The 64792-nt window shown below is 34.2% G+C and overlaps 3 protein-coding genes and 1 long non-coding RNA gene across 4 annotated transcripts; 1 reads left to right on the plus strand and 3 right to left on the minus strand.

Moving 5' to 3' along the window:
• The first annotated feature begins 8032 nt into the window (after positions 1-8032).
• Positions 8033-11727, plus strand: LOC149615835 (monocarboxylate transporter 12-like). The gene is made up of 4 exons (XM_089856835.1): positions 8033-8144; positions 8217-8537; positions 8866-9747; positions 11208-11727. The coding sequence occupies exons 1-4, from the start codon at positions 8081-8083 to the stop codon at positions 11360-11362; spliced, it is 1422 nt and encodes a 473-aa protein (XP_089712961.1). The 5' UTR covers positions 8033-8080; the 3' UTR covers positions 11363-11727.
• Positions 11728-15966: 4239 nt separating this feature from the next.
• Positions 15967-29975, minus strand: LOC149615836 (uncharacterized). Its single transcript, XM_089856095.1, has 10 exons — positions 29943-29975; positions 28688-29150; positions 28121-28627; positions 26822-28057; positions 26406-26759; positions 26077-26334; positions 24682-24906; positions 18463-18846; positions 17638-18393; positions 15967-16596 (listed from the first exon to the last, which is right to left on the minus strand). Exons 1-10 carry the CDS (start codon positions 29973-29975, stop codon positions 16352-16354), a joined length of 4461 nt encoding a protein of 1486 aa, XP_089712221.1. The 3' UTR covers positions 15967-16351.
• On the minus strand, positions 29952-39659 carry LOC149615837 (uncharacterized). Its single transcript, XR_016376124.1, has 2 exons — positions 39636-39659; positions 29952-30491 (listed from the first exon to the last, which is right to left on the minus strand). It is a non-coding gene; the product is annotated as an uncharacterized LOC149615837 (long non-coding RNA).
• A 1351-nt stretch (positions 39660-41010) lies between these two features.
• On the minus strand, positions 41011-56250 carry LOC149615838 (uncharacterized). Its single transcript, XM_089856096.1, has 4 exons — positions 55692-56250; positions 44750-44947; positions 41642-41692; positions 41011-41022 (listed from the first exon to the last, which is right to left on the minus strand). The coding sequence occupies exons 1-4, from the start codon at positions 55884-55886 to the stop codon at positions 41011-41013; spliced, it is 456 nt and encodes a 151-aa protein (XP_089712222.1). The 5' UTR covers positions 55887-56250.
• Between the last annotated feature and the right edge of the window lie 8542 nt (positions 56251-64792).

The raw sequence follows: 64792 nt of genomic DNA on the forward strand, positions 1-64792 counted from the left end.
TAAAAAAATTTGGGTTTTTTTTCCAAGGTTGATAAGGCCTTATGTATTATTTTAAACAATTAACAAAAATAATAATTTTTAAATGGTTCCGGAACTATAGGATTTTATAGGAGGAAAAAAATCACCTGTTTTTTTTATAGGAAAATATAGGAATAAAAATGCATGCTTATATATAATACTATTTTGGTTTAAACTATATTATAGAAAAATCTCAAATAAATAAAATAAATTTGATTTTACTTTGAATTAAATTCAGAGGAACTTAATTAAATGATATAATATAATTAAAAAATAATCCTGAGCAAACTCCGAACGCAATTTCGGTCAAATCTAGTCAAATGTCATCTCGATTTTAAAAGAGCCATAACAAAATTTTAGGATAAATTTGATAATGCTAAACTATAAACGAAAACTAAGACCCCAAACTAAGCATGAAAAATATATAGGAGATTTTATAGGACAGACCTTTCATGAAGTTATAGCATAATAATATAGGTCAGGTTAAAAAATAATATAGGATTTTATAGGAATTATAGGACCGCTGGGGTAGAAACACCCTCTATATACATAAGTTTAAGATATAAAAAATACGGAGATCTACATTAAATATTGTATGGTCACACCGCATGGTACCGAGTAAATTAAAATCTTTAAGGTTAAGGTCTAGGCTTAACAGACCATAATGACAATGGATATATTAATTTTTTTTGAAAAAAAGGCGCAAATTTATAGTACAGGCACTTAATGACACGATGACATCAGATGCCAAAATCCCCAGCCATGTTTAAGCCACGCCCAATTGATTCTTTTTTTTTATTATTATTATTTTAAGGATAAATTAAAATGGTGAGAAATATTTCGTTAAACACACCCTTGTAAACTTAAGAACGTAAGTCATACTTGAGATCTTTGACAGATACCATCATACCCAAAGTAGGAAGGAATACATACATCTACTAGGAATTATTGTGTAGCCATCCATTTTCCCTCAATGTAAACTATAGGCGGATTTTCTGGGATTACCTAGACTAATCATTATCTATGACGAATTTTACCAAAGCGAATTTATAATCTATCTATCTCGCTCCATGTTGCACCTTGCGCATGAGCCTAGAAACTCGCGTTGCTACCCAACCAATGAAATTACAGTCAGAAAGACGCCATCAGAATTACGAGGCGTGACACGATAATAAGTTCTCAAGCCCGGTAAGCCCACAAAACCCGAATTCATACTAAACAACACGGGATATATGGCTACACAATAATTCCTAGTAGCTGTATGAATTCCAGGTAATATTAATTAATTTCATAAAATCCTACGTCTATGTGAATCATAGAATTTCATTTCAGGGATTTCAATAATAAATATTTAGTTTCTTGACCTGGACAGGTCACTTAAGCGGGTAATAAACCGCCCCGTTCTTTGTAAAAATTCCCTTAATATAATTTTTTTTTTTTATAAAGTTTAAAAAAATTGTACCTTTCTAAAAATACATATCCGCTCCGCCGTCCATAAACTCTATGGGTAAATTCCCAAAATAATAATTCAAATCGGGCTAGCTTGGTTCCATTTAATATTGTAACTAAAGGAGTCAGAAATCAAGAAAAACCAATTATCAATCATACATTTCCGTCAGAATCGTAACCTAGGGTTATTTTACCATTTTGTGTGACCAAGCGGCTAGACTATAGGGCCTAGAATGTTTCAAACTTTGGTTGGGGAATTTACCCTGTAATACAATTGGTATGGTGAAGAGTTTAAAATAATTACCATATACTGTTTTCCCCAAATGTATTATTATCTAGAGACGAGACATCTATGGGGTTATTTTCCTTGATAATTTGAGAGGTTTTTATATGTAACATTATTTATTGGTCATATCGAATAAGGAAATTTTGAATTTAATATTATTACTTATCGGGTGATTTTTAATTTAGTCGGGGATTTTTCTAAATTAATTAATACTTAAGGGTATTAATTTTATGTGACGTATGTTGGTCTTTAAACCAAGATCAAAAATAACTCAATTTACCAAGCAATTAGAAGTTCCCTAACTTATAAAATTACTAATTCAATATGGAATTCCCTGACTTATAAAATTAAATTAATCAATATAAAATTCCCAAACTTTTAATTAAGAATTTTAAAATTCCCTAATAGGCTGATACCACTCTGACACTAAACGAATTAACGAACAATTTTCAAAAATCCCTGATACTTTTCGAGGTAAAGGTTTTCTAGTAAAAGTTAAGGTAATTTAAATTAAACGTTATTATTATAATAATAAGCATTAATTACGGTAATCATACGTAGCGTTCTTGTACAAGGGGAAAAATATTTCCCTATGCAAATTGAATTACAGCATCATCATAAGAACTTAATTCGCTTACATAATGGTGAAATAATCTTTCTTAAGTAAAGTTAAGATCGTCTAAATCTATTTTAAATTGCATAGCAACACCAATGTTACGTTTTATTCGGTCTTTTGGACGGACATAACTTGCATATACTGCTTTTCATTAGATATGGTAATTTAGTAAAAATGAAGAACAGTAATTTGATTTATTTAATAAATAAATAATTACTTTGAAACTTGCCAGTAAATTGAAATAAATACGGTTTCAATCTGGATTTGTTTTTAGCAATGAGTGCAAATGGGAAACTAATTTCAAATTGAGCCTCGAGTCAAATTAATTATAATTAAATTTTTAATTGAATATTAAGTTAAAATCCTTGGAAATAACATTTTCTATTTCTAACACATTCCCCACAAGTTAAATTAATCTCCCTCTGATTTAACTTAAATTTTAATTAAAATTAAATCTAAAATTAGTTCAAACGAAAATAGCGCAATATTTGGTCAAAATCCTTGGAAATAATAGTATTTTTAAACACTTAGCGTTGACTAAATTTTAAACACTATTTTATCAAAGTTTCTTTAACCTTAATTAGAATTAAGGTTAAGGTTAAAATTAACTTTCTATAATTAAAAACCAAATAATTCAACCCAAATTAATGTCAAAATCCTTGGTGATAATGATAGGTAGTATTGTTTGACACTTAAAATTTGCTCCCTCTCTCTCAAATAAGTCAATTAACTAAAGTTAATCATAATCAAGAATAAGCCCAATTTAAAATGTCCTAAAATTAAAATCCTTGAAAGTTTAGTAATGAATGGCACATTTTTTGACACTTATGTAAATAAGACAAAAGCGGGTAAAAACCCAGAATCATTTTAGTTTAATTCTCAAATTTTTCTAACAATATATCGCTTGGTCAAGAAGCGATATCTAGTTTATTAGGGAGAAGGTATAAGATGCCTAAGTATTCGCACGGGCCATAGTCCCAGTCCCCCTTTCAAAATACAAGGGGGGACGTAAAAGGAGGTGCCGGACTATTTCGCCTCTCCTCAATCGGAAAATATGACTAATTTTCGTCATTCGCGTCGCGCTGACGTGCACGAGTTTTCAAGAACCAATGAGATGCTGGTTGTAATTTAGAGGCGGCGGGGATTAACTCCGGACCTACGTTTGGACTGGAGATAAAGCTAGAAATGTGGCGGGAATTTATATCTTCTCCCTAGTAAAGAAGTAAACTAGATATCGCTTCTTGGCCGGGTTTCATATCCTGGTATTCCCAACACCGAATTAAAAACAAAACGAAAATTTTAAGATTAAGGTATGCATAAATTAAATTAAATTAACGAATTCATAATTTCTTAATTAGAAGGTTTAAATAAAATAATTGGCCTCTGACTTATTAGCAACGGCTAAAAAGCACAACCCCGCTAATTAGGAAAGGCAATTAAAATAATTATAATTAAGTAAAATGTTTTGAAGCCAAACTCTTCATATTGAATCTTGTCGCCTGAGCATTTTTATCTCACTTTCTATTTACCATTGAAGTCAACTCGAGTGTCACGAAAACAACCAAAATCTTCGTCTAGAAAAAGGAATGCATACAGATACTAGGAATCATTGCGACCCATATATTCCATGTTAATTTCTATCGTATGAATTTGGGATTTGTGGGTATACCGGGATTGAGAACTTACTATCGCATGACGTGCCTCATAATTCTGATAGCGTCTTTCTGTGATTTTTTTCATTGGTTGGATAGCAACACGAGTTCCTAGGCGAATGCGTAAGTTGCAACAGGCAACGAGATAGATTACAAATTCGCTATTGTTAAAATTCGTCATACATTATGATTAGTCTAGCCAGAAGTAAAGAGCTCTAGCATTGGTAATAGATCCTGGCACTAGTGAACAAATTTAAGGTTTTTATGCCGCTTCTATCGCGACTACACTAGAGAGAAAAAAATTGATCGAGTTTCAAAAAATTTCCTACCCCTTTCCCCTCGACCTAAAGCCGCGGAACACGGGCGCTTGAATCTAGTTCGACCGTCTACCGCCGCGAGCGTCTCACGTCTCACGTTTTGGAGGGAAAATTCAGAAACCGCTACCAGAGGGCCTACCGTTGGTGTGTTATCAAGAATATTCACTTTCGCCAAGTGAAGAATTTGGTTAGCTCAGTACTTCTAGTCTCATCTTACTTCTGGTCTAGCTAACTCCTCCCACAAAATCCACGCCTAAATACGTTGAGTGAAAATGTATGTAACACAAGGAATCCCAGTAGCTTTCTGTATTCTTGGTAAAAATCATATTTCACGGTGTACTGGTGGTTTTATGAATAAATATCCCACCCTTATCGTGTAGCAGTCCTCGAGGCCTTCTGTCCATGTCAAAGACACTACGACTTTAGTGTTATTTTTATAGTAGATAATCCATTATCGATAGACTTCGATGAATTATGAATTATGTATGGCAGGTAACTGCATATTTTGTTTCTCTAACACCAGTGTTAACTGTCCATTGAAAGAGTTATATGACCTTGTTATTTAAACGAAAAGCTTTAGATAACACTTAAATATTAAGTATTGTCATTGTATATTGTGAGAAGGAGTTTCAAATTGAAAAAAACAGTATATGTATGGATATATATTAAATGCACTTATAGAAAAGTGTATTATTTCATTTGTTTTATCGAGCAATATTCATTTCGGAGTTGAATTGCAATTTCGTCATATTTTTTGGGAAAGAAAACTTATTGGAATATCGAATATATTTGGGGTGTTTTGCAACTTTCTAAGTGCATATTTCTAATTGAAACCGCGTGTCAATTGTTATTCATCAGCGATGACTCATGGATTAACTAATCCATGGATGACTTGATTAAATTGAATAACATATGTTGCTACCATAAGTTTGTAAATATCTGGTCATGACAAACTGAAAGGCTTGTAATTTTGAAGTGAGTGAGTGAGTGAGGTAGGTCATAGATTCGAGGAGGTAAAGCGAGGGAGGGGCCTGGTGAGTGAGTGGGGCGCTGCTGTCAAAGGGGGCTTAGTAATGCAGACTAAATAGGACCTAGATGGAATTAGGTCCTAGCTGCAAAATTAATTAACCCCCACCGAGTGTACTTAGGACTTCAATTGACTCCCTCCCCCTCGTTCTCCTTCTCGAACTAGTTATCTCGAACTGTAAGTCTCTCAGTAGCATTACGAATCGTATAGCTAGTGCAAATCAAACTTATGGAGCGAACATATCACTTATAAACTTATGATACAACTAAATAATTTAGATAACTAATTTTAACGTAAAAAACTCTTAAAAACATTTAATGGCACCTAATTTCCAGCCATAAATTTATAATCAAACAGCTTTATCTTGACAAATTTAAGTAGGTGTTTATTTTGAAATTAATCTTTCAGATTAATCTTCCTTTTTATGTATATTTAAATCTATCTTGACCCAGATTTATTAAAACTCTTTACTTAATTTATGCAAATGACCCACTTTATACCCTTGTCTTAAACTTATAACTATAATAAAACTTTGTCCAAAAAAAAAAAAGAAATAAATAAAAAGGTTTTTTCCAGAATTATGGAAAATTTTCATTCACTTACAAGAAAAGAAATATAATATTTGAAGAATTGGTTTTATGTCTTCGATATAAATTTGAATTTCATTAATCTAATCTTAGTTTAATATTCTTGAAGGTTTTTCGGTGTATTTTATTGTGAGCTTTCAATGTCATCCTAAACTGTTTTTATATTAATCCTGATGTGTTATTTGCATAAATAGATTATGAAATATGTTTTTCAATTTTCCTCTAAAAGCAAGAGGGAATACACCACTTCGACATTCTGTTGTGCGCATGCCCGATGCCCCGCGCTCGAAGCGCCTTAAGGGGAAAGACTGGAAACTGCTCTTTGTTACCCCTACTAGCAAAAGCGCAACCCCTACGCGGTTTTTTCCCTGCCCATCTTAATAAGTACTAGTTCGCAGTAGCCCGCTGTGGCGCCCTAGGTAATGTCAAAGTGGTGTATTATTTTAATTTTAAAAATTTTTATTTTGCTTTCAAATCATTATTTTTAAAAGCGATTTGAAATCAATAACACCAGGAATGCATGCTACCGGGAATCATCGTGTACCCCAATATATCCCATGTTAATTTATATGAATTCGGGTTTTATGGGTATACCGGGCTTTGAGAACTTACTATCAATACTTCATGCCCCAAAATTATGATGAGGTCTTTATAATTGTGATATATTCATTGGAACACTACCTATACGATTCGTAATGCTACTGAGAGACTTACAGCTCGAGATAACTAGTTCGAGAAGGAGAACGACGGAAGCGAGTCAATTGAAGTCCTAAGTACACTCGGTGGTGGTTAATTAATTTTGCAGCTAGGACCTATTCCATCTAGGTCCTATTTAGTCTGCATTACTAAGCCCCCTTTGACAGCAGCGCCCCACTCACCAGGCCTCCCTCGCTTTACCTCCTCGAATCTATGACCTACCTCACTCACTCACTTCAAAATTACAAGCTCCAGTTTGTCATGACCAGAGATTAACTAAACAAACTTATGGAAGGAACATATCTTATGAACTAATGTTTCTCGTGTTTAGTGTCTATATACAGGTGGTCTTCATTTCATTATAACAAACACCACGCTCAACACCGCAACACCACCGAGCAGCTTAACGCTAGTTACTTATAAATAATTTATAATGTCTCGTTAAATGCCTAATTTTTGAGGCAAAACTGTTGAAAAAATTCACGGTGGCATTGGCCGTCAGTGTTAAAAAAAAATTTAATAATTTTTTTTATCAAATTCTTGGATCTTATAAAGCCGGTGTGACAAGCATGGTAATAGATACGCACAGTGCGGCACCTGAGGCGACGTAGCTAACTTAACAGTTCCCTAATAGTTTTCTTAATAACCCAAATCAGATCCTGGCAAGGTTACTCTTATCAAAAACGACACAAATTAAGAGGGAAATTAGCGCATGCAAAAATGCTTTAATTTTACGACTTAAATTTCAAATTAAGTTCTAGTTGAATTACTTAAATTAAAGGGAATGTAAAGTCGGCATCGGATTCGATGGTTGTTGGGTAAAAATGATCTGAAATACGTCAGAGGTACCACGTGACGCCAAGGTACAAAGACTCAACATGGAAGTGGGACTGGACACCTAGTCCTTGTTTTTCGCGAGATTGCAGCGCCAATTACAAGAAGTGGTATAGTTTTTGATATAAAACGAACTAAGTTTCTTTGAACCACGCCTCTAATAGATCACGTGTCTCTGACGTATTTGAAATAATTTTTACCCACCAGAGACTTCAAGTGGAACACCTCGTCCTTGTTTTTGGCGAGATTACAGCGCCCATAGTAAGAAGTGGTAGTTTAAGAATTAAAACTAAGTTCCATGAACCACCCCCTCCTTGGTCACGTGCCTCTGACGTATTTGAAATAATTTTTACCAACTCGCCAATGCCTTCTTTACACATACTTTAAATTTGTTTCAAGTTCTTTGTGAACATGAATATATAGAATTTAATGTGTGTTTCATGCATAAGCACATGTCAAAGTTTGCGCCTTAACAGCACACGAAATTATCTAAAAAACCACATTTTTCTAATTAATAGGTCCATTATCGGGTGCATTATGTCAAAAATATGGTTCAAGAATATGCATCGTCGTTGGAAGCATTCTTGCCACACTGGGAATGGCTTTGGCCTTCTTCGCCGAAACCATACCAGAATTGATAGGATATATTGGCATCATACATGGTACGTAAAAAAGATTCCCCACAACCAATCACAACCCTCCAATTATACTAACATACAATTCAATCCCACTAGGATTCGGATTGGGTCTTTGCATGACACCAGTTCCAATCACAATCAACCAGTACTTCGTCAAACATCGTGCCTCAGCCCAAGGAGTTGCGTTTTCGGGTTCAACCCTGATGTCATTCGCATTACCTGCCATTTTAACATGGTTTACAGACGAATATGGACTCAGAGGAGCGTTCCTATTGGGTGGAGGGTTTGTCCTAAACGGTGCCATTGGTGGGGTAATCATTCAAACGCCACCATGGTTAAGAAAGAAACCAGACAGGACCCAAACCAACATCGTCGCCGCGGCAGTTTTGGCTTCCGAACGCGCTTCAAATGTTGTTGGTAAGAAATTTAACCCCTGCATTTCTTTTAAATCAATTTTCATAGGTTTATAAGATATGTCCTACACTCCGTGGCTAATTTTGCAGCTAGGACCTATTTCTATCTAGGTCCTATTTAGTCCGCATTACTAAGCCCCCTTTGACAGCAGCGCCCCACTCACCAGGCCTCCCTCGCTTTACCTCCTCGAATCTATGACCTACCTCACTCACTCACTTCAAACTTACAAGCTCCAGTTTGTAACCAGAGATTAACAAAGTTATGGAAGGAACATATCTTATGATGAAATTATGCCATTATTCTTTAACCTAACGATGTCCTTTTGTTGTAGGTCCATCATCCCCAAGCCCCAGTAAGAAACTAAGCAGCATTGCATGGGAATCCAGCAGGCCAAGTGACCCCGTACCCATAGAAGTTCAAGAAGCCGAATCAGTCAACAGCCTCGTCAACCAAGAGCTGGAAGCCGAGGAAGCGAAATATGGCGCCCATTACAAATCAGTCGAATGCATCGATGACGTATTTGACGCCAAAGACCATCGTCAAAGTATGCGTCGAGGACAAAACCGGGCTAACCCCACAATCGGAATGGATAGCCAATCAATTCGTCGCATATCATCGTCAAGTGCCCCTGTACAACCCAGTTCGGAATTATTCCGTGCTAACGCGGCATCTAATAAGAAGCTAGAGAGCAGAGTGAAGAAGGTCACCATGGCCATCGTGGGAAAATTCGGTGGTGCTTGTGGCACCATCTTCGGTATCGTTAAACACCCCATGTTCGTCATTATCTGTTTATCATGGGCCAGTTTCATGCTGGTGTTTTTAACGTACAATTTGGTCATAACTGACTACGCGGTCGATCAAGGCATAAGTGTATCTGACTCTGTGATGTTGTACACCGCGTTCTCGGGTGGTGATCTATTTGGACGTTTAGGACTCGGTTGGGTTACCGATAAGGGTTTCCTGAAGCGAAGGACTTATATCGCGTTGGCCCTTAGTTCCATGGGCGTTTTGATCTTGGTGCAACCGCTTTTGAATGACAATTTCGCTTTGTTTTTAACAACCGCGGCCATGTTGGGTACCATCGTCGGGTCGACGTTGGTGTTGTTTTTCGTGTTATACTCAGAATACATGAAACCCGAACAGTTGCCATTGGCTATTGGGTTAAATACGGCGTTCAATGGAGCTATCATGTTTGCCAGACCAGTGTTACTTGGTAAGTCATTAATTGTTCTTATGCCAATATTATTTTGTGGGTTCGACCAGGGATAGATTTAATTTTAGAAGTAGGAATGGAGAACATGGTAAAGTGGCCGCGCGCCAAAGTCCCGGACCCCCTTCCACGGGACGGGGGGAGGGTATGAAAGAAGAGTTGGGTTTGTCATAACGACAGAGGTAAAACGGAATTACGTATTTTTCGCCGTCCCCGTCATTAACGTCATCAAAACGTAGTTTAAGTGAGCCAATAAGATCATTTAAACTTTTCGTTACGTGTTGGAGGGAGGGGTGGTCTATGAGTCGGACTGAAGTAAATACTAACCGTTCCGTTCTCCATTCCTACTTCTAAAATTAAATCTATCCCTGGTTCGACTTAAATACATGTTTTTTTTTATGGGATTTCGCGTGGTACGTTTAAGTTTTGTTTAAGATAGAAAGTTCGGCCTTTGCAAGTTCGGTTTGAAATTCGACATTGTAGATTAACTATTGCTAACTAAACGCGAAGATAAAGGTGCACCCACGAAAATACACTGAAACATCTAAGACCCTCCTAGATATGAAAAACAAATAACAACTGTTTGAAACTAACAAGACCCACCATAAGTTTATAAGATATACTCCATAAGTATGACACTAGCTATACTTCGTAATGCTACTGAGAGACTTACAGCAGCTCGAGATAACTAGTTCGAAAAGGAGAACGACGGAAGCGAGTCAATTGAAGTCCTAAGTACACTCGGTGGTTAATTAATTTTGCATGAGATTAACAAACTTATGGTGAACATATCTTATGAACTTAAGCAAGTACCCATATATGGTTTGAGCATGAACAAAGATACTGTAGTGCATACCATGATCTCATTCCCCCCCCCCCTAACAATTCTGGTATATTGTCAAGCATATCTCGTGATAATCTAACATTTTCTCGGGTCTCTTACGAGTTTTAGCTGTCTATTTCAAGATGATTATAGCAGAGACCAAAAACGGATTTAGGGGATAAGAACGTTGAAGTTAGCGAATTCACTCCCCATCCTCGCATACTTTACTGAGAAACTTCGTCTGCTTATATTTTGACTCCACCCACAAATTCTGTATATAGCTACTTCTAGAGATCGAATTTGTGGGTGGAGTCAAAATATAAGCAGACGAAGTTTCTCAATAAAGTATGCGAGGATGGTACTAGAGGCTAAAGCTATGATCCGACGTTCTTATCCCATAAATCCGTTTTTGCAGAGACTAATCCTAAGTAGTTACTTATAAAAACATTTTGATGCAGACATCACGAAAATCTAATATAAAAAAAACCCGCTCTAAGTCGTAAATGGATAAATGTATAATCTATGAAAAATGTTAAATATTCAGTTCAGGGTTATTTGTAAAACTAAATTGAGATAAAACGAGACGCGTTATCAATACGTGCCTAAGAAGTAATGCCTAACCTCAACTCTCTTCCTCCAGGTTTTTTCAGGGACTCCTTGGGATCCTACAGTTACTTATTCTACACGTGCGGTGGAGCGCAAATTGGAATTGCGTCATTATGGCTGTTGGAACCACTTATTATGAGACGAATGGCAGCCAAAAAGCCCACAGTTGAAATTGCAACCATAAGTTGAGTAGTTCAACTTGTTCAAAAATGAATTCTACACTTTGCGGCCATCATATATAGGGACTGTAACGGGTATTATAGTTCAAAAGGGTCTGGTTACCCGTAATATAATTATTGTTGAACTTATTTAGTTAGTTCATTATATAATTATAGCTTACAGTTCAATAGTTAACGGATATGAAGTAGTTTAGGTTAATTGTACAGGTTCAAGTACTAGTTAACTCTAGTTCATATTTGAAACTTAATAGTTCTAGTTCAACATACTTCGAGTATTGAAAAAGTACTCGAAGTTCAACCATTTATAGTTTAAGTTCAATTTATGAACTAAATTTTAAAAATGCGTGGATTTATTTAGTGTTGAACTAGGAGGTTTAGTAGCAATATGTCTTTGAAAAAAACTGAACTTGATTCGTTTAAGTTCACAGTCAATTAGTTTGAAAGATTTTCAAAACCAAAATCCCAATATAATTTTGAAAATAATTTTAAACTAAGATGGAGTTCGAACTTTAAAAAATCGAAACAATTTGAACTGTAAGCATTTTATGATATATAAAAGGCCATGTTTTCTAGAAACAGTGCCATTTATACTGTTGGGACCACTTAAACCAATCAGAAATGAGATAAAACGTGATTGGTTAGAGTTAGAAGCTCAGGGTCGTGTGCCATTGGTTAAAATTTTAAAAGGTCCAATCTCAAGGTTAAAGGGACGTGAATACTAGGCTGTGATTGGATAAAAACCCTGTGAAGGTTAAAAACTAAGGTTTGTGATTGGAGGAATATATTTTAGATATAAAACCGTACTAACTATGGTAGTACTATTGAGATTTTAGTTAGGGTTGTATTTTAAGCCAAAAAATCTATTTTTCTTGTCATTTCATTTTAAAATTCGGGCTTTTTTTCAACACAGCCCTATTTTTAGCAGCTCTTAGCGCAAAATGTGTAGTTTAAAATACTCGTATTGTAATACCTCAATATTTTAAAACATTTTTCATTTGTTTTTTTTTTCATGTACCAATTTGTAACTTATTTTTAAAAACAACGAATTTTAATTTCTTAAATCTATTTTTTAGAACTCTAAATTATCATTTAAACCCCTAAATTAATGGCTCTCTAATAGTAATTAGAGTTAATTAAGCCAAATTAAAAGAAAACATTTCTTAGTCATTGTGTAACGCGGTAATATAAATTCGTGCATGATTCGAATTCACAATATTTTCTGATATCATCTTGAGCTAAACATATTTATTTTTTCATTAATTAAACTTAGTAGGTTTTAGATTATACGTATGGTGATTATATAATTTTTAGATCAGGAACTGCGGATAATTAACTTAATTAGGTGTATGTTAAAATTAGGCTTTCTTCGTAGAAATGTAAAAAAATAAAAATGTGATAACGAAAAATAAAAACTGTAATTTAAAATTTTGTCTTTTTCATATTTTTGACCAAGGCTTAGCAACAAGATGAAATAAAAAAATTTCAAGGTTTATATTTTAATCTATGGTCAATTAGCACCTAAAAACACCTTCACTATCAGATGGTGTGGCAATTTTCCTACATTCTTTACTAAAAAACCCAATAAATCAAGCTATTATCAAATTAAAATCACATATTTTTAGAAATTCACGGTATCCCCTAAGGTATTGCAGAATAATAAAAATTCATAGCGTTGGTGGGGGCCTAATGAAGGCTATTTGCCTGCTAAGTAAGTCTTAATAGCTCCAAATCGAATATTATTTCGCCAGAGGCAATATGTAAACGATATAAAAATGCGCCTTATAAATTTAATTATCAGTTACGAGACTTCATGCATGTTTTTATATATCAGAGCCAAGGCTTAACGCCGGCTACTGAAACCGCGTATCTCAATAGAAAATCGACAGGGCCATGATTTTTAAACTACAATTTTGGGTTATTTCCAATAAAAATTAAGGTGTGGTTTTGATTAACTCACCGTTAAAGTAGTTTTAATGTTGAATCACCAATTCCATACGTTCCTTCAATATTTTTAAAACATCAATCCCTCGAAGATTTTTTCGAACTTTGGCAAGTTTCCGCTATCCGTTTGTAGTAGACGACAGTTGATAACCTTCGACCTCTACAGAAAGAAAATTGACTGAACATAAGCTGCTACTGAACTATGATTCATTGAAAATGTATAAAATTTAATTTCTTTTTACTTATTTTTATTATTAAATATGAAAGATTAAGTGCCGAAATTTTTATGATCAATCATAATTAGAGCAACTTCAAGGCTATTAATAATTTCCTTAGCTAAGCCTAATTATAATTATTTTGAAGCATGGCGGAAAACGAGATCATCATGATTAATTGAGAATTAAATTGTTTCATTAGTTAAGTGACGTACAAGTACAATGGCCTGGGATTAAGAAACGTTAAGCCTAATTATATAGGAGATTTATGGAGCTCGATCTTTTCAAAATGGCGCGAATGCTAACGACCTCAAGTCTGTTATAAAACCGTCCTTGAAATGGCCCTATAATTGTAACCCTCGAGTAAAAAATTCATTAAAGTTTTAGTTTACCTCATAAATATCATTCATTGTAGTGATTAAAACTACTTCGCCAATGATAGAGGAAGACTTTTAACCTTGTAGTTTAAATATAATAGGGCCTTAAGGGTTAACAAGCCCATTTTGACGTTGGGTGGTAAGGGCTCGTCTATGGCATCATTAGCATTAGGAATACATACCGCCAATAGGAATAATCTCCCATGTTAATTTTGATGTCGTCTTTCTAACCAAGAAGTGATATCTAGTTTATTAGGGAGAAGGTATAAATTCGCCACATTTCTAGCTTTATCTCCAGTCCAAGCCTCTAAATTACAACCAGCATCTCATTGGTTTTTGAAAACTCCCGTCAGCGCGACGCGAATGATGAAAATTACAGTCAAATTTTCCGACTGAGGAGAGGCGAAATAGCCCGGCGGCCTCCTTTTACGTCCCCCCTTGTATTTTGAAAGGGGGGACTGGGACTATGGCTCGCGAATACTTAGGCATCTTATAACTTCTCCCTACTAAACTAGATTTCGCTTCTTGTTCTAACTGTAACTGTGATTTGACTAGTTGATAGCAACGCGAGTTCTTAGGACTGCGCAAGAAGCAACAGACATCGAGACAGACTACAAACTCTTGAGACAAAGTTCGTCATAATGATTAGTCTAGCTCCTCCCACAAAACCGCCTAAAAACGTTACGTGAAAATGGATTTCAACACAATGATTCCAATTAGTTGTATTTATTCCTGCTAGAAACCATTTTACGATGAACTGGCCGTCTCATGTTAATTTTTTTTTATAATTTTGGGGATGTTTTACGTAACAAGCCTTGAAAAAGATCCTCCTAATCAAACCAAGGTCAATTATATAAAGCGATGAAAATTTCGAATACCACATGTTAAGCCTCTTTTGGTTGAAAATTTACATTAGAAAACCATAAATTGTCAACTCGCTAATGTGAAGAAATTCTAAAATTAATTGTATTACCATCCTTTTCGGGTTGTGAACCGGGAATTCCCTAAAAGTTCCTTAAATGGGTGTGGTTCAACTTCCAATTTGACCGATAGACCAAATTCGTGACGTAAATATTAAATTTAACGTGGGTTAGGCTTAGCACTTGGATAGTTTTACTACAACTATTCGTTAGCAGAAGGGGATAATAGAAGAAGCGTGACACTCTGTATCCTCTTAATATGCTTTAATTATGTAACATGATTCTTCCCAGGCGAGGGAATTACCCTTTTTGTTAATTTGCTCTCCCGCTCATCAAACCGTGCTAGGGTGAATTCTATAACTGTTTGGTGGTATTTACTAAATCCCCATTCAGCAATCAACTAACCAGGCACAAACCTTGATTGTCTTGACGTGGCGGGACAAAAACGCACAAGCGCATGCATGCCCCTTGGCAAATAGTTAAGCAGTGCTAATAGATATAGTAATGATGAGGGAACTATTTAAAATGGCGTATGTGCATGCATGATTCGGTTTAGTAACCTTGCTATAATAAATGTTAAGGGATGCTGGGTTAGGGGTACACTTCTCTCGAAGAGATGTATTATATACTTCTGTCGTTACGTAAAAAGGCGTTGATATTATTAGGGAAGTTTTTGTTGGTTTTTGGTTAAATCTAACCGGGAAAACGATTTGTTCTATAGACAACTGCTGACTCAGGTCTCTTGGAATTCAAGTTTTTAGGCCTATATTTTTCAGTGTTGATTGATTAATATCTAAAAGATAATTTATCAAGGTCGTTGCTACCTGTTCATTGTGCGCAGCTAATTTGCATCAATGTATACACTGTAATAAGGAAAAATAAGAGACACGTTTTTAAGGCAACTGCTAGCAGTCGACATGATTAATGTTACGCCTACTCTGATTGGACATAGATTGGATAGGCTTAGCACGTTTTGAAATTCAGGGTTTTCGGCATACATTAACGAATTTCAAGAATTAAATTTAAAAATTAAAATCTCATGCAAATTTTGGTTAATCTAGTAAAATTCCAGTTTGAAGTGTGAATTTTTAGATACGATATCACCAAATAAGTGACAAACAAAACAATAGTAAACAAAATACTTATAAATTGATTTTTATTAAAGGTGTATACATTTCTAAATAGGTATAAGCCTTGCACTGAAGTTATACCAAAAACTGGGGGAAATATATATAGTTATAGGTTAGCACAACGTTATAAAAATTAGTATATATTAAAAAAATTATTTGTTGTGTTATGATTAATATAAAATATTTGTTGTTTTTTACCTTGACTAGCGAAAAATATTTTCAAAAAAATTTTACATATATATCACTATTTTTCAAATAAAACCCGAGCTAGGAAGGAATACAAGTACCAAGGCTTAAGGAAAATTTCAAAAACTACAAACAAACACACACAATATACACGAATTCAATTTCCCTAGATTACAGCCTGGTCAACCGACCGAGGCTTAAAGTGTTCCTAAACCCAAAGTAAAAACACATCACCGTATTCTCTTTGTAGTAACGCGAACAATTGCAGGTTCTCTTTGAACCGTCACTGAAGAATGTGGCATTGAATGAGTACCATTACGCATGTCACTACGGTCCCTGCTGCCGTTTACCATAGTGGTTGTCAAGAATTTTTGACCATCTTTCGTTTGGTGCACTGTACGAGTAATTGTAGCACGTTTACTGTCACTACCACCATTGTCACTGAGCATTCGGTCGCTCTTGTCTCCTGGTAAACCTGCAAAATTAGCAGGGGTTCATATCCGGTACAACGCGGACACTTTTCAAATCATTAATATATGACTTTAACCATGATATTCGAGTTCCTGAGATCTTTAGCTTTCATTCAAGTACAAACAACCTATATCTAGAACAATATTTTGAAATTTGTGACATGTCACAATTTGTGACCAAAATCGAACCATATGTTGTTGGTACTCAAATTAAAGCTAAGAAAGTGCTGAATACTATGGTTATCTTAATAAACGTCTATATCCAACATGATGCAATCAAAATTCTTCTATTAACCAAGGACGTAGTAAATAAATTACCATGAGCGAGACTAAACTGCTAATAGACACCGAGATGCTCACGAGATTACGAGGAAACAAACTGTACACCCAAATACAGAAGTTCAAATACAAGGACATTGTTTAGTTGCCAAATAGATTCGGGACAAGGTTAGAATTGTGACTTGACAACAAGTCACAAATAACAGTAAATATTGTCTTATGAAAAATATTAGAAGCCCTCAGAAAAACACTTAGGACTTGAAAAAAAACAGCTTCCAGACACTATCATTTGCATAAATTAAATTCAATGAAAGATAATTTCATTGTTTTTTATGTTAGGCAAATCACACCTGTTAATGGTCTTTTAATTTTCTTATTGTAATTAATTTTTTTGGACCGTTTAGCGGCGAATACAGTTAACCTTGAAGGCGTGTCTCGATTTTCAAATTGTATTATTTAAAGTTAATTGAAATATTTAAGTTCAAAACAAGAAAAAACTTGGCAATTAAACAAGAACCACATTCCTTTATGAACAACACCTTAATTAAAACTAGACCAATCAATAACTACCCAATAGATTCAAATAATTGAAAGGGTTCATTCATAAAGATTATTCACAAAAGAAATTTAAAATTCCCAGATAAAAGTAGGGGCTAACTAACACCATGTAAAGTGGGTAGTATGGGACCGGTACAAAAGTTACCACAAGCCATAGACCATGCAAGTAGGTTCATCCAAGGCTTAGGGGTTGGTTATCTCGAACATACCGAAGACCTCTTCCGTGATTTCCTCCACAATCTCCTCCTCCTCATCAGTGACGTCACTTCCACGCAGAATCCTACGTATGGTCTTGCGAATGGTCTTAACTTGCGGACCCCTCTTAGAGGACTTATCCTCAATGGTACCCAAGATATCCATCAACTTCTTTCGACTCTCGAGCAAAGAGTTACGTCGATTCGCGGTGGACCTCTTACCTTTATCCTCCATGTATTCCCGGTCGACCCTCATGGAGACGCAACGTTTAGGCTTAGCTGATTTGCGTTCGTCATCGGTGACGTAATGCACATTATCGCGATGGTACTCGGTATCGGAACCACCGGAGAGTCTTAGGCTTAACGGCGGAGGTGGAGGTAAAGTTGGTTCGGTCGCATCCAATTCGTTCCAATGATAGTCTTTCGTACCACCTTGACCACCAAAATGGTGGACTACAAATTCCCCTTCGTCGTCGTCAACTATATCTCTGTGTTCTTCGCGTTTCTTCAGGCTGGACTTCAACTCTCCAGAGCCATTTTGTTTCTTTATTGTGTTGATGACCACTGGTGTTGATAAGCTTTCACTTCCGTTTTCGCTGTGTTGGGAACAGTTTGAGCAGTGACAGATTGAGTTGGTTTGAGCCTTGCAACAGGAGAAGCTTTCCATCGAGCTATAACCTTCGCTGTCCATAAGTGAGGGGAGATGAGACTTGTCGCTTTTTAATGAGTGGTACTTGTTGCTGTTGTTTTGGGTAGTTGACCTTTTGGTTCCTGTGTTCACAATAAGGCATTGTTTAGCGTCGTCTTCTTTAGAAGTACAACGTCCATGCTTCAACTTACCATTACTTTGAGTATTGTTGATCTTGGATTCCCCTCCAGTATGTCCATTCGTGACACTGGCGTAATAACCGGCATCACCGTTATACAATAGCTTCTTCTCAGCTACCAAGGACATCTCTTCATTATCCTTTTCAACTAAAGCGTCCAGTGACATGCAGTGACCGTTAGGAACGTCCATAACACCATCGTTTTGCTCGTAATTGTCACCGTAATGACATTGACCATTAGACTCGGGATTGTCCACACGCTCTCCTCCTTGCTCCGCGTCACTCTGGTCCTCAACATCGGATTGGTATGACAAGAACTGCGTTGAGTACGGAGTACGTTTCAACTTAAACTCTGCCCATACTGGCCTATTTGAAGATGCATCGTTTGAACCACGGTCTGCATTAAGTAATATGAAAAATACGAAAAATTTATTTATTTTAATTTGAAAAACAAGTTTATGTTTACGTTTTAATTCATATACTCACGTAATGTTTAAATAATCATACTTTAGGCATTAATATAGCAATACTTACTAACGTTTTAGTTAATCATAATATTAAACCATTTTAGCCCATAACCAAATTATTAAATTTATAAGATGTTAACTTAAACCATTCATTTATTTTATAATTAATATTAGTTTAGTTTTAGTTTTATTTAGTATGTTTAGTTTATAAATTATTTCCCATTATAACTATGACATTAGCCTAGGGTTAAGTGAAGCGTTAAAAAAGTATTTTTTGACAGGAATTCTCGAAGATTTATCCTTAGAAGATCGCAAAGAATCTTTTCTAGATTTCGAATGTTTTTCTGATTTTTCTGTAAAACAAAGGAGGAAGTTCACTTTTGTAGTGTTATGATTGACACGGTGTTGTTTAACTGGGATATTAACTAACGTAACCAAGCGTTTCTGTTATCTTTTGATGTACCCGACGTTTTTAAAACCAGTGTGGAAAAGGTAAAAATGAACAATTATTTTTAGGTATCGCGGGAGTGCCGATGAATGAAATATGTATGGTAAATTTCAGACTATATGAAACGAAGTGTTGTATAAATTGAAATTAACAAAACGTGTGTCTTCAATTTCATCAAGAATTATCAACTATTACCTATTGAGTAATTAGGGTTAATACTAAAATAACAATATCTAACTTTACACTTAGTTTCATAAGTCTGCAATTTGCAATATTTATTTTTATCGTCGTCAGTACTGCGATTTGCGAAAAAATTTAAAAAACCATGGTATTATCTCTTCCACACTATACTAAATTATATAACAAAATTACCTGGCGTTAAAAAATAAAGGTTTTTAAGCGTCGCGAACAAAATCTTCGAATTATGCAAAAATGAAACAAAAAAATATAACTCTAAAAATTTAAAATTTAAAATTTAAAATAAAAAAGGCAGGCGTACTCAAATTTTAACAAACTTACATAACATAACAACCTTCCCTGTCTAAGATAATTAAGTTTAATCATGATTAATCTATTCAAAAACCGTTAGATTTTCAATGTCACCATTGTCACATGAGCGCGAACTGATTCATTTTATAAACAATGAAAATTTTCTTTTCCTTTTTTTTTAAATCATTCAACTAAATTATGAACAATTCCATTCGCATAAAGAATAATTTAACTAAATTTTTAAAAAAAACTCTTTTTGTTTTTTAATGTTTTATAATTATAATGTTGTTAATGAATTAAAACTATTAGGTCCTTGAAATATAAAAATAAAAAAACATCTTTTTAAAAAATAAACTTTAATAAAGATTAAAAATTCTAATCCGACCTCGAAATTTTGTTTAAAATCTTCATAAAAACGGTAATAACTATCATTGTTTGAAGCTTTTGTAGTAGCCTAATCTCATTATATCCTTATTATCAGAAGTATATAAGCGTGAAGTATTCCTAAAGCTCATGCTACCCATTCTTCTTTTCCATTTGTTCCTGGCGACACCAGGAATACATACATAGTTACTAGGAATAACTGTGTACACGTTTTCACTCAACGTATTTATGCGAATTTTGTATCAAGAGCTAGACTAATCATTATATATGTCGAGTTTTACCAAGCGAATTTATAATCTATCTCACTGCGCATTGCACCTTGCCTAGGAACTCCCGTTGCTACCCAACCAATGAAATAACAGTTAGAAAGATGCCATCAGAATTATGAGGCGTTAACGCGATAGTAAGTTCTCAAGCACCACCCACAAAACCCGCCTCAGAATTAAACATGGCCTCAGATAAGGGAACGCAATCATTCCTAGTAGCTGTATGTATTCCTGGTAACACATAAAATGAGGTGAATTGGGGTAAATGAAAACAAAATGAAGTACAGAGCAGCGTTACAAACAGACAGACCACGTTTTTCCACTGACTGTTTATAAATATTTAACTTCTATAACATACTTCTATAACTATATAATTATATTGTATGATTTTAAATATATCTTTTTAAGTATATATTTATGTATATGGTCGTTAAATGTTGTTTATAATAACCAATTTCAGTAGCTCCCCCTAGGGAAGATTTTCAAAAAGAGAGATATATACCCTTGAAAATTATTATTCTTTTTGATATAATAACAAAGTGTTTTCAAAAAGTGACCCTGCTTAAACCTCCTTTATATCTTGAAGTTGCCTAATTCGTTAAATTAAAGTCGTTGTTTTTTTTCAAGACCTTACTATTAAGTTTTTGTTCTTAATGAGGGGGATTGAAGTTCATAGAATGTTGTTAAAGTTTTACGATGACATAACAAGCCGATCTACCGAACGTAAACAACATTTTTATAGCAACTTCGCTTCTGCAATCTTAAGACATATTTCAGGGTTGCCAGAGATTAGAAATAAAATTTCCCTGACTCTTTCAGGGCTTCCCTGACAACCTAAAGTAATTTTATTTTAGTTTCACTTATTTCTTTTATAGATAAGTCCTGTTAATTATTATTGTGAATTTTAATAAAATTAGTGGTGGGAACAAACTGATGTGATATCGGTATCGGTGAGTGATATGGTGTTTTAACTGATACATTTGTTCGAGATTAATTTATCAACCGATTTTTAACTATTATCGACCGATTTTTAACGATTATCGACCGATTTTTAACGATTATCAACCGATTTTTAACGATTATCAACCGATTTTTAACGATTATCAACCGATTTTCAAGGATTATCAACCGATTTTTAACGATATAAATAGATTTTTAACGATTTTCCACCGATTTTCAAGGATTATCAACCGATTTTTAACGATATCAATAGATTTTCAAGGATTATCAACCGATTTTTAACGATATCAACCGATTTTTAACGATATCAATAGATTTTTAACGATATCAATAGATTTTTAACGATTTTCGACCGATTTTCAAGGATTATCAACCGATTTTCAAGGATTATCAACCGATTTTTAACGATTATCAACCAATTTTTAACGATTATCAACCAATTTTTAACGATTATCAACCAATTTTTAACGATTATCAGATTTTTAACGATTATTAACCGATGTTTATCGATTATCAACCGATGTTTATCGATTATCAACCGATGTTTATCGATTATCAACCGATGTTTATCGATTATCAACCGATGTTTATCGATTATCAACCGATGTTTATCGATTATCAACCGACGTTTATCGATTATCAACCGATGTTTATCGATTATCAACCGATGTTTATCGATTATCAACCGATTTTTATCGATTAATCGTTTAGCGTTAAATTTATCGGTAAATTATCGGTAAACATCGGATAATAATCGGTAAATATCGGTCGATAAGCGGTAAAAATTGGTTGATAAGCGGTAAAAACTCTGTCGATATCAATTTCATTGGGTTATATAATCAGTTATCTCGCCGAGTTTAAATAATCGGTTATTAAAGTAAAACTTCGATATCGGTATACTAAGGTTAATTTACGATACCACTAAAATATAAAACACAAAAAAATATATATATTTTCTTCATAACCTTGTATATAGTCGTTTCGAACCCAACGCCACCCAAACAGAGTCCATAATCAGTTTAAACCACTTTCATTATAAATAATTTCCCATTATTAAAGAAAAATGTACGTTTTCCTTGTTGAGAATTATCGATCCGAATAAACCCTCTCATTTTGTAGCGATAAATTGCCCGCTAGAGTTGACTTTTAAATTCTAAAGCAATTATTCATCTCAACTAGACAGAACTTATAGGAGACCCTCAAGAATGTTGCCTCCAAGAGATGGTAGTAGTAAGACACCATAACGACACCGAGACAGAAGGGAGAGAGAGAGAGTTAACTGTTCATTAAAGTCATAAACCTGTTTTCATAGTCACAAAAATCGTAATGTACGTTTCCTGGTACAAGTGACTGCAACTTGTAACTCAAACTTAACGGAGCGAATATGAAATATCATAGACAATCTTATATATATCATAATTTTATAAGTGATATGTTACATCCAAAAGTATGACATGCTCTACCTATACGATTCGTAATGCTACTGAGAGACTTGCAGCTCGAGAATACTAGTTCGAGAAGGAGAACGAGGGGAGCGAATTCAATTGAAGTCCTAAGTACACTCGGTGGTGGTTAATTAATTTTGCAGCTAGGACCTAATTCCATCTAGGTCCTATTTAGTCCGCATTACTAAGCCCCCTTTGACAGCAGCGCCCCACTCACTCACCAGGCCTCCCTCGCTTTACTTCCACGAATCTATGACCTACCTCACTCACTTACTTCAAAATTACAAGCTCCAGTTTGTGATGACCAGAGATTAATTAAACAAACTTATGGAAGGAACATATCTTATGAACTAATCGTTGTATGTATTCTAGATCCCTAACCAAGAAGTGATATCTAGTTTATTAGGGAGAAGGTATAAATTCGCGCCACATTTCCATGCAGCTTTATCTCCAGTCCAAACGTAGTAGGTCCGGAGTTAATCCCCGCCGCCTCTAAATTACAACCAGCATCTCATTGGTTCTTGAAAACTCGTGCACGTCAGCGCGACGCGAATAGAAAAAATTACAGTCATATTTTCCGACTGAGGAGAGGCGAAATAGCCCGGGGCCTCCTTTTACGGGCCTTGTATTTTGAAAGGGGGACTATGGCGCGCGGGCACACTTTGGCAACTTATACTTTCTCCCTAATAAACTAGATATCACTCCTTGGTATTACCCTAACCAAATGGTTGAAAGAATCATGAGATTAAAATGTTCCCATATGAAAACCGAGCTTCACATAAACTTCTGTTTAAGTAAGGTTATAATAGGCCTATACTTTTTCATTTATAAAATAAACATCAATATTTATTCTTAAAGTTTAAGTAATAAATTATATTTAAGAAAAGGAAGGTTTGTTTTGGACATATGCCGGTATTCAAATTCCCCCTCTTTTTCAAAAAAACTTGTTACTTATTTAATGACGTTATTGTTTACGCGACTAATAATTTAAATATTAAAAATTATGTTTGTGTATTTTGCGTCGTCCTTTCGCTAAAATATGGAAATCTTTTTAGGTCGCTTATTTACTTGTCCCAATATTGTATTTAAAATATTTTATATAACCAACCTTGAAATATTAGTTGTAACCCAAGGGCTGTTTATGGCAAAAATTGAATAGGATACTTGATAATAATATTTCAAGGAAAAGTTCTGGTAACGTAACATTATACCTTAATTAAAATAACGGTTTCCTTTTCCTAAATATAAAAATAATTAAATATATTAAAATTAATTTATAAAATTAATTATCTCTTATTACAATATGTTAATTAGTACGTTTAATTACTCATGATTAAAAACTATCAAGGACTACTGTGTCGCCATTCCCCCGTCATTGGTTTAGTGCATGGCGTCTGCTAGCCAGAACCTCTTACTCCTACGGGATTGGTTGAATTCTCACAGGCTGAGAGAGGTAAGGGGTAAGGTAGGTTCAGGTTAGCAGACGCCACTAAACCAATGGCGGAGTAGTCCTTGATCGTTTTGAAGACTAATTAAATGTACTAATTATCATATTGCAATAAGAGATAATTAATTTTAATTTTAATTTTAATATTTAATTATTTTTATATTTAAGGTATGATGTTATGTTATTCAAACTTTTCCTTTAATGTAAATAACTTTATGATTTCCGTGTTACCTAGTCTTGCTCTAAAAACTTGCTTAAAACAAGTTGGCGACCTCGATATAAACCCTAATTTCACGTCACCATAAAAAATACGTAATTTATCATACCTAATGAATCCCAATCAACGCTCGTTTTCTTGCTAGACGAAGATTTTTTCGTCCAATCAGGAGACTTCGTACGACTTCGGGTAGAATCGGAACGTTTCGTTTCTTTTCGTTTATTTTCGGGTGGACTCGGGGATTCGGTTCTTCGCGAGTTACTATTAGACTTGGAGCCGCTGTGTTTGCGACTACTTCTGGGTAGGGAGTCTTTTGACGATCGGGTCAGCGTGCCTTTTAATTTTAGGATAATTTAAATTGGTTTAGTTTTTAGTTTAGTTTAGTTTAATTTAATTTTATTGTTAGTTTAGATATATGTTTTGAGCGTAAAAAGTTAGTAAAGATTGTAATTTAAATTTTCCCTCTATGTGCTTTAGTTTAAGAGTTATTGGCGTTTTAAGTTTATGTCGACGCAGGCGGCCATTTTGATGACGTCAAAGTTGCGAACGATTTACGTTTGGACACGCGTAACTATTAAACTAATTAAGCTAGAAGCGCGGTTTCAATTTTAAACGATAGAGGACGTTCTAATTTAGTGCCTTTCAAGGTTGAAATAATCATAAACTATGTGTAATGATTTTTAAAATTAATAAATATGGTTTTCCTATAAATAATTCCACCCAATTAAATATAAAAAATTTAAAAATAAATTTCTAATAAAATTTGCGACGTTTCATAAATATCCTTCCACGATACGATAAATTGAAAACCCTTCCATTTCATTTGATAATTAATGAACCGTAACAAATTAAGTTGACTAAGGCTAACCTTGTAAAAATTTTTAACAATGATTTCTCGTCCATAACCTAAACTAATAATTAATGAAAATAAAAATCACTTAAGACAAAAGCCTCGAACCATTTTTCTTTTCTTAAAAAAAAAACACATTCGTTAGAAACAATTAAAATCAAATTTCACTTAAAATTTCAAAAACGGAAATTGAATTAAACATTTATAAACCATAATTTCTCTCTTTAATGAATGTAAGATCAAGGTTGTATTTCAAGTTTCCTCGAGTATTTTAATATGTATAATCTAATTATTATTTAAAAAAATCCCATTGAGAAAACGTAGGTAGTTATAAACTTGAATAAATCCGGTTTTAAAATTTAAAAAAAAAATTAAATAATTTTATTTTGTGTGGCGCCATCTATCGTAAAATACCGCAACTAAGACGTCTTTAACGCGATTTAATTAAATAACGAACCGTTTAGTTTAATTAAAATAATTTAGTTTAATTTTTAAAAGCCTTACAATCATTGTTAGTGATTAAAAAGTGTTAATGTTAACATAAGTCTATAATACATGCTAAGTTAGTGTTTCTGTTAGTAGCATAAGTTCATCACCAAAAGTAAACAGCACCAAGGTTAAAGAGAGTCCCAGAATAATATTTGAAAATGGTACCTGAATCTGGACTCGCATTGCGATTTTTCCTATGCTGTTTCGATGACGTCGAAATTCTGGGCGGGGTATTTTCCTCCAATGAGCTTCTTTGTTGGGAGGAGCTACGTTGCGTATTAGTATTTCTCTCGGGAGATGGCTCTCGCGACTTGCTCATACTTTTAATGCGATTTATAATCTTATAGGCTTGCAATTGGTAATCATCTTCGTCCATTGCGACAGTTGATTCTGTGGTTTTTGGTTTTTCATTTTCGTCTACGTCTGTCAAAGAAATACTCACCCATTAGACAATTATTAACTGGCTTGAATTGGGATGGGTGTTTTCACCCTACCTTTAGGAGGTTCCATACCAAACATAGTGTACGTTTTAGTAGGTTCTTGTTTGATCAGGAATCGAACCTTCTTCTTGCCAGTCTGAGTGTCCGAGGTCGAATCCGTCCTTTCTTCGTCTTGATCGCTACCGGAAGTTGAGGTCATGACGTGCAAGTTGCGATCGTAACTGGCAGAACGTCGATATTCGCGGTTTTTGCTATGACGATTGCGGTGAGACTCAACCGGCTGGTTTCTAGAAGACCTAGATTCACCGTAGCCACCGGAAGTTGGGGGTCTAGTTGAACCGTGCGATTTAGGGAACGGTTCTTGACGTATGTTGTTCAGTTCCATCATAGACAAAGGTCTATCAACATCTGTGAAAACGGTACAAGGGTTAGGAATATTTACAAACGCAACCCTTAAGCCTTGTCCTTACCTTTCCTTCTATGAGTACTACGCAGCAACACGGGGCTACTTGGTCTTTTCTTAGTTGACTCCCTCGGCAAGTCTTCAATTATAATTTCCTTCTCATTGTGTTCAGTCCAGGATGGCCTGCTATGGCCCGTGGATTGCGAACGTCGTTTGTTGTAATTGAGCAGTTCGGACTTACTCGAACTACGACCACGCTCAACTTTGACCTCAGGCAACAGATCAGACTCAGGAGACTCTTCCCGTCTTGACGCCCGTACCTTGGACAATATATTTTGTATGACGTGTGCCTCGTCGGTCGATTTCGAAGTACTTGTCGACGTTGAAGTAGTCTGCTCTTTGGATACCACTGTGGTTCGTGGAATCCTAGATGCAGGTTCGACGTGGTGATTCTTTAACGTGTCCTCAGGTGGTTTTGTTTTAGATTCGTGGTCAGGTTTGGGTTTACGGAGTTTCACTTGTACTCCAATGTTGTTGGACGTTTCCTCGTGAATTGTCGGTTCCTTTTCCTTCGCTTTCTCAGTTGGCGTCCTGAGGGCAGATATTTCATTCCAATTGATGGAGCTGTTACGTTTCTTCTCTGCTATACGTATCCATTCTGGTTCTTCTTTAATGGTACCTGAGGTTTTAGGTCTAGACTGCGCTGGTTGTTGATTGTAACGAGGTATCGGTGTGTCCTTACGCACTGGTATGACACGTTCCTCGACTTCCGTCTTCAACGAAGTACATTCCGGAACTGCTTGATATTGAAATGAAGCTGGAGTTTCCTTAGTGCGGTCAGTTGGCCAGTTTTGAAGTGAAACCGGTTCGAAATTATCCTGACTCTGTCGTTTAATCCCGATATTGTCCCAATCTATGACTTTACGACGGTCCAAGTCAATTTTCTTTAACCATTCCGGTTTATTCTCGCCTCTTTTGTTCAAATTGGGTGAAGGACTGTAACGATGTCCAGAAGGCGAGCTACGTCGACTCGAAACTGATATTTCGTCAGCGTGGTCTTGATTGGAACGATTTCTGTTGCCAATTCTGTCGGTTTCGCAGTCGGACGCCGGACGTCCTTGAGGACTTGGTTTGCGCGGAGGAGACATGACCAGTTCACGAATTTTGGAACGAGAAGGGGAAGGTGAGGCGGAATGTTGGCTACGACGGTCCCAAGTTTGAATTTGGACACGTTGGCGAAAGTTTGGGTCTCGGCGATTGGGTTTTGATGGACTTCCAGTGACGGATTCCTCTTTGGAAGAATCTGACGCGTAAAAGATGGATAAGTACCTGAAATTTTAGAGCAGGAAGTAGTCCTCAAGCTTACCATTAGATTTCGTGGAAGACACATCCAAGGAAGACACGGACGAACACCTATCCTTTAGTTTCGGTGACAAATTCAACTTATCCTCGTGACTCGATACATCTTTGGCTTTGAATTCCTCGCGACTGGTGAAGTCAATCATACTGGAGTGCATGGCCTCCCTCGTGGACATTGATCGACTCACGTGACTGCTCTGAGTAGGGGGAGGTGGCGGAGGATGGTTCGGTTTGATAAAGACAACGGTATTACTTCTGGCTGGTGTGGAACGTGCCGGTTTAACAGATGGCGAGTTCACCGTAATACCGGGCGAAACACTGGTACCAATTTTGCGACAGCGTGGAAGATCATCTGGATTTCGTTCAGGTGATGAACTGCTGTCTCTGAGTGGTTTTCTAGTCGGGGAGGTCTTCTTGTTACTTATACGGACTTGGACAGCGGCACTGCGGCTGTGTTTTTCGTCAGACTCTCGACGGAGACGATGAGGATTGTATTCTGTTATGAACGTACTGTCTGCAAATAAAATTTACATTAAGAAATGTTTTAGAGAGTAATATACACTCGTGGTCTTACCCCTATCCTTACTGGGTACGTCATCAGCCTTATCATCAATGGAACAAGTACTAAAAGGCCTTATCAAAATTTGCGTCGGACCATCATGCCTTTGAGGTTTGGGAGGCGCGTTTAGTTTGCCGAAAGAAATCACAGTTGGTGAGTGGTGCGAGCTGACCTTACTATCATTGGAGCTAAAATCATCAGTGCTTCTTGCTGGTCCAATACGGGCTCCCAATGGATCCTTCAACGTGATACTGACAACAGTGGGTGCGGAACACCTGCGTTCCGCGTAGGGTTTCATTAAATTTTCGTGGTCTTCGGAGTCCGATGAGGATGACGCGGATTCCGAAGTGACTCTGACTGTGGTCGACTTGAAGGTAGATGAGGAATTACGCGTCATTTCGTCCTCTTCGCCCACACCTTCGTTATTACGGTTGGAAGAGTTCCAACTGGACTCGTCTGAAGTAACGGGAGATTTTGCCTAAAATGTTTTAACAAATATTTAGTATTTCTAGGATAAGGTTATCATTATATTAACCGAGGGTTAGGTTAGGTTTAGTGACGGGGTCAGATTATCGTCTTCTAGTCATTAAAAATAACTTGAAGTTTCAACCTTCACGGGGGTAAGTTCATAATGTGACACTCCTTGGCGTTCTTAGTGTGTAGGTTAGGTTCAAAGAGGAGAGGTTCAAATGGGTTAGGTTCAAAGAGGACAGGTTCAAATGGGTTAGGTTCAAAGAGGACAGGTTCAAATGGGTTAGGTTCAAAGAGTTCAGGTTCAAATGGGTTAGGTTTAAAGAGGACAGGTTCAAATGGGTCAGGTTGAAAGAGTTCAGGTTCAAATGGGTTAGGTTTAAAGAGGACAGGTTCAAATGGGTTAGGTTTAAAGAGGACAGGTTCAAATGGGTTAGGTTTAAAGAGGACAGGTTCAAATGGGTTAGGTTCAAAGAGGACAGGTTCAAATGGGTTAGGTTCAAAGAGGACAGGTTCAAATGGGTTAGGTTCAAAGAGGACAGGTTCAAATGGGTTAGGTTTAAAGAGGACAGGTTCAAATGGGTTAGGTTCAAAGAGGACAGGTTCAAATGGGTTAGGTTTAAAGAGGACAGGTTCAAATGGGTTAGGTTCAAAGAGGACAGGTTCAAATGGGTTAGGTTTAAAGAGGACAGGTTCAAATGGGTCAGGTTGAAAGAGTTCAGGTTCAAATGGGTTAAGTTCAAAGGGTGCTGCTTGCCGTATTCTAGCCAATATTTTGCGTGAAACGATTGATGCTTACCCTAGACGCAGGCGCATTGTTGAGCAACTGCATTGGGAAAACCAGAACCGCGTGTTTGGGAGGATGTTTCCATCCCCTGGTTGTGTCCTCATCACCACCATCTTTCGGGATATCAGCTTCATTTCCGATTAAATCTTCACGTCCTTCCGGTTCATCCCGAATACCATCGGAACTATGAACGTCATCAACCGAATCATTCACCTCAACTACGTAATGTTCTTTAGTAGAAGTTGAAGTGACGTAATCGTCACTTTCAGTTGTAGTATGTTTTTCTTCGATCTGTAAAACAATGACGTAACAGAATGGTTAATTAATTCTTTGTTCGACCAATCAACGCTGTAGACTTACTTCAACGTTATCGTGATTAGAATCATTATGGTTGCTATCAGATGACCCCGAAATTGACCTTTCCTCTAGGGTATGATCCCAGACTGAGGACACGAAGGATTTGAGACCAGCTCTAGTTGGGGGTCGACGGTGACCTAATGAACCTTTTTGAACCAATTCGGACTTCCCCTTTTGATGAGTGTGATCAAGGTTTGGTGTACTCTGTTCAAAAATAAGAAATGCAAATTAGGTACTTAACAACAACACCGATTAAAGTCAAAATATACGAAAAATAAAACCCAAAAAAAATTTAATATATCAACGAGGGTCCTCGATTTGGTTCAGTGAATTTTATCAAATATAAAAATTTTAATACGTTTAATATTTTTTTTTATTATTTTTTTTTTGCTAAAGATATAAAGTTAATTTTTTTCTTTATAGTCTAGATCTTTAATTCTTTTTATGAATGTACGCATTTAATACAAGGCGTTTCAATGCAGTTAATCCATCAACCACGCGCTAAATTTAGAGCCTAGATTTCTTCCAAAAAAATCAAGTTTTGATAAAACATTTTAAAAGGTTGATATTGGTGGATTTGGGTTTAAGGGTTCGGAATATTTTTTTAAATTTTTTTTAGGGAATCATTTAAATTAAGGTTGATGATTGTTAATATATCATTTATAAGGAAAGCTTAAATAAAATTTGATTAAATTTAAAGAGGTTTAGAGGATTTAATTACGACATTAAAAACAGTAAATTATGGGATTTAGAATTTTTTATTTACGGTATATGAGGTAATAAAAATATTTTGCTATCAACATAAAGTAATTGGGGGATTTTTTTATAATAAAAATTATTGTTATTGGGTCAACGTTTTCATTTAACCAAAACAATGGTTATAGACCATGGTGAAATAATTACTATACATTCCACGATTTTTACATGTACTGTAGGCCTATAGAAATTACTTAATTTTTAAATAGGGTTGAAAACCATATAGATTTTTAATTTCAAAATTTTTGAATTGATTTTTCTAGAGTCCAAGTTTAATTTTCTCTATAATTTATTCTTTTACTAAATTACCTAACCAATAATAAATTTCCCGAATTTTAAAAAACTCCCTGATTGCCCATTTTACAATTAAAACCTATTTTCAAAAATTCCCTGATTTCTCCCTGAAAAATTAAAACCTATTTTCAAAAATTCCCTGATTTCTCCCTGAAAAATTAAAACCTATTTTCAAAAATTCCCTGATTTCTCCCTGAAAAATTAAAACCTATTTTCAAAAATTCCCTGATTTCTCCCTGAAAAATTAAAACCTATTTTCAAAAATTCCCTGATTTCTCCCTGAAAAAATTAAAACCTATTTTCAAAAATTCCCTGATTTCTCCCTGAAAAATTAAAACCTATTTTCAAAAATTCCCTGATTTCTCCCTGAAAAATTAAAACCTATTTTTTAGAACTCAATGACATTTCCAGGACTTCAATCCACTGCGAAGCAATAGATAAATTGCCGTAACTTTTATTTTCAAAACTCCATGACTTCCCCCCTGACAATTAAAACCAATTTCCCAAAACTCCATGACTTCCCCAACCCCGTGACAATTAAAACCTATTTCCCAAAACTCCATGACATTCCCAGAACTTCAAGAAACTGCGACGAAACAAAACCCACATAAATCCATAAATAAATTATTGAAACTTTAAATGAATTCTACAGTATCTTTAAAAAAACCGTACTCACATCAACATCAAAAGTAAATTGAAATAAAAATATCTCCGAAACCGCACTAGAAAACATTGCACCAGTAACAACCGCTTCTATATCACAAATGTTCATGTTGATCCATAAACATGAACCTTAAATCTAACACATGTTGCACCTAAAACAGTTCAAAATACATTCCCGTCTACAACTGACGTCTGACAGTTTTTGCAAATAAATCATTGATGTATATTTTTTTGATAACTAAACGTACAAAGTATCTGGTTTGAATTATTACAAAACTCAAAAGTAAGAAACTTCATGCTCTGAAAAGTGGACTTCTTTCTAGAAACCAAGCGGTAAATGGAATGTTTAGGGAAGGCTACTCCTATATACTCCCCCATGATTGGTTAAAAGACTACATCACGTGGTACACAAAAGAAATCGTAATTGTGCATTGGATTGAGTTATTGGGAGACTGATTATTTATTTATTTGATTCGAAACAAGTTGTCGCTCGCTAATCAAAAATTATCGAATGTATAATATAACTACCATGCTAAAATCGCTTGCCTGAAGAACCAGATATTGAAAGTTTTTGTTATGTATTAAGAAGTGAAATTATGGTGCCATGGTCATAGTTTAAAAATTAAAAGCGTTAATTTAAACCTGAATAATTAATAAACTAAAACTTATCAACTGACCCTTTTCAAAAAGGGGGCGTGGCACAGTGTCGTCTGCTTAATATTAAGGGTTAAGAGTTTAAGACCTAACATTGATAGGACGGTATATGAACAATAAAGACGTTAATTTTATGGGGCTTCGAAGTTACCAGTCCTGATAAACCAAAGTAGTCCTTGTTGTTTGTTAAGTCATATCTTAATTTAAAAGTTTTTGTTGTTCACATACTGTCCTAACAATGTTCAAACAATGTGTTCAAAGACCCTCAACAACAATTCCAAATTCTGAAAACACTTTATCACATGAACTTTGCATGTTTAATACACATGTTATTCAATCAAAAGTAGTATGTTTAAGTGCATGGATACGCAATGCCTATTCACTCACATATATAAGAAAGTAGATCAGTTTAAACACGTGACGTGATTACGTACTATTTATAACTTAAATAGACCGGACCTAATTTTTCTATAAATTTTTTAAATAAAACCGTTTTCACTTGACAGACGATTATTATGTCTTCATAAGCTACTTAATCCACCATGCAAATCCGAAAAACACAACCGATTTAAAATATTTCCCAAAATAACTATAAAGCATTTTACTAAAGTAGAAGAGATTAAACTATATTTCATGCTCAAATAATTTTTCCAAACAAAACCCAACTTTTTCTTATTATTCTTCTTATTCTTTTAGTAAATAAAAATCACTTTATGTCTGAAGAAATACGTTCAAATAAGGATGTTTCTAGATTTTCTGTCAGCTTCCAATTTCACTCACGAAAAAGTTTAAATAAGTATAATTTGGTAGTTCAATTCACGTGAGAAAATCTTTGTTCACGCTCGCGAACTAATGTTGTTATTTTTTTTTGGTACCCTTAATCCGTAATTGTGGGAATTAATACAGCTACTAGGAATCATTGTGTAGTCGGCCATTATGAGAGCCGCCCCGTTCTAAAGGGGTTGTATTACAATGTCTTCCATTAAATCCTGAATCCTGTATCTAGGCAGCTTTTTTGTGGGAGGAGCTAGTAGACTAATCATTATGTATGATGAATTTTACCCTGGCGAATTTATAATCTATCTCACTGCTCGTTGCAGCTAGGAACTCTACCAACCAATGCAATTATAGTTAGAAAGACGCCATCAGAATTTTGAGGGTTGACGGATAGAGTGGTACTGAGATGGGAGGAGCTACAGGGACGTGACTTCAATATTGGTATAGTCTAAATTGTACGGCCTGAGCTGTGGACTTCCAATAGAGCTATTTCAGAGGGGGTAATGGCTACGTCACCAATGTTATTTGCCCATAGAGAAAACCCTCATAAAATGTCCGCCCTACACTAAAAGGCAGGCCCAATTTTCGTAGCAGACGAAATTTTCCCCCACTGAAATAGCTCTATATGGTCAGCGAAACCGAGGTAAGAGATAAGAGGGTGTGACGTCACGAGAAAGTTCGTGGTAGTAGACTATAGTAAGTTCTCAAGCCCGGCCCACAAAACCCGCAAAGACATAAACATGGACTCAGATAATGGAGCACAAATAGCAATAACATTCAAGTGCCTTGGTTTGCTACAAAAACTCCTTTTTCAGAAGGAATTTTTTACTTCTAAGGCGCTAAAGTCAGACAGACACTAAAAACCACTTCAATAGGAAGCCTAACAAGCTGAAATTTCCATAAACGCGCTTAATCGCCTTGCGAGTTGCGACAAAAGCAAGAGCCGAGCCAACTTCCTGCAAGTTGACGAGCGAACAAAAAGGTACGGATGGTAACTTAAAGAAAAAGGTTTATTAAAGTTCAAGGAGCAATAGCAGACAAAATCGTGGTAAGCACGTAACGTTATATACAGACAGACAAGACGGGGACGTATCTAGCTAGCAGCATAAATGTATTACGCATTGTCACGGCCTACCAAATTGCGACGGCATTGGAGCGTGAAGTTTTATTATACCTATCAACGAAGTACAATAAATAAAATCTCACAGGCAAATAAAAGACCAAAAGAAATTTTAGATTGACTATCTATCTACCCCTATTGTTTCTTTACAATCTCCGATTCAATAATGGATTTACGGGTAATTTGAAATACCAGTCTCACGTGCAGTACGTTGCCTTCAATTTAACCTTTCGTGAGAAATTAATTCGCGAACTTAATATTTAATGATTAATTATTAATTATTAAATTTCATTTATAATACTGGATGTTTTCAGAAATATCTGTTTGAAATTTAAGGAATTTTTCTATAGACGGTTTCGAACAGAAAATGTAATTACTGCGACATTTTTTTCCCACAAGGGCCATGGTTTACAAGTTAATTGGAGTATTTTAGGGATGGCCCCCTCCCTTAAATTTAATTAAGATCAGAAATTAAGGGGGATGTTAATTGTTCTTTGGGAAATCAATCAATTATGAGTCGAAAATGTTCTATACTTCTATATATCTCCATTTTGTTTGCGACAAGGGACACACTGTTTTCGAGAGTTATGATTTGAAGAGTGTTTTAGGGATGAGCCCTTAATTAAATTAAATTAGCAATCATTGTCTTTTTGTTTCTTAATTAAATTTAATTTAAGGGGAATTCGTAAAATACTCATCAAATCATAAATTGAAAACGGAGTCCCTTAGACTAAGCAAAATCGTTCATAGAAGTTCTATATTTTCGACTTCAAAATTGATTTCCCAAAGAACACCGCCCTTAATTGCTGATACATCTTTCAAGAACACTATGTGACTTACGTCTTCTTGATTGGTTAATTTCTTGTGGTTGTTACTACCCGTACGGAAACTTTTGAACCAACTTCGTTTAGAAGGCATTTTAATGTACGCGAATCTTGAACTTTCTTGGGACTATCTTGAGTTTGTTAATTTACCGTGCATTTTCTTTAATATGTTAAAAAGAAATCTTAAATTGGGGACACAGTTTCAGTTGGTTGTCTCTCAATTTGTCATTTTGAGATTATGGGATGATTTTTGTGATAGGACAGAGAATTCCGGGATTATTATGTTTTGCGACCAACAAAACCCAAATTTGCGACCGACAAAATCCGATTTGCGACTGAAAGATCTGATTTGCGACCGACAAAATACGATTTGCGACTGAAAGATCTGATTTGCGACCGACAAAACCAAATTTTCGACCGACAAAACCTGATTTATGACCAACAAAACCTAATTTTCGACCGACAAAACCCGATTTGCGACTGAAAAATCTGATTTGCGACCGGCAAAACCAAATTTGCAACCGACAAAGCCCTATTTGCGAAGACAGTCACAGAAAAACTTCAAATTAACTACAAATTCACGGAAAACAGTCACAAGACACTCAAGACTACATACAGTTAAGTCGTTTCCGTAATCAATCAATATTATTAAATTTTTTTATGAACACCAACAACTTTTAATTCCTAAAAATCATCACTTCTTCTACCGCTAATCACAAACGCGTCACGTTTAAATTAATTACTTAAAAAACTATATATTAAATCTGACGAAGAACTTGGTCCATAAACATCCTATTCAAACACAACGCAATTCTTATTTGACCAACACCACTATACGACAAATTCGAAAATAGTCCCAGAACTCTCAACAAAAAAAGAAAAAAATATAAGAAAAACGTCTTAAAATTGAAGATTTTTTCCTCTAAAACATTAGCAAAAAAGGGGGGAAGAGAGGGGAGATTAACTCCAATTTTTAACGCATGGCTAAGTATAGTGTCTCTAAAATCATTCCGCCTGTGTCGACCCCCTTTTCTTCAAATTTCACCAAAAGATGCGCCACTAGATTACTTACTATATGCATGGTAATCTTGAAAAAAATTTAAATTTAAATATTATAGCAGCAGAAGGGGATAATAGAAGAAGCATGACACTCTGTATCCTCTTAATATGCTTTAGTTATGTAACATGAATGATTCTTCCCAGAATCCCAGGCGAGGGATTTGTTAATTTGCTCTCCCGCTCATCAAACTTAATTAAGATGGGTGTAATTACACCGCACCGTGAAAGGGTGAATTCTATAACTGTTTGGTATTTACTAAATCCCTATTCAGCAATCAACTAACCAGGCACAAACCTTGATTGTCTTGACGTGGAGGGACAAAAATTAATCCACAAGCGCATGTATGCGCCTTGGCAAATAGTTAAGCCGCGCTAATAGATATAGCATAATGATAAGGGAATTATTTAAAATGGCGTATGTACATGCATGATTCGGTTTAGTAACCTTGCTATAATAAATGTTAAGGGATGTTGTTGGGGAAGAATCATGTCACAATTACCAGCCCCCTCCCCGCTTTGTGGAGTTGTACACTTCTCTCGAAGAGAAGTATTATATACCTCTGATTATACTAACAGTTCAATTCCAATCGTAACTTGAAAACAGTGCCCCTTAGGGCTAACAAAAATGGAGGTAGAAGTTATATTTTCGACTCAAAATTGATTTCCCAGTGAACATCCCCTTTAACTTATGCCAGACTTATCCGAAACACGCCCTGTATACTTATGGTATGAATTAACCACTCTTTATAAAGGCATTCTCTCAATTTTTATACTAGCATAGTGGCATTGTTAAAAAATTAGGTGATGAAAATTCAAACTTTTATAAAAAAAAAAACCAGCGAATTTTTTTCTTAACGATAATTTTGGTTTTGGTTTTTTTTTTTTGAAAGCGTATGTAAGATTAATCGTTATCTGATTGTGATCATTTAAGTTTAAAAATAGTTTAGTATCGCACCTATTTCTTTGCAAAATAATGCAAAATATAATAAAAGTAATTAAGGTTAATATCTAGGGTGCGATTTTAAAGATTTTAGAAAACTTTCGCACCTTTTATTCTTAATATTTAATATTTAATCAGGGATAGATTTAGTTTTAGAAGTAGGAATGGAGAACAGAGTAATGTGGGCGCGCGTCAAAGTTCCGGACCCCCGTGTGGGGGAGGGTATGAAAGAAGAGGTGGGAGGGTCATAGCGACAGAGGTAAAAAGGAATTACGTATTTTTCGCCGTCCCCGTCAGCAACGTCATCAAAACGTAGTTTAAGTGAGCCAATAAGATAATTTAAACTTTTGGTTACGTGATGTTGGAGGGAGGGGCTCTATACTGGGTGGTCTATGAGTCGGACTGAAGTAAATACTAACCGTTCTCCATTCTTACTTCTAAAATTTAATCTATCCCTGATTTAATATTTAAAAAAAAAATTAACTATATTTCTGAATTTTATTATTAATTTTTTTTCTTATATAAAATCTCTCCAACAATATATGTATGCCTAATTATGACGGTTTTGCATAAAAACCCTATTAAATTATATATTTCGTAACTTCAAATATGCATGTCGTTAATTTTTAATTGCAGTAAGAATTAAAAATTTAACAAATTTCATTTAGTTTTATAAACTTAAGAAAATTTCCTCATCTTGAGGGAGATGACAACGACACGCTCTACCGCGCATGACAAAAACATTTTGTCAATTAGCTTAATTAAAGTTGATGTATATAGTTAAAGGAGAGTCTGGTATTTACACGCACGAGGCATTCCGTCGTGTTCTATACCATAATCTTTGTAAACATAATGTTTATAAATTAATGCATCTATTTCTTTAAATTGTTTTTTATTTTTTGTTGGCATCTTAAACTAGTTTACCGGTCTATAAATGAAAATTATGATAAAGCTGAATGATTAATTTAATTATGATTAAAATTGATCTAAGTGAAATTAGAACGGCCTATTTAGTACGTACCCGAATTTGACTTAAATCTGTGGGGAGTTTTATTAGGGGATAATATTTGCGGGGAATTTTATTAGGGGATAATATTTGCGGGGAATTTTATTAGGGGATAATATTTGTGGGGAATTTTATTAGGGGATAATTCTGTGGGGAATTTTATTAGGGGATAATTCTGTGGGGAATTTTATTAGGGGATAATTCTGTGGGGAATTTTATTAGGGGATAATTCTGTGGGGAATTTTATTAGGGGATAATTCTGTGGGGAATTTTATTAGGGGATAATTCTGTGGGGAATTTTATTAGGGGATAATTCTGTGGGGAATTTTATTAGGGGATAATTCTGTGGGGAATTTTATTAGGGGATAATTCTGTGGGGAATTTTATTAGGGGATAATTCTGTGGGGAATTTTATTAGGGGATAATTCTGTGGGGAATTTTATTAGGGGATAATTTGTGGGGAACTTTATTAGGGGATCATTTGTGGGGAATTTTATTAGGGGATCATTTGTGGGGAATTTTATTAGGGGATAATTCTGTAGGGAATTTTATTTGCGGAATAATTCTGTAGGGAATTTTATTAGGGGATAATATTTGTGGGGAATTTTATTAGGGGGTAATATTTGTGGGGAATTTTATTAGGGGATAATATTTGTGGGGAATTTTATTAGGGGGTAATATTTGTGGGGAATTTTATTAGGGGATAATATTTGTGGGGAATTTTATTAGGGGATAATTCTGTGGGGAATTTTATTAGGGGATAATTTGTGGGGATTTTTTATTAGGGGATAATTTTGTAGGGAGTTTTACTAGGGGATTATTCTGTGGGGAGTTATACTAGGGGATAATTCTGTAGGGAATTTTACTAGGGGATAATTCTGTGGGGTATTTCATAGGGGATAATTTGAAGGGAATTTCATACAATAATTGGTGGGGAATTTCATACAATAATTCGACACCCAAATAACATTTTTATTCGAGGATAACCGCGTTGTTGAAACGGAAGGGAAATCCATCCTTTTAAAAATATGTAATGGTATAAAACAACTTCCCAATTATAATACCCGTATCAAAAATTGACCAGCATTTCATTTCCTCTTAAAAAAGACATTAACTTAACGAGTAATGCTTGATTACCCATCAATATGTGTTGACCATATCGATGAAAATAATTAAACAGCGCATCACGTTCGCGATTTTTCTTAATATTAAGGAAATACAAAGTTAAAATATTTTAATTTAAAAAACAACTCACCTCAATGGTGTCCAAATCCATTTCAGTGATCTGTAACGAGATATACCACCATTTAATGATTGAAAACTTGATGTTAATTGAAACATTACTGAAGGCCTAAATGTCTATGTACATGGCCTGATTCTGATTTGCGAAATTAGTTTTATTTAAACCGCCATATTAATTTAGACTAATTTAACTGTACTGTATAATTAAAAATGTTTTAGGCTAACGAAAAGTTTAATAAATAAATGAAAAAATAAAAAAAAATATTAAACAAGTAAAATACGTAAATAAATAAGAAAATAAATAAATAAATAAATGGATAAATAAATAAGTGAATAAATAAATAAATGAATAAATAAGTGAATAAATAAATAAGTGAATAAAAAATAAATAAATAAGTGAATAAATAAATAAGTGAATAAATAAATAAGTAATAATTTAGAAAATAAATAAGTAATAATTTAGAAAATAAATAAATAAGTAATAATTTAGAAAATAAATAAATAAGTAATATATTTAGAAAATAAATAAATAAGTAATATATTTAGAAAAAAAATAAATAAGTAATATATTTAGAAAAAAATAAATAATTAATATATTTAGTAAATAAAAAATAGCTTAACTATTAAATTATTCAATATGTCATTGGATACCTCGCAAAGAAAAATTAGCACAAAGATGAATCGATATCAAGGTCTGTAAATGCGCAAAAAATTGCACTATTAGGTTGGCTCGTACAGACCCTAGAAATCTCGGTTTTTCGGAGCTAGGCGCGAGAGGTAAAAATATCTCAAAACATACGAAACAAGGCGACGCGTACCGCTTGAGGATTGAGAGAGAAATCTTTCGCTAAACGGTTAACGGTTCCTGGCCGTGGCCGATACTTTTGGGCGCGAAACGGCAAATATCCTCCGCGAGATCTAGAGTCCGAGGCTCCGACAACATACTTTGAGTCACGGCCCTGGTCGGTAAAAGTTGTTCCGGGTAAATATATACGAGAATCTCAAGTAAATAATATAATAGTTATTTAAGACTACCATTAATATTATTTTTGGCTTTGAAGCTAACGGCTAGTGATTTTGTTTTGACTATAATTTGTAACGAATTAAAATATCCGCTAAGCCTCGGCTTCGGCTTGGGCACCGCCGCACCGGTCGATTCATCTTGTCATGTTTCACGAGATAGAATAATTATAATATTAATAATAATCAATTATAATTATTATAATCAATAGTTTGCACTAATTAATATACTAGCATAGTTATTGTTATTTTGTATCATGTGCAGGCACCTGAAATAAAACTTTATTCCAACTTCTAGGACTCTAGTTACGGATTTTATGAAATTTACTGTGCCTATATTTATATTTATTTTTACTCTTATAAACACATTAACCGATCAACTAAAATTCATAATTAAAAAATACTCGCACAAAAATTATTTGTACAACATTTACACTATAACGGCAACGCTGTTTCTGAAAAGACTGGATGGCTGACAGACATACGTAAGATATTTTATAAGCCCCTCCATGCTAGCTTTGTAAACCAACGCGCTGGTTGTCTGGAAAATCGAAAACTCGACGCGCGAAAAGCTCGTATGGGCCCCCCTTGAATCGATATCTTTAAAAGCTTATATCGGAATCCAACCCTTGTTTAAGGAAATAAATAAATAGACCTTCCAAAAATACAGATGCAGAGATTAAATCTGTTACGTATTGCAATCCCTTTGTTGTGTTTATAATAATTGGCATGTTATTATTTAGGTTACCACTATGGGGTCAATTGAGACTTAAACCAATATAGTTTTTAAAATAGAATCAAAAATATTTAGGAAATCAACCAGGCTTATTGTTTACCAATAAAGAAACGCGTTGGATCCAGTTAAGTTAACTTAATGACACGTAAATTGATTGAAAATAAGCTTAATGCCAATATTTGCTATTTTATATGTGGGAAATAACTATATTTGTTAACTATTAGCGAAAATCATAAGCAATTCAAAATTATTTTAAAACTTACAGTTGGTCCTAGGACAGATCGTCGTTTTCGAATCATGCCATTTCCAAAACCCTGCAAACAAAATTTTTAATTTAATATATACATTACTAAATACGTAATTAAGATAAGTACATACATCAGATTAAACTAGACTAGACTTAACTGTCACATTAATAATAATATTTTAACTAAAATGAGTAATGAAAAAAAATAAAAAAATTAAATATTAAAATTTTTTTACCAGATGGTCTTTCTTGAACCTAAATGACAGTAAAATTTAATAGCTCTTTGTCAACTAACTAAACTAAACTAAACTTAACTGTCACATTAGTAGTAATACTTTAACTAACAGGAGCTAAATAACAGAACCCTTGTTAGTAATGATAAAAACAAAATTAAATTAATTTACCATAATATTTTTAAAACCCAAGCTACAGTTAAACTTAAGGCCTATTTGTCCACTAACTAAACTAAACTAAACTTAACTGTCACATAAGTAATAATACTTTAACTAACAGGAGCTAAATAACAGAACCCCGAGTTAGTAAAGATAAAAACAAAATCAAATTCATTTAGGCCTACCACAAATCTCTTTTAAACCTAAACTGCAGTAAAACGCAAGAGCTCTTTATCAACTAACGAAACTAAACTTAACTAAACTTTCACATCTGTAATAATACTTTAACTAACAGGAGCTAAATAACAGAACCCCGAGTTAGTAAAGATAAAAACAAAATGAAATTAATTTACCACAAATCTCTTTTAAACCTAAACTACAGTTAAACGCAAGAGCTCTTTGTCAACTAACTAAACTAAACTTAACTAAACTTTCACAACTGTAATAATACTTTAACTATAACAGGAGCTAAATAACAGAACCCCGAGTTAGTAAAGATAAAAACAAAATCAAATTCATTTACCACAAATCTCTTTTAAACCTAAACTACAGTTAAACGCAAGAGCTCTTTATCAACTAACTAAACTAAACTTAACTTAATACTTTAACTAACAGGAGCTAAATAACAGAACCATGAGATGGTAAGGATAAAAACAATCCTAATTCATTTACCACAAGGCTTCCTAAAAACCTAAACGACAGTAAAACTTGAGCATTGTTAAAAACTTTGAAATGGGAGTGAATTTATTTAAAGAAGAAAAAAAAATAGTTAAGGTTTTGCGATGCGTAAAAATATTGTTTAGTCTTCAATAGGATGCCATAATATTATTCCGTAGAAAGCTAGAGAGTTGAAGGTGTGTAACCGAAATACGCCCGCAACAGATGGGGGGAAAACTGTGTCAAATGGTAGTAGGTTTCATCATAAGTTCATAAGATATATTCCTTCCATAAGTTTGTTTAATTAATATCTGGTCATGACAAACTGAAAGGCTTGTAATTTTGAAGTGAGTGAGGTAGGTCATAGATTCGAGGAGGTAAAGCGAGGGAGGCCTGGTGAGTGAGTGGGGCGCTGCTGTCAAAGGGGGCTTAGTAATGCAGATTAAATAAATAGGACCTAGATGGAATTAGGTCCTAGCTGCAAAATTAATTAACCACCACCGAGTGTACTTAGGACTTCAATTCAATTCTCGCTTCCGTCGTTCTCCTTCTCGAACTAGTTATCCCGAGAGCAGTAAGTCTCTCAGTAGCATTACGAATCGTATAGGTAGTGTCATGTATACTTATGGAAGATATCACCTATAAACTTATGGGGTTTTAATTTTTTTTTCTATGAGAAAATTGAAGCTTTTTTCTATTCCCAAAATCCTGATTGTTGTTAGGTCTATCGACACACAAAGGGCGATTCCAAAGTTACTTAAGTATAGGTGAAATAACCTACGCCTTGAATTCAATGAGGCAAATGGGGCCCATGTATAGCAGGGATAGATTTAATTTTAGAGTAGGAATGGAAAACAGAGTAATGTGGGCGCGCGTCAAAGTCCCGGACCCCCTTCCACGGGACGGAGGGGTATGAAAGAAGAGGCGGGTCATAGCGACAGAGGTAAAAAGGAATTAAGTATTTTTCGCCGTCCCCGTCCGCAACGTCATCAAAACGTAGCTTAAGTGAGCAGCCAATAAGATAATTTAAACTTTTCGTTACGTGTTGGTTGGAGGGGCTCTATATTGGGTGGTCTATGAGTCGGACTGAAGTAAATACTAACCGTTCCGTTCTCCATTCCTACTTCTAAAATTAAATCTATCCCTGATTAACGAAAAATATAAAAGAAAAACATTTTTAAACCACAGAAGTCTCATATAACTCTAGTTTAAAAATTAATAAGTAAATATTATCAACCGTTAACTTTTGAGGTTTACATAAATATCCCGGAAACACTTCGCTAAAAATTTCACCCGTCTCATAAGCTAGCATTATCTTAAAAGACAAGCGACTAAGCCATAATATAAGTACCCCAAAAGTTAGTCGACCTTGAAAAATTTAGCGAACACTTTGGTATTCCGGTAAAAGACGTTACCAGCATAAGAAAACGGTCCTAAAATGGTCATGTTTTACAAGTTTAATATGATCTTTCAAGTGTGATGACTTTCAAGAAGTATCTGACGGAAACGTTTCAGGAAAAATGTAAAATCATTTCCGAATTCACTGTTTGGTTCAATGATATCCGGATATTGAACAGTGTATGGTATTATATCCGGATAATTAAATATACCTTAGAATAATTGCCTTTTTATTTAAATTTAAAAGGAATTAAATATTAAAATTAATCAATAAAATGAATTATCTCTTATTACAATATGATAATTAGTACATTTAACTAGTCTTAAAATTAAAAACTATCAAGGACAACTGCGCCATTCCCCCGCCATTGGTTTAGTGCATGGCGACTGCTAGCCAGAACCCTACCTTACCTCTTACCTCTCTCAGCCAGTGAGTATTCAACCAATCACGTTGGTGTAAGAGGTTCTGACTAGCAGACGCCACTAAACCAATGGCAAGGGAATGGCTCAGTACTCCTTAATAGTTTTTAAGACTAATTATCATATTGTAATAAGAGATAATTAATTTTATTGATTTATTTTAATATTTAATTCCATTTATATTTAGAAAAAGGAAACCGTTCCTTTAAGGTATAACGTTATGTTACCTGAACTTTTGCTTTCAAGTAAATACTGACCTTTGTAACAACGAAAGTACTAGTCGAAGTTGAAGTTGAAGAGAATGACCATTGACCATCGGCTGATCTGGCCTCAGCTACTCGCTGACATCGAGTCTCTTTAACATCAGCGTCTGGACCACGTGAAATAAAGGCCTCGGCGTTGCTTTTTTCAGTACGAAAACCCTTTTGACCAGAGCTGGTCAACTTTTGAATTTGCTGTTAAGAAATAAATAAATAAAATAAAACAAAACTGCAAAATTCTCTTTCACAATCCTAAACACAAATGTGGTTTGCCTCCAAAATCTAAATGATTCTTTGTGATTATTTCAAACAATTGTTGACAAGTAAAAAAACCTCAGTAACCACACGTGACAAAACACGTGTCTCTAAATGATTGTGTCTTAATTTAAAAGTATATTAAACTGAAATAACCAATTAAAAACTTTAGTGGCCGAAGTGGGTGATTTTGACATTTTACAATACAAGTTATGATTATAATGTTTGCACCATAAGTTTATAAGTGATATGTTCGCTCCATAAGTATACATGCACTACCTATACGATTCGTAATGCTACTGAGAGACTTACAGCAGCTCGAGATAACTAGTTCGAGAAGGAGAACGACGGAAACGAGTCAATTGAAGTCCTAAGTACACTCGGTGGTGGTGGTTAATTAATTTTGCAGCTAGGACCTAATTCCATCTAGGTCCTATTTTAGTCCGCATTACTAAGCCCCCTTTGACAGCAGCGCCTCACTCACTCACCAGGCCTCCCTCGCTTTACCTCCTCGAATCTATGAACTACCTCACTCACTCACTCACTCACTTCAAAATTACAAGTCTTTCAGTTTGTCATGACCAGAGATTAATTAAACAAACTTATGGAAGGAACATATCTTATGAACTTCGGTTTAATTTACTTCTAAACAAAACAAATCACCGTGTTGTTATTTAAGGTTCGCTGGCCTTGCTATTTAAATGTAATGAAAAGGCTTTGGAAATATGACTAGACTAATTATCGAGTATGAAAAGAAATAGGCGTGCGTCATTCATTCAAGTATCGTTGAATCGATAATTATTGAAGTGTAACGATAATTGAACTGGAATCAATATGAATCAGGCAGGAAATGTTACGCAAATTATGCAAATTTACTTAAATTTAAATATAGTCTATGTTTATGTTTAATTAATTCAGTATATGGTTAACTAATTAACCACCCTGTGTTAAGTTTATATTTAATTCCGGATTTTTTTTTTAATCGTCTACAGGAAATTGTAAACCTTTTCAAACTTTTATTGTTATTTCTTTAATAACTATAAGAACTAAATTTAATTTATCTGTAATTAACTTAAGTACTGTATTCACTTATTTGTGATCTTGCAGCGATTTAAATACTAATAGAAAACTGAGTTTGTAGCTAAGGAAACTTGTTTTTATAATTTTTTTTTGATAAAGTTTTTGAAATAAGTTTTAAAATAAGAAATTTTGAAGTATTTTAACAGCGACATCTTGACTAACGAACTAACAATATAAACACATCTGATACTTTATTTTTTTTTTAAGTAATTCTAGGGCCAAATAATAAAATAAACTCAGAAATAATTAAATTAATTGTAATAATTGCTTAAAATAAATAAAAATAAATTTTTATAATTTTCTTGCCTAGATGGCGAAAAGAAACTAAACACTATTCATTGCAAATTTTCCTTAAAAACATTTAAAGGAACAATGAAACAAATATTCAAAGGTTCTACTTCGTGTACTTTCTAAAATGCTTTCACAGAATTTGCTAAAAGTTTAAACAATTTCGGCTCGTGATTTAAACAATTTCGGTTCGTGGTTTAAACCATTTTGGCTCTTGGTTTTAAACAATCTTGCTCGTGATTTAAACAATTTCGCCTCGTGATTTGAACAATTATCTCACAGTTTAAAACTTTTGCGTGAATTAAACAATATTCCCACAATGCAAAGAACGACTTTTGAGTTTTGCGCTTTCATTTTCAAATATTTTAACCACGTGTTTAGACTAGAAATATTCGAAAATATTAAGTTCACCTACAATCGAGGTACGTTTGGCCTCTTTGAACTTTGGCGTAGGTAGTTATTTGACCTTAATTCGTACAAGGCGGAGTCGAACTCGATGACGGGAACCTAGACCTAGTTTTTTTCTTGTTTTTCGAGTAATTTCGCGATAAATGTCAACGATACGACGTTTGGGTGACAAATACCGTTTCCAATACCGCCAAAGAGTTTAAAACAATATTGATATTGATTGGATTGTATAACCATGAGTTGTGTTTACTCAACTGAAGATCTAGTATATTACGAAATTTCAAATAGAAAATAATAAACCTTGAGGTTTCAAACACACAAAAAAACGTTTTAGATGGTTTCAGATTAGATAGAGCTTTAAAATAAGACCAACTACGTGAAAATCGGGCCATAAATAAGAAAGTTACTAAATTTGATTTTTCCATCATGACGTCATCTTGAAAAATGTCTTTCTTATAATCATGCACTAATTTGACGTAAGTTGTCGCATTTTGCAACCTTCTATCCTGCAGTAATACTTAACACAGAAGATAATCAACACGAATCCATCATTTTACCACTTCAACAACATTCCCAAAAAACCATAGATAAAAATTCCATCATGACGTCACTACGACAGGCAATTTGCAGAAAACACGTCATAACTTTCTTATTTATCGTCCGATTTGGACCATCTTGGTCTCAATTTAAAGCTTACAATTTATCCTACCCAAATCTACGCCTTCCAGCACGTTAAAACGTCAACAACATCCCAGAAAAAAACCATCCATAAAAATTCCATCATGACGTCACTACGACACGCATCATATTCAGAAAACAGGTCATAACTTTCTTATTTATCGTCCGATTTTGACCATCTTAATCTCATTTAAAAGCTTACAATTTAATCTACCCCAATATACGCCTTCCAACACGTTAACAACACTCCCTACACCCACACAAAATTTAAATCAACAATTAACATCAAAAACATTTAAAACCTTACCAGATCGTAGCGACAAACTAATTCCCAACTTCAAAACTCAGTCACTAGGTAGTTTTAACTACACACCTTTACTAAACCCACATACTCTTTTTACCGCTATACTTCCAGTGTCGCGTCACAAAAATGAAAAATACAGGTGAAATAATATAGAGAGAGTTGCCATACCTATACTTTGAATGTTTGAGCACGAATCAGATATTAAGGGCTAAGGCACAACGCAAAGTTATGGGACTAAATTCTTTTTTCTCTCTCTTAATGTTTTCAAACGTCAAATATTTTTGAAGTCGGTATGAGGGCGGTTTATTTTTCTAAAAGGTTACCTGTATCTAATTGGTTATCTAGTGTCACGTGTATAAGGTCGGGTGCGTTTTTCTTTTCTCTGATGTCTTAAAGATGTATGTATACATATAAATATGATAATTAGTAAGTATGGTTTGTAATTGAATATGTATTAGCAGACGGGGAAAAGGTACACGTGTATTATTACTTTGAACTTGATATAATTTTTACAGGGCAAATTATGAAGAAAAAACCTTCAAACAACTTCAAGATTAAGTTGATGGTCGTCTATATCTACAGCGTCAAGTTGATGGAATTACTTAAAAAATTAGTGCATAAAACAATTGTGGAAAGTTAATTAAAATGTTATACCTTTTTCTTTCTTCTACCAAATAACGAAAACATGACTGTACTGTAATCGTAATCGTAAATCTTAAATTGCGGAAGTTTGTCTTAGGTAATTTAACAACTGGACAACAGAAAACGTAGATTACATTGTTCTGGTTGAGTGCTACTAACCGTAAACCAAACAGAATATATTTAAACCTAAATCAAGATTGCTGTTTTAACCGATAAGATAAGGATTATATCAAGAAGTGATATCTAGTTTTTTAGGGAGAAGGTATAAATTCGCGCCACATTTCTAGCTTTATCTCCAGTCCAAACGTAGTAGGTCCGGAGTTAATCCCCGCCGCCTCTAAATGAGAAAAATTACAGTCATATTTTTCGACTGAGGAGAGGCTGCGAAATGGCCCGGGGCCTCCTTTTGCGTCCCCCCCTTGTATTTTGAAAGGGGAACTGCAGGACTATGGCGCGCGAATGCTCAGGCATCTTATACCTTCTCCCTAATAAACTAGATGTGACTTCTTGATTATATTAAAAGTTATACAAGCAAATCTAATACCGCTATCATGATTACAAAATTATAATATTAAAAATTAACCAAATATTCTTAGTAAATTTATATGATTTCATCGTTGACCCTACTGTCAAAGGCGTGACCTCGAAATAATATCTCTTTGGCACAGTTTTCACTAGACTTAATTTAAGTAAGGTGTATGTGGGAGTAGAAGTTGTTTTTGAAACCAAAAGTACACAGCAAATATATATGTATATACGTTTTTTTTTTTCAATGCAAATTTTAAACCCAAAGTGTGGGCAGTTTTGCTATTATTCAAGTAAAAATAAAGTTACCATCATTTTTTCAAAAGAAATAAAGAAATTTGTGAAAAAAATTTGCATAATTTGTATTTCAACGTAAAACGTGGCGCCAATATCAAGGTGTGGTGTCGTTTGAAAATATTTTACAAGGATTATTTATAACAAAAATTCTTCGCTAAACTGAGGAGTGAGTTAACTTAATTTGTGATATCAGGGATAGATTTAATTTTAGAAGTAGGAATGGAGAACAGATTAGTAATCTGGGCGCGCGTCAAAGTCCCGGACCCCCTTCCACGGGACCGGGGGTAGGGGTATGAAAGAAGAGGCGGACGGGTCATAGCGGCAGAGATAAAAAGGAATTACGTATTTTTCGCCGTCCCCGTCAGCAACGTCATCAAAACGTAGTTTAAGTGAGCAGCCAATAAGATCATTTAAACTTTTCGTTACGTGTTGGTTGGAGGGAGGGGCTCTATACTGGGTGGTCTATGAGTCGGACTGAAGTAAATACTAACCGTTCTCCATTCCTACTTCTAAAATTATATCTATCCCTGGTGATATTTATACTACATCTCCTGGCCTCGATTAGCTTCCTAACTCATAGTTGAAACTCTGAAGGAAAATTTATTGAAGCAAATAACGTAAGTCAATATAGCAAAAACGTGAGACAGTTATGTCAATAAGATATGTTCCTACCATAAGTTTGTCACTGGCACTGAGAGCTTGTCATGAAGTGACGTGGGTCATTGATTCTCGTGAGGCGCTGCTGTCAAATTTGGGCTTAGTAATGCGGACTAAATAGGAGTGCCTAGATGGAAATAAGTCCTAGCTGCAAAATTAATAATAATAATAATAATAATAATAAATTTATTTCCCATTTGAACATGGTGGCAGCCAAGTAAAGGAGAAACTCCCAATACGAGCTTGGCTACCAGTACAAAAACAAAAAACAAACAGATTATATTAAGTTATAAATTGAATTAAACAGTAATCAATGAAATTAGATCATTCGTCGCGTGAAACAAATATACATATATATATACAGGTAAAAAGAAATAATTTTGCAAACATAGATATAATAGATTATAGATATAATCAACAATTAGAAACCTAACTGATAAAACAACTATAATTTAAAAATTTAAAGGGGTAGATCTAAAATACCGCAAGAGCTCATCTTTAAAACTGGAAACCGACAAAGACGTCTTAACACTCTAATTAACCACCACCGAGTGTACTCAGGACTTCAATTGACTCGCTTCCGTCGTTCTCCTTCTCGAACTAGTTATCTCGAGCTGTAAGTCTCTCAGTAGCATTAAGAATCGTATAGGTAGTGCATATCATACTTATGGAAGGAACATATCACTTATAAACGTATGGTGTTATATAATTTCTGTGTATTTCAAATAAAACAACAGGTGTTTATATCATTCAGAAGCAATCTCCAACAATGTCAATCAAACAAAAGAAATGAAGAATTAAATATTAAAATCCAATTGTAGGTAACGCAAAAATAATATGACATATTCCAATAATGCAAACGTTATGAAATAAATTCACTTCAGAGTTCGATTGTTATACTGATACATATACCTACATCAGTCGATACCAATAAATCGTTATTCTTTATCAGAACATTTACTAGAAAACACTTCACATGCAGTTATGGAGGTCCCAGTTTGCATTAAACAAAACCGTGTCTTCAGCTTAGTATTTGAAAGTTTAAAACTTTTCGGTGCATTTCACGGTGTACAAAGAACAAAATTAAGTCTAATTAGATCGGTAATTACCCGTGTTTTAATTACAATCGGACTCTTAGATATTATACGCTTAAACGTGCACGATATCGTGAACCCTAATGTTGAAGAGAAAGTTTCGATATTACAAAATTCAATTGGTGCAATTGGTTGCCTTTCCATTATCTACGTCATCAACGTGTCAATGATGAAAGATGGTGTCATGTCGTCATGTTTAAAAGCATTACAGAAGATAGAGTCATTATCAGTTGCCAAGGATAATAATTATAAAGTAAAGAATAACTTGGTATTAAATTTAGTTCAAATTTGTCTGTTGATTTTGTTAATTGTGTTATCGGCGTTGAATTTTGAAAATATGTATTTAAATTTCGAAGAATTCTACTTCGATTACCGAATTTTTGTTAATATAATAATAATGTTACGTACAATATTAACAGCGCTTTCTAACACAGTCGAATTTTTAATACCTGCAATGATTTCTTTAACAATTAACAACCTCAGATTAAAAATAATTAACTGGGGTAGAAATCTAAGTAAACTAACAATTAACGAGGTTAATCATCAACACACGTTAATCCTAGGATTAATATCGAATCTTGATTCGAAATTAAGTTTAATCTCTTTTATATGGATAGTTCAATGGGTGGGAAATTTTTCAAATTATTTGTCACATATTTACAAAGGTCATATTACAATTTATGTCGGGGTCATGGCGTTAAGTTCGTTATTGACCTCAGCAACGGTTTTATTTGTACAATCCCTGATGTCGGGTTTAACCGAAAACTTGTTGTTTTATTGCTATCAAAAACAAGGCAATGGAGATCGAATTTATGATCAGGTTAGGTTAAATTTCGCACGGACAAAAGTTCAAAATGGCGTTCTAAATTTCACAGTTTTGGGCTGCCTGATCATAGATCACAATCTCTTAATGACTATTTTCATGGGAGCAGTTTCTTATTTTATGTTCATGGTGTCGTTATATGGACCCAAGGAAACCTTAGAAAGTAATTGCACTAAATTAATTGATTTAGTTAATATTCAATGCCAATATAAATTAAATTGCACTTAAAGGGATACACTGGGCTAGAATTTATCCTTTTTAATTGAAAGAGCGTATAAAATAATGAATATTATTAATTGGAACCACGTTTCTATCCACAATATTAAAGGAGATACGAGCAATTAAGTTAAATCCGTAATGGAGAGGCACTACGCGTTAGGCTTTCCCTTAGAAGTATCCCTATTGGACAAACGAACACGCCAGGTGGTACTAGGCGTACGTCCAATAGAGTTACTCCCCACTCAGTGATTCGCGGAGAGGCCTAACGCGTAGCATCCATTACGGAAACTTAATTGCTCGTGTCTTCTTTAATATTGAAGATAGAAAAATGGTTCCAATTAATAATATTCATTATTTTAAACGCTCTTTTGCTTAAAATTAAAAAAGTAAAAAATCTATTCCGAAGTATTCCTCTAATTGAAAATGTTAATAAAAAATCTGAAAACTTTGTTTTTCATTCATGGGTTTTTTCTCTCATACAAAAATAATTCATTCTGTGACGTGAATACTACGTCACTGTAAAAAACCCACCAATAAAAATCGAGGTACGCTACATTCTAAACAATATACTTAAAATGTTCCCCTATTATTAGAATTAGCTATGGTATATATTACGTTTCGGTAAAAGATTTCATTAATGTCGAAAATCATTAAAAGGTAATTACCCGCAGCATTAACTATCATTTCAATTTTCCAAGAAAATAATATTAACCATATATAATTAAATCATTAAATGAGCCTTAACATTTTACCAAATATGCTAATTTCAATCATTTTCATCTACAACATTTAATATTGTACTTGTGCAGGGATAGATTTAATTTGAGTAGTAGGAATGGAGAAAAGAGTAATCTGGGAGCGCGTCCCACGGGACGGGGGGGGGGTATGAAAGAAGAGGCGGGTCATAGCGACAGAGGTAAAAAGGTATTACGTATTTTTCGCCGCCGTCCCCGTCAGCAACGTCATCAAAACGTAGTTTAAGTGAGCCAATAAGATAATTTAAACTTTTCGTTACGTGTTGGATGGAGGGGGTCTATACTGGGTGGTCTATGAGCCGGACTGCAGTAAATACTAACCGTTCTCCATTCCTACTTCTAAAATTAAATCTATCCCTGGTATAATTAAAACATGCAATTTTTCAGAGTGCTCTGCGAGCTAAGGATTTCTAATTTAAAAAAAAATTATGTGTTTAATTTTTTTGTTTTTATTTTTGGTCAATTTTAAAATCGACCTGATTTCGGTATGTTTCAAATATCACCGTAAAAAATCCGGATAAGAATTTTAAAATAATTTTTTTTTGATGTGAATTTTAGTATTCCACAGAGGGTTGTTTTTTCATTTGTGTATATAAGTTCCTTAAACCCACATGGTAGCCGTAAATATTAAACTGGCATTTCACAAAATGACGTGGGTTGAAGCAGAATTTGAATATAATATTCTTTTTTTTTGTCTCGAGATTAAAGAAAAAAAAATAAGAAAGTAAAAACTTGCTATTGTGTTATAGAATTTTTCTGTGTAGAATGCAATTTATCATAACGTGATTGTACTACTTATATTATTGTGTTTTTGATGTAAAGTACATTATTGTGAAGAAAATATATGATGTGTTTATTTTGTTGTGTATCTAAGAGTAAATTTACTATGATTATAGTGAGTGAATTTATCAAATTTAAAATTTCCCCAAACTGTATCGATGTCTAAATTCCCCCCCAAAACTGTATCGATGTCTAAATTCCCCCCAAAACTGTATCGATGTCAAAATTCCCCCCAAAACTGTATCGGTATCAAAATTCCCCCAAAAACTGTATCGGTATCAAAATTTCCCCAAAAACTGTATCGGTATCAAAATTTCCCCTAAAACTGTATCGGTGTCAAAATTCCCCCAACTGTATCGGTATCAAAATTCCCCCTAAAACTGTATCGGTATCAAAATTCCCCCCAAAACTGTATCGGTATCAAAATTCCCCCAAAAACTGTATCGGTATCAAAATTCCCACAAAAACTGTATCGGTATCAAAATTCCCCCAAAAACTGTATCGGTATCAAAATTCCCCCAAAAACTGTATCGGTATCAAAATTCCCCCAAAAACTGTATCGGTATCAAAAATTCCCCCAACTGTATCGGTGTCAAAATTCCCCCTAAAACTGTATCGGTATCAAAAATTTCCCCCTAAAACTGTATCGGTATCAAAAATTTCCCCTAAAACTGTATCGGTATCAAAAATTTCCCCTAAAACTGTATCGGTATCAAAAATTTCCACAAAACAGTATCGGTATCAAAAATTTCCACAAAACAGTATCGGTATAAAAATTCCCCACAAAACAGTATCGGTATAAAAATTCCCCCCAAAACTATATCGATATCAAAATTCCCCCAAAACTGTATCGATATCAAAATTCCCCCCAAAACTGTATCGATATCAAAATTCCCCCCAAAACTGTATCGATATCAAAATTCCCCCAAACTATATCGGAATCAAAATTCCCCCAATTTATATCGGAATCAAAATTCCCCCAAACTATATCGGAATCAAAATTCCCCCAAACAATATCGGCATCAAAATTCCCCCAAATATGCATCGGCATCAAAAATCCCCCAAACTGCATCGATACCAAAATCCCCCCAAACTATATCGATATGGAAATTAAAATTTCCATCCTCATGCATAAAATGCCAAAATACTAACACTCAAAACTCTAACAACTAAATCTCATTATAAACCAAGACCCCTTAAAACCATAACAACCTTTAGTTAACAATATATATTATAACGTGACAATTAAAACTACCCACACAAAAATCAAAACTTTTCACCTTAAAAATAAACCTCAAAATAAGTAATAAACGAAGGTTAAAAAAATTTCGAAACTTGAAATCGTTAAAATAAAAAATTATGTCACCAAGAAACGATAGTGGTATCATAATAAATTTTGACGGGGATAATATGAAAAATGATTAAAAAATTAAACCGTTTTGTAATTTGTACCGGCATCGTCTCGCAAACCATTTCAACTTGAAAATTCCATATAATACAACCTAATAAACCTTTAACACCTTTATAAAATGTCATAGAATTAACAGGGGATATCTTGAAATTCACGGCACACTTAAGGCGAGATGAAGAAGTAAAATTAATGGTTGAATTAATTGTTTTAAAAATTCTAAAACCAGTTTAAATGGCGCCCTTAGCGTTAATTACACCAAACTAACGTTGTGTTTTACTATTAAACTAATGCCTAACAGGGCCATGGTCAATTTCAATTTGTATACTAAAACAGGGTTGCCACAATATTCCCCGAATTTCCCTGTATTTTCTCAAATCGATTTAGGGATTTACCCAAATTATTTTTAAGCCTAATGTCAATGTTAATAGTATATTTGTTAAAAATACTATTTGTTATAAAGATCATTTTCGATCTTATGTTCAATTCCCCCGAACATTTTTGACCCAATGTCAAATTCTCCCGAACATTTTCGACCCAATGTCAAATTCCCCTGCACATTTTCGACCCAATGTTAAATTCCCCGAACATTTTCGACCCTATGTTAAATTCCACGACTTTCCCAAGTTTTCTCTGTCCTTAACAAGTTGTGAAAAATCGAAAATCATGCATATGACCAATCAAAACATACATCAATTAAAAACAAAACTAATTAGTCCTACTCACTTGTCTATATTTCTCCTTTAGTCCATTGTGTCCATAACTAGGGCTATCCCATTTCGTTTTTTCTGTGGTTTGTTTGCTAATTCCATCGACTAGTGGATCGTAGTTTTCTCGTGTTTCATATAAGGTTGTTGCATCACGTGCAATTCCGAGTCGCGCGAGATGTCCGTAATTTGGTGGGGCTAAAGTGGTCAACATTGTTCATTTGTTAATTAAGCGATTGGTGCATTTTATGCCAGGAGTTTATGTTATTGAATTAGTCCGTTGAATTGAACTGAATTGAATTGCGATGTTGTGTTATTAAAACACTTGGCTTTTAAATTTCATAATGATGCACTGAATTGTTGAGTTTCTTTTTTTTTCATTCAGGTGAACTTTGACCCGGTTTGGAATTATAAATTTGCTGTTGATTTTAAAGTTATTGTAAATTGAGCTTGTTTTGTTGATATCACAATTATTCTTGAGTTGTCGAACGATTTTCATTGGTTTGTATTTGGTGTCATTTTTCTCGGACGTTGATTGGTTCAACGCATAACTGCTGCTTAGAATTTTAGACTAAAAAAATTATCAAAAAATTAATAATTTAAAAAAAAATAATTAGCAAAAAATATTAATAAGCAAAAAAAAAAATAAAAATTCAAAAAAATAATTAGAAAAAATATTAAAAAGCAAAAAAATTAATAATTTAAAAAAAAAATAATTAGCAAAAAATATTAATAAGCAAAAAAAAAATAAAAATTCAAAAAAATAATTAGAAAAAATATTAAAAAGCAAAAAAATTAATAATTTAAAAAAATAATTAGCAAAAAATATTAATAAGCAAAAAAAAAATAAAAATTCAAAAAAATAATTAGAAAAAATATTAAAAAGCAAAAAAATTAATAATTTAAAAAAAAAAATAATTAGCAAAAAATATTAATAAGCAAAAAAAAAATAAAAATTCAAAAAAATAATTAGAAAAAATATTAAAAAGCAAAAAAATTAATAATTTAAAAAAATAATTAGCAAAAAATATTAATAAGCAAAAAAAATGTTAATAAGCAAAAATATATAATAATTTCCAAAAAATTCATAATTACCAAAAAAATTAATTATAATAAACAATAATTATCAACCAAAATTAACCAAAAACTTCTAATAATCAAAAATTTATCTAAAAACATAATAATTAAGAAAACAGCTCAATAATACTTAACAATTAACCATAAAGTAGTACCAATATGCAAAATCCTAGCATAAGCAACCATACAATTAGCCAAAATTACAATCACATGTTCTTAACAAACACTTAAAATTAAAACTCACAGTTAAAAAAACACACCGTTGATATCACAACCGTAATTAAAACACTTGGCGTTGATGTTTTCTAGTCGCCGACTTTAGTTAAACTGTCTTGATTCTCGGCTTCCAATTCTGACTTCACCGGGGAATATGTTTTTGAGGGTCGAGCCCCGAGGTGTTTAAAGTTAAGTTTGTTAAAATAAAAAAAAAACTTATTCCGACTATGAGCCTTTTTATGACTTCTAGTGAAGTCGCCGTACTGGCTAGTTGCGATTTTTCGAATAAAGTTAGGCTAGGCCTGGTGCTTTTGGTGTTCTGCCCACGTTTTAGAAAAAAAAGGAAAAGGTGGAGCCAGACATTTTTACATCGCTAGTAAATTTGTTACGTCACAGATTATAGTGTAGTGAATACAAATATAGGGGCGGAAATAATGAGTTTTATTTTTATTTGTTATTGTTTATAGGGAAACCACGTGTCTATATACTATTTTAAACCTAAAATATTTTAACAAGTTTGTTTGATTAAATTTTAATCACTTACTAATTTGTATCAGATTTTTAACTTCCCTGACTTTAAAGGTTTCACCTGTCAGTTTGAAGTCATTTTCCTGACTAAGAAGTTCAACTATTATCATAAACTTCCCTGACTTTTAAGGCAATTTTTCTAATTCCCTAACCTTTTCAAGCCAATTTTTCAAATTCCCTAACCTTTTTAAGGCAATTTTTCAAATTCCCTAACCTTTTCAAGCCAATTTTTCAAATTCCCTAACCTTTTCAAGGCAATTTTTCAAATTCCACGACCTTTTTAAGGCAATTTCCAAAATTCCCCAACCTTTTTAAGGCAATTTCCAAAATTCCCTGACTTAATGGTTATTCCAGGTACTGTGACAACATGTGGAAGTAACTTCCCACAAATAGGGGTCATAGTTCAACCTAGAACTACACACGTACCAAACCGATATGAAATTCCTTGATTGTTCAAACTAGTTTTAAAATTCCCTAACTTTCTCAGGTATTCCAGATAGTTTTTGCAAACCCTGTAGCTCTAAATAATTTGGGAAGTAACTTCCGCAAATCATGGATGTGTACAGAGGACAGAAAAATAAGGTTCAAAACCTGATAATTTCCTTCGAAACAGTAAAAACATCCACAGTTTAGTCAAGTGCGATGAACTACGTTTATTACATTCATACAAAAACATTAGTAAAATTTAAAACATTAGTGTAATGACTTTGAACACGCCATCACCACCATTAGAGCTAGATTAGGGATGCTACAAAACCCACTCTAATCTCCAAACAGTTTCTGTAAATTCACATCCTCAATTTCAATTAAGTCATCCCTTTACCAGAAACAATGAATGAGAAACCGAAAAACAAAAGTTAAAACTTTCTCAAACTTTTAAATAAATTTAAATAAACGCTAGGGAAGAAGAAGTTTTAAATTTTACGGAAATTTGTTTAAAACTTAAAACTTAAAACTAAAGGTTGTTATTTTAAACCGCACCTTACATTTAGTTTTTCTAGTGCATGTTTTCAACTGAACTTCCCTTTTATGGTCTCGGGGTGTAATGGCCGATGGTGAAGTATCTTGTATGGGTTTCACTTTTGTAAGTTTGAAATATTACCTTAGCCTAACTAGAGGTTAAAAGGTTAAGTTATTCGTGGTGCGGTTTCGTCAAATCAAACCTAACTTCTAGCGAAAGGTTAAGGTTTATAATTTGATTTTGCCAATCCTACTCTTAAAAAGACCGGTTGAAATACGCCTAAAGTCTTACTTAATTGAATACGTTTAAAAACTTAAATTGTAACTCTTGTTAAGCCTAATTTGAATGTTTTGAAACTAATTTAAAAACTCGTTAAGCCTAATTAACTCGAAAGTATTGGAATACATCTTAAGGCTAACTTAAATTTTAACTCTTGTTAAGCCTAATTTGAATGTTTTGAAACAAATTTAAAAACTTGTTAAGCCTAATTAACTAGAAAGTATTGGAATACACCTTAAGCCTAATCAATTCAAAGAGTTAAAACATAACTTAAGCCTAACTTGAATATGTTTAAAAAACGTTAATTCAAACAATATTTAACAAGAAAACAGTTGAAATTCAACTTAAAAATAACCTGAAAACTTTCAAAACATAAATTTAAACATTCGCTAAGCCTAATTAAGCGATAAAGGACTCATGTTAAAGCCTAACGAACTTTTGTTGATAAATGCATATTCCAAGGCAATCGCAAAATGTTAAAATTGAAACTTTGTTAAGCCTAATCAAACTTTACTCTTCGAAAATTTCACTGCTATCCTTCAATTTAATTAAACACAATAAAATCTAGTAAAAGCGTCGAGAAAAAAACCGGAAATTTGCATAAGCAACGAGTACAAGGCTTCGGATCTTTTGAATCGCTTGAAAGAACCATAACCTCGTGGAAATATCCGTTATAAAACCATGAGGCCTTATTCAAACTATAATAATAATATTCGAAGCTACGATATTATATAAAATAGGAAGTTTGGAAATGTTTCAGCACCAAAAATAACAGGATCTACGCATCTTGATTGCTCTATTGTAAATATATTTTCGGACACACAGCAGCATGTGGGGTGTTAATAGAAGCTAGCAGACTTCTGAATTGTCACTATTGTTACGATTTGTGTCCGGTTTCGGTTACATCTAAGAGCAGACGTGCCCAAAACATCCGCCTACTTTATATAGTCGAATTTAATTGCATTTGTTTTAATTAAAAGTTTCGAAACGTAACCTAGTTTGTTTGTTTTGGTATCATCTCCAACCCGTTACCTTTACGTTAAGCCTTAGTCAGTTTAAGCCATTTCTACGTTAGGCTTAAAAATAAATAGAATTTTTCAAACTCTGGATTGAATTTAACGAAGCTAATGAACTTCCCATAGTCACATGCTAACGTATCCTTCACGTTAAGCCTTTGTTTTAAACCAGTGCTATAGGTTAGGCTTCCTTTACCTTAAGCCTTTGTCAGTTTTAAACCATTGCTAGTTTGCTACTTTAGGCTCGCTTTACATTAAGCCTTGGTCAGTTTTAAATCATTGCTACGTTAGGCTTAAAAACAAATATAATTCTTCAGACTCAGCACTTAATGAAGCTAATGAACATCCCATAAACAAGTCTTAAAACGAATAATACTTAATTAAAATAAAATAAAATAATTAAAAAGAAGTTCCATATATGGTTAGGCTTAATGAACACCTTCAATATTAGGCATAAAAATTAAAACTATGAAGTTAGGCGTGTGATGAGAAAAACTACCCATATTAAAATAGACACAGATGTAAATAAACGTGGTTAGGCTTAACGAAAAATATTTCTTTTCATAATTTTGAGTGAGAAACGAACCCATCCCAGATTAAGTTAGGCTTAGCTGTCTTTTTAACAATCACAAAAAACAACCCTATTTTTGACAATCACCCCTACACACACAATATTTAGCTACAGTAATAAGTCGAAATGCGATTAGTACCCTGTCTTAAAATGAAAGAAAAAACTAATTGTTTTCGCAGAGGGGGTCACCTGGTGGGCGATAAGCGCGTATTTTTCCTTGTCACTAAAAAGAGCCACCCAAAAAACTATTATGAGCTTTATGAGGATATATTAGTTGTAATATTTTCTTCATAAAAATATTACAAATGTCTTGAAAACATATTTTAAGTTTTCAATTCTTTCAACACCTTGACCAAATGTTCAATTGTTCTGAAATAATTTTATATTAATTAATACCTTAAGGATATCACTAATTTAAGTTGATAATTTATTCAAAATTATATCAATTAGGCGTTATGAGATTATATGTTAATTATGTACTTAAGTTTTTCGTAACAATTGCGTTAGATTTTTCAAGTCAGAGCCCACGTTATTCATAAGATATGTTCCTACCATAAGTTTGTTTAATTAATCTCTGGTCATGACAAACTGAAAGGCTTGTAATTTTGAAGTGAGTGAGTGAGTGAGGTAGGTCATAGATTCGAGGAGGTAAAGCGAGGGAGGCCTGGTGAGTGGTGAGGCGCTGCTGTCAAATTTGGGCTTAGTAATGCAGACTAAATAGGATCTAGATGGAAATAAGTCCTAGCAGCAAAATTAATTAACCACCAGCGAGTGTACTTAGGACTTTAATTGACTCGCTCCCCCTCGTTCTCCTTCTCGAACTATAGTTATCTCGAGCTGTAAGTCTCTCAGTAGCATTACGAATCGTATAGCTAGTGTTATACTTATGGGTGGAACATATCACTTATAAACTTATGTTATTATCTCCAACACTGCAAGTGTCAACTTTCGTAATTTTTTCTTTTACTTTTAAGCAAAATGGAAAGGGGATTGCGTTTTATTTCAAGCTCATTTCCAATTTAGATCATCCGTGGGAATATCAAGCTCATTTCCCACGTGATTACCGAAACAAGTCGTCGCTTTAAACCAAAAAGTACTCAGCTGCTTAACTAATCATACCATAAATTCATGAGATATGTTCCTTCCATAAGTTTGTTTAATTAATCTCTGGTAATGACAAACTGAAAGGCTTGTAATTTTGAAGTGAGTGAGTGAGTGAGGTAGGTCATAGATTCGAGGAGGTAAAGCGAGGGAGGCCTGGTGAGTGAGGCGCTGCTGTCAAAGGGGGCTTAGTAATGTAGACTAAATAGGACCTAGATGGAATTAGGTCCTATAGCTGCAAAATTACTTAACCACCACCGAGTGTAATTAGGACTTCAATTGATTCGCTTCCGTCGTTCTCCTTCTCGAACTAGTTATCTCGAGCTGTAACTCTCTCAGTAGCATTACGACAAAGTATAGGTAGTGCAAATCATACTTATGGAACATCTCCTATAAATTCCAAAGACGAATTACGCGAGCTGATATCCAAATACACGACATCAATTGAATACCCACGAATACCCTTCAAAATCCGACAAGTGTTTTCACTGGCATTTGACCGACTTTTTTCGGGGAACACTTCAATTAACGTGCAACCCACCTACACCACAATACCTACGATCACAAATATCTTTGAGCACCCTAAAAAAACTACAAAAATTGTATTTTCCATAAGTAAAAGAATTATTATCAAAGTCAAGAGAATCAAGGCCGATTTTATACGAAGCGCTCAACTAGACTTACCTCGTGAATAATTAGAAAGACGCCATCAGAATTATGAGGGGCGTGACGCGATAGTAAGTTCACGTTCTCAAGCCCGGTATAGAGAGCTTTCAGATGGGATAATAGTACGTCACACCCTCCCAAGTCTTACCGCTGTTCTGGTAGCCATATTGGGTGGTCTCAGCTTCATTCCTGCTTTAAACCCACCAATATGGCAGCGTAAATTATGTCACGAGACTCAGCTCCTCCTCCAACTGAAAGCTCTCTATACACACAAAACCCGAATTCATAGAAATTAACATGGGAGATATAGGAACGTAATGATTCCTAGTAGCTGTATGTATTGCTTTCTAGCGACTCCAAAACTAAGATAAAAGATTTCTTATCAACTTAAAGGGAAATTATCAACTTATGTAGGCAGGAATAGTTATTTTCCAAATTACTCCTTAAAGTCCCCCTTGTAACAAATACAGCAAAATATCCACCCATAAATTTTGACAATACATTTGAAACATCGCCTTTTTTCTACCGATAAAAATAACAAGTGAAAATCATAATTCGAAGTTGTCTGTTTGTTTCAAATCTAATATTGTAATATAATAATTTTAATTTTTTTCTTACAAAGCAATTAAAGCCTTCATTTAATCGTTAATTAATATCTAGTATTTCAAGTTTAATTAAAAGTCATTAAGAGTTGTAAAAATACCATCAAATAAAATCATTAATCATTATTTAATTTGAAACGTTAATTTAAATTGGAAAATAATTAAGTTTAATTGAAGTTAATATTTTTTATTAATGATCTATGTGTGTTATTTGCATTTTATACGTAGGTTTGATTATGTTACTTAGTAAAGTATTGTCGTAATTACAATAAAAACTTAATTTTATAAAATTTGAGTGGCTTGGGTTGAAAAAACTTAGTGTTATTGGGGAATTATGGTTGCCAAAGGACTATAGCAAATTTCCTGACATTTCATTCAGGGTTTAAATTATTTTCCTTGACTTGTAACAACCTTTCAAGGTACAAATCAAATGAAAAAACATTTTCCAAAAAACAATTTTTTTTTCCTAAATTTCAATTTTCTTAGTTTTCAAGATATTTTTAAGTAAAAACCGCCTTTTTCTTCAGAAACAATTTTTGACAGCCTCAAATTTTAAACCTCATCATAGTATATTTTGGTATAAAACAAGAAGTCGCGTCCGTATTTTAACAAATACATCGAAATAAACCCAGCAACGAAAAATTTAAGCCTAAAAACAGAGTTAATAAGGGATAGTCTAATTTAAAATGGAGTTCCATTCCTCCCAATTTTTTTAAAAAATTATTCAGACCTCATAAGTTTATAAGTGATATGTTCCATCCATAAGTATGATATACACTACCTATACTTTGTCGTAATGCTACTGAGAGACTTACAGCAGCTCGAGATAACTAGTTCGAGAAGGAGAACGAGAGGGAGCGAGTCAATTGAAGTCCTAAGTACACTCGGTGGTGGTTAATTAATTTTGCAGCTAGGACCTATTCCATCTAGGTCCTATTTAGTCCGCATTACTAAGCCCCCTTTGACAGCAGCGCCCCACTCACTCACCAGGTCTCCCTCGCTTTACCTCCTCGAATCTATGACCTACCTCACTCACTCACTTCAAAATTACAAGCCTTTCAGTTTGTCATGACCAGAGATTAATTAAACAAACTTATGGTAGGAACATATCTTATGAACTTATGGTACTAAGTATGAGACTTGCTCTTCGAGAAAAAAAGTGACGTAGATATTACGCAATCATTTGACGTCACAGAGGTGTGAACGCGAACAAAAACCCCTTTAAATTTTCTAAACGGGACTGAGATGCCAAAAGGGAAATTTTATCCGTACATGGGATGATAACGTGGGTAGATGCATGAGAGAAGCCCACACAATGAGATTAAACGTCTCTTATCTATGACAGAAATTATCAACCTAACTGTGCACTAATCATTAAGGCATTGTAAAGGTGTTTTAAACGGTATTTCATTAGTAAGGGCATCACATTGGTCTTAATTATAAACTTACTGTGAATATAAAAAGGTAAATGTATTTAAAAAATTTGTGTTCAAACCAGAACGCAACGCAGCATAGCGACATCTAATTATAAACGTATCTGTCTTAATCGATTTCAAATGTAATGCAATATGTGCCAATGTAAGAAATAAATTGCTTAAAGTTGAAGTTTAGCTTAAGGTTATGCCTCTATCACGTGCAACAATGGATATTATTAGGAATAAATACAGTTAATTGGAATGATTGTGTAGCCATATCTCCCATTTTAAATTCTATGAATTCGGGTTTGTGGGTTGGGCTTGAGAACTTACTATCCCAGCCACGCCTCATAAATCTGATGATATCTTTCTAACGGTGATTTTTTCATTGGCTGGTAGCAAAGCGAGTTCCTAGGCATGCGCAAGGTGCTAGGGGCAGTGAGATAGATTATAAATTCATGACGTAAAATTCGTCATACATAATGATTAGTCTAGCTCCACCCACAAAACCCGCCTAGATACGTTGAATGAAAACGGATGTAGCACAATGATTCCTTGTAGCTTAAAGCACCCATAACACAAATTTTACCTTGCCAAAGGGCCCAAAGGCAGGAGCCAATCAGAACCCGTCCATGAGGGCGGAGCTAAAACTTGCTTCAATTTACGTCCCAACTTTTGACAAGTTTGT

The sequence above is a fragment of the Phalangium opilio genome, unplaced genomic scaffold (genome assembly GCF_054372755.1).
Source record: "Phalangium opilio isolate 3A_F unplaced genomic scaffold, DU_Popi_V2 ptg000217l_1, whole genome shotgun sequence".
NCBI classification, from domain to species: Eukaryota; Metazoa; Arthropoda; class Arachnida; order Opiliones; family Phalangiidae; genus Phalangium; species Phalangium opilio.

Coding starts and splice junctions, on each gene's coding strand:
- LOC149615835 (XM_089856835.1), top strand. CDS start 8,081: ATGGCTTTGGCCTTCTTCGCCGAAACCATACCAGAATTGATAGGATAT. Junction 8,145..8,216: donor ATATATTGGCATCATACATG/GTACGTAAAAAA, acceptor CAATCCCACTAG/GATTCGGATTGGGTCTTTGC. Junction 9,748..11,207: donor TGCCAGACCAGTGTTACTTG/GTAAGTCATTAA, acceptor CTCTTCCTCCAG/GTTTTTTCAGGGACTCCTTG.
- LOC149615836 (XM_089856095.1), bottom strand. CDS start 29,975: ATGCAGTTGCTCAACAATGCGCCTGCGTCTAGG. Junction 28,058..28,120: donor GTCTTCCACGAAATCTAATG/GTAAGCTTGAGG, acceptor TTTACGCGTCAG/ATTCTTCCAAAGAGGAATCC. Junction 18,847..24,681: donor CGTTGATTGGGATTCATTAG/GTATGATAAATT, acceptor TACTTAATGCAG/ACCGTGGTTCAAACGATGCA.
- LOC149615838 (XM_089856096.1), bottom strand. CDS start 55,886: ATGTTGACCACTTTAGCCCCACCAAATTACGGACATCTCGCGCGACTC. Junction 44,948..55,691: donor TAAAGGAGAAATATAGACAA/GTGAGTAGGACT, acceptor ATTTCTTAACAG/CAAATTCAAAAGTTGACCAG. Junction 41,693..44,749: donor GTACTTTCGTTGTTACAAAG/GTCAGTATTTAC, acceptor TTTTGTTTGCAG/GGTTTTGGAAATGGCATGAT.